The sequence below is a fragment of the Myotis myotis genome, unplaced genomic scaffold (assembly GCF_014108235.1).
Source record: "Myotis myotis isolate mMyoMyo1 unplaced genomic scaffold, mMyoMyo1.p scaffold_m19_p_12, whole genome shotgun sequence".
NCBI lineage: Eukaryota > Metazoa > Chordata > Mammalia > Chiroptera > Vespertilionidae > Myotis > Myotis myotis.
This window is the reverse complement of record NW_023416316.1, coordinates 18,680,499-18,752,587: the sequence shown is the minus strand read 5'-3', so window position 1 is coordinate 18,752,587 and position 72,089 is coordinate 18,680,499. Positions and strand designations below refer to the sequence as shown.

At 44.1% G+C, this 72,089-nt stretch overlaps 1 long non-coding RNA gene across 1 annotated transcript; it reads left to right on the top strand.

The window, feature by feature from the left end:
* Nucleotides 1-26,901: 26,901 nt before the first annotated feature.
* On the top strand, nt 26,902-65,656 carry LOC118667761. Its single transcript, XR_004971359.1, has 3 exons — nt 26,902-27,189; nt 60,805-60,871; nt 65,521-65,656. It is a non-coding gene; the product is annotated as an uncharacterized LOC118667761 (long non-coding RNA).
* Nucleotides 65,657-72,089: the final 6,433 nt, after the last annotated feature.

Below are 72,089 nucleotides of genomic sequence, written 5' to 3'. Positions count from 1 at the left end.
CCCAGATGAGATTTCAAGATCTCATTTCTACTTATTTTGGAGAACCTGGTTATTAATCATCTGACAAAGTGCTTGTTCTATATCACAGTTTCTCACTCCAAGATCCATGAGGCAATAACAGAAGCATAAAACTGCAATAGCACAAGTAATTATACTACCAATTATTAAGTGTTTACAATATGCCATACAATACTTGATACTACATTTTATTTCTCCTGCTTTTTTAAAATAATTTTTTAGAGAGAGAGAAATAAACATTGATTTGTTTATGCATTCACTGGTTGATTCCTGTTATGAGCCCTGACCGGGGATTGAACCCACAACCTTGCTGTATTGTGACAGCTAAGCTGGGGCCCTTCTTCTTCTTTCTTCCTCCTCCTCCTCCTCCTCTTTCTTTTTCTTCTTCATTATTTTTATTATTTTTTTAAAATTTTTTATTGATTAAGGTTATCATAAAAATTATTGTTGTTGGCAAAAAAAATTTTGGGTATTAATTTGTGTTTTCCTTATGATAAGAGGGTCAAAAAAATGTGTCCAGAGCACATGTCCCCTCCCCTTGACAGAGTTATTAAAGGCTTTTGTGTTGCAACCTGCAAAGATAAAGCATCTAAAAGACACCCTCATATCTACTCCCATCCTCAGACCTTTGTTTGAGGGACTTATTGAGGGAAATTGGTATCTACTGTGGGGAAGGAGGCAGAACTGGCTCTACAAGGTAGGCATAGGTTATCATCCTAAAGCCCCGGGTTAGAGAGCATGCTGGGGCAGGTCCCACAAGTGACAGAAACTTAGGCAGCATCCTGATATGCAGCATCCTAAGATGCTGTCAGGATTTCCGATGGAGTGGTACATGGACACCACAGAATTGGCCACTGAGAGTCAGTTTGGGGACCTTTGGAAAATAGTCCAATGCTCATGCTTAGCCTGAGGGCAAAGAGTTCCCTGTTCGTGAATGGAAACATTTTAATTTCAACATCTCAGGAACAGCTATAGATTTTAGAAGGGAGTTCTTTCTTCTATTCAGGCATCATGGAAAACTTTTGAATCTTTGCATAGAGCTTAGAAAGGAGACTCCAGCTCTACCTAATCAAAGTAGTGGTTTGCTTCTTACATTTCAGTGTTGGGAAGCAAATTCCTATCTTCTATCTATACAACTCTCGTTCAAACCTTCGCTTGTTTTTTTAAAATTATTACTCCCATTTTCAGGTAAACAAACTAATCCCTGAGAGATTAAGAAATTGAGGCATTCGATTCCTGATCATGGCACATGTAGCAGGTACACTTTCTTAACTTGTCCAAGGTCATGATATCACCCTAAATTGACCTGAATTCAGAAACCATGCCTGAACAATTATACTATGCTGCTTTACTTCACACAAACAAACAAAACAACAATGTATTTCTTAGGAGGGACTACTTTATGCCAGGTGAAAGGCTAAATGCCATATATATGTAAACATATGTGTTTATACATGCAGAGACGGGTATATAAATATATGCACTTATTAAAGTGTTTACATAATCTCTAGACCATCTAAGAAACTTTCAAAGAAGGTATCTATATTATAAAAGGCCTGTGGCCCTAATGCCCTAACAACCAAAGACCGGCATGGGCGGGCAGTGTTGCGAGCACTGTGAGGCTGAGTGGGTGGGCGGGGCCGCACGATTTCACGTGCTAGGCTTCTAGTTCTTATTATAATACTCATCTCATCTTACGAAAAAGCAGAAGATGGAAAATTATTCCAGTAGTGGGTAAACCTAGAGTTTAGCCCCAGTTCTGCCACTAACTCTTAGTTTCTTTATTTTTGGCATGAGAATAGCAAAACTTGCTGTTCCACATTATTGTGGGTATTGAGCGAGGTGCTGGAAATAACAGGATCTCGTTAACTGTAAAAAGATGTGCACACATGGACCTTGCCTTTTATTGAGATTGCAATCAGTACTGGTCCTCTCGCCTGAGAGCCTCCTCAGCAGTTACCAGGATACTGAGACATACATTACAATGCAGAGGGGACCAAGACACCAGGAGTTGGACGCCGGCCTTGGAAACTGATTGTTTACATTTGTTTGTAGTCTCCCTGAAGCAGAGGTTAGGTCATAGTTCTCTGGGCCTGGCAAAGTCAGCTGGAAACTGCTAACAGCCAGTCATCCCATCTGATTGCTTCTTTCCAGTCCTTCCCTGCATGCAGGGAAGGCAAACAAGATACACTCGCATCACCACTCCAAGGAATCTCCTTTTGGCAGTGGTTCCCGCAGCAGCAATGCTGGAGATTCGTGGAGCAGTTCATCCACAGGGCCCGCAAGTGCTCTCCCGGTGGAAATCAAGCCATTCCAAGGAAGGTCCAAAGAGACTTGCGGTGCAGGTGTCTGCACTCAGAACGTCATCAAGGCACGTGCCTGTGCTCTGAGGTTGCTGTTTGGTGTTGGCTGCAGCCAGAGTTGCTTAGGACACACTGCTCATCCAGCCTAGTGATGGCGACGTCTAAGGAATTTGTCAGAGAGTTACTACAGTCATCCTCATTGGGGTCACAGCTCTGTAGAATGCCCCCCCTACCCCCTGCCCCCCACAAACAACCAGATTATCTGAAAGGCAGTGGGGGTTTCAGGGGAAATTCAGTAGGAAACAACCGAGATTCAGAGCTGGCTTTCTTTCCTCATCAATATTGGGAAAGTGTGTCTGGGAAAGGAGGCATCTGGGACCCAAAAAGCACCGTGAGGGTAGAGACCCATCTTTTATTCTGTGCTCATTCTGTCCGCCAAGGCACGTGGCCATGCCTGCTGCGCACTCGATACTCTATAAATATTGGTTGACAACTGAGTGAATGAGTATTTTGGCAGCGAGTGCGGTAGTCCGCTTGCTGTAAGTCTTTGTACAATTTAACAAGTTCTTCTTGTGGAGGAATAAATCCTGCACTAACCTAGTTCCTTCTCAAGAAGAATTACGGTGCCAGATACTAAGGGAGAAACAGCCCTAGGCACCGAGTCAAAAGTTCTGGGTCTGAATCTCGACTCGTCCTCGGACTAGTTGTGTGGCCTCGGAGAAGTCACATAAGGATTCTGAGCTTTAATTTTTTTATCTGAGAATTTAGAGTAATAATTCCTACCTCATGTGGCTCTTTTTCTGTTTTTTTTTTGTTTTTTTTTCATAATTCATGAAAAAATGCATGCAATCTGCCAGTTTCTGGGAGGTGGCAGTTAAGAGTAAGAGCACATGTCTGGCACCTGAATGTGTTCAGATCCTGGCTCTGCCACATACCAGCTGAGTGTCCTTGGGCTAATTCCTTCACTTCTCTAAACCCTTTCTTCGTCTTGAAAAAACAGTATAGTCAGGTCTGTTCCATTGGATTGAGGGGATAATGCTGTCTAGAAGCTAATAAGCACTTATTATTGTTATTAGAAAGAGGAAGCAATTACTCATTTGCATATCAGCCTTTGATAAGATAAAGATGTTTGTTGTTTCTTACAGACTTTTCCTGTTTTCTTTTTAATATGGTAAACTTTTAAGAACCCCACATCATTGAGTTTCCCTACAGAGTTTTTATGCAGATTATTATTACTATTTGCCTTTGCATTTCTCCCTCTTGTTTCTTTTGGAAGAAAACCACTAAAACATGAAAAGACTTTATAAATCGTATAACATCCTCCGCCCTTCCCCAGATCTTCAGGATAAATCCAAGTTCATGATGTAATTAAGAAACAAGTGGGGTCAATGGAAAAAAAAAAAGGGACATCTGTAATGCTGTCAACAATAAAGATAAATTAAAAAAATAGAAATTAGTGTGAACCAACGGACACCTATCACACTGAGGCGACAGGTGGCTATTTCTCCAGCATAATCTCAGCAAATTCTCAGGTCCTACAGGGTTTCTGTGCCTCAAGTTTCTGATCTCTCAAAAGGGGGTTCCCGACTCATAGTGTTGGGGTGAAGCTCAAAATACATGGCTCATAAGGAAAAGCTTTTGACCTGAAGAAGACTGAGGGTACAAGTTCTATGATGTGATCCTCAGAGCAATTCCTTCATGCTCCCTCCTTCTGGGGATAGGGGTCTCTATATGGGTCCTCCTCTTTCCTGCGCAATGAATCGTCCACAGCTCCCAGCACTGCCGTGACCTCTGTCCACATGAAGTTGCAGCATTTCCATGATCTTCCTGCCATCCCCTTTTTATTTAATGCAAAGAGCTGCTCACAGAAATTCTGAAGGTCAGAATTCTCCATCACATACTCCTTCTGCTTTGCAATCTCAAAGACTAATAAATGGCATTCCCTTAGGAAAGACTGTTCATGCAAGAGCTGGCTCAGCACTGCCATCTCCCTTCTCTACCTTCCTCTCACTTTCCTCTTGCTTCCTGTGAAGGCCTGGGGAAAGTTTGAATGAATCCACTGGTTAGGGAGCTGGGAGGGGAGCAGGGGCTGGGAGGCCCAGAACTAGAGCAGGTTCCCGAAGATTAGTCAAGCCAGGTTCCCTATGGGCAAGCCCGGGTCCTAACACCTCCTTGTCTGCATTGTGCCCTGTTATTTTACCAGATGCTTTTCTATGTCTAACTTCATAATACTGTGAGATGGGAATAAGGGCCCAGTTTTCCAGATTAGAGACTCAAGGTTCAGAGAGGTTAAGTAACCTATCTGAAATCACAGGAAAGAGGCCGAGCTGGAGTTCAAATATGAATCTGCCTCCCTCTCATCCTCAGGTCCTTCTCAAACCGCCGCCCACCCCCCCCCCCCCCCATAACAATCTATCTCCACATGGTGAGTCAAGATAAGTTTGCGGGCTGAATCCCAGAAATATTCTGCCTTGATTGTAAAAATATTTTCCAAATGAAAACAGAGTATTGATGAATAATTTCCCAAGGAGATTTGAATCTGGGCATGCTGGAATGCCGGTGATAGCACTAATGAAAATCATCAATTGCATCAGCTGGGCAGTTTTCCTCCTGAATCTTCTAGTCTCCAAGACCCAGAGGTGATTTCTGATTACATCAACAACTGTACAGATCCAGTGTAGGAACCTCGAAACCACATATGTGACTCACATGTCGTTGTTATAACAGTAGGAAACACATTAGCTTTAAAGAGCGTACAATGAAAAGTCAGGCTTCCAAAAACCAGTTTCTCAGTTTGTGAAGCACATAGCCTAAGCCTTTTTCCCTTTTCCCCAGTGACAGTGTCCCAGTGTGAGGCTGTATGTTATGCAACCTGACAGCTTAACAAGACTCTATTTGCTTTTACAGACTCTGTGTCCCAGCGCATTCCGCTGACTTCTTGCAGGTGACTAATGAATATCTCACCACCATGACAGCTTGAGTTGCAAGCCATAGGGATTGTCATGTGATGGAACAATATATTAAATGATTTTTTTTAAAAAAACTTGTGTTACAGGATCATTCTGTGGAAATCATAGAAAGAATTCTTCTAGTCTTGCTCAGAACGGATGTGGATGCTGGTGTATTACAGACATCTCTGAAGGAAGGAAGATATCACTTCTCTTTTCTCTTTTTATAGATTTTATGTGTTGAAAATCAGAGTGTTTCCACAGTTGGACCACCAGTTGGGGGGTGGGGAGGTTCTCAGAAATATTTAACGCTCAGTAGTGTTCACCTGGATGCTGAAGACCCAAAGTGTATTGTAGGGAGCAGGAACTGGGGTAGGACAGAAATTATTAGACTTAGACACAGCTGAGCCTGAGCTCAATGTCAAGTTCTGCTCCTTTCCTGGTTGCATGTTCTAAGAAGAGTCACTGAGATGCTCTGTACCTCAGTTTTCTTGTATGTGAAATGGGGGAATAATTTCACGGGGTGAGGAGGTGGTGTCTGTGAGGATAAAAATAAGATGATGGATGGAAGCCACTAGATACATAGTAAGTGTTCAGATGTGTGGTTTCATTCATTTCTTTGTCTCCATGGGAATAGTGCACAACTAAAGAATGAAACCAGTTCTCAAGACAAGACACAGAGGCTGGTGGAGAGCGTAGGGGAAGGAGGGAGGACCAGGGACTCTACCACCATGCAGAGTCAGAGGTAACAGGATACACTCTGTTCAAAGACATGAGAGTCTAACTCCTGTAGACTGTTGTGCCTTAAGAGCTTGCAACCTGGGATTGCCTAGACTAGTGGTTGGCAAACTCATTAGTCAACAGAGCCAAATATCAACAGTACAACGAATGAAATTTCTTTTGAGAGCCAAATTTTTAAACTTAAACTATACAGGTAGGTACATTGTTATTAACTTAATTAGGGTACTCCTAAGCTGGCCTTTGCTAAAAACGTCCTCAATCTGATTGAGGTACGTTCGCTGAGGTCGACCCCTTCCTCTCCCATCCACACTCGTCGTGTACACTTGTTTCAGATAGACGAGTGTGGATGGGAGAGTTGGAAGGGGTCGACCTCAGCGAACATACCTCAAACAATGTACCTCCCCCGCGCTGTGTATCCCGTGGCCCGCCTGCGCTGGGTCTCCCATCGCCCAATGGACCAATACCCCCCACTTCTTCTAACACCACTTCTTCAAAATAGACTCGCCCAGGCCGAAAACCGACTTCTGCGCATGGGCCATGAAGTTTCAATAGCACTTAATGTGTGCGCCCGCACGTGGTATTATGTGGAAGAGCTATACTCAAGGGGCCAAAGAGCCGCATGTGGCTCTCGAGCCGCGGTTTGCCGACCACTGGCCTAGACCAAGAAAAGGATGACTACTGATGGAAGTTACCCAATGGTATGGAAGAGAACAAGCTGATAGTTTCATGAAAAATGCCCCTTTTGTAACTTTTCATGAAGCAGGGTGGTTATGAGAAGGAGAAGGAGAGGATCCATGGCCTTGACCTTCCCTTGTAGATGGGAAGAGCGGGTTACACTACATGTGGAGAGAACTTGCTGCTCTCCCTTTCCACTCACCCAAATCCCACTGGGATAATCTAATCTCCTCAGAACACACTGCACTAACTTTGCTTTTAGCACAGCTCACGTTTCCAATGGCGGGCTGCGGAGCAATCTGATTGATTTATAGGCTCAGCCAAGAGGGGGTCTCCGATTCCTTTCTCTTGGCCAGGTGCCCTCTTTGAGGGAGAAGAGCCCGTGGTGTACAGGGACCAGCCAAGTGATTAAAGATTTCAGAAACTTCAAAGGCATGGGAGGAGCCAGAAACAATAAAACAGAAAATGATAAACATTCAGCTTAAAGTCCGGCAAGTAAAAATCTCTAAGAAGTCACTCTGAGCAGAGTTAGGGTCTGATTCTCAGAGGCCCGTGGCAACATTCCATGGTTACACAATGTTCCAAGAAGCAATTATTAGCTTTGTTTCAGTTGTGATTAGCACAATTATTGACTCATAGAGGCGGAAAGTCAATGAAAGGGGGAAAGATGAACCCACAGAAAGGGGTTTCTGCTCCAGCCCCGGACCCTTCACATAAAGGGGAGCTCGTCCGACCGACCGAGGGGCCTAGAATGCCTCCAGCCATTCTGAAATTCCAGCTTTGGAACTATTGTATAAGAAGAAACAAGATTTCTTTTTTAAAAGAGGCAAAAACAATTCTGTATAATAACTAGATGAGATGTGTATTGTTAAAGGACTCACCACTTCCTGTGTGCAAAGCTATGCCATGACTAGGGTCACGCCTACATAAAGACCAGGGCAGAATCAAAGTACTTAGCTGGAATATTTAGGTCCAAAATATTGGAAGAGCTCAGCCTGACTGATTTGGGAGACATAAAAAGCTTAAATGGGGGGGGGGGGGGGGGAAGAGATCGATTTCAATCAATTCAACAACTGTAAGTGAGCATTTACTATGTGCCTGATGTTAGGCGGTGGAATATACCAGAGAACAGAACAAAGAGCCCTTCTCTCCTGGAGTTACATTCGAGAGGAAGAGACAGATGGTAAATAAAAGCCACAGCAACAAATAGTATGCTCAAAGCTGGTAACTGTTATGGAAGCAAAGCAACGTTGAGCATGGGAAGGGCTTTGGGAGTGTTGGGAAGTAGGTTGCAGAATTAAATAGGAGGTTTACTAGTAAGTGTTGGCGTCATTGAGATGATCAGTTTGGAGCAAAGACCTGAAGGAGGTGATAACGTTAGCCTACAGGTTTCTGGGGGAGGAGCATTCCAGAAAGAAAGAATTGTTCCCTAAAGGGCCAAGCCAGGAGTGTCCCTCCTGTGTGTGAAGAAAAAAACAGGGATCCACGGAGGCTGCAATGTCATGAATGATATAGAGAGGGAGGATGGAAACTCAGGGAGATAAGGGGTTGGGAGGTCCTGTAAGGTCTTTGAGGCCATTGTGGAGATATGGCAACATGAAGTGTGAAAACTTAAGGAACTTGAATATCCCAGACAGAAAAAGATATATATATATATAAAATCACATGGCCCCTGCCTTCAAGAAGCTCACAGTCTAGTAGTGGAACAGATAGGTAAGTAAATATATAATAACTAGAGGCCCGATGCACGAAATTCATGCAAGGGGCTTGGGCCCCGCTGCCTCTCCTCAGCCCCCACCCGCTGTTGCTTCATCCAGAAGGACCTCAGGTCTAATTAGCATATTATGCTTTTATTTTATTTAATTTTATTTTTTTGCTGTTTTCTTTTTTTTTCTTTCTTTCTTTTTTTTTTTTTTTATTGCTTAAAGTATTACAGAGAGTACTACATATGTCTCCTTTTTTTCCCCCGCTCTTGACAATCCCCTGGCCTCCCCTACCCCCCAGTGTCTTATGTCCATTGGTTATGCTTATATGCATATGCTTTTATTATTATAGATAATAAAAACAACAACAATAATAATAATAATACATGTGAAAAGTAGTTAATGCATTAGACAAAGGCTAAGATGCAGAATAGCACAGGAAATCTGTGATTGTTTTTGGATGAACTGGGAAAAATTTCCAGAGGAGAAGCTATCTGAGCCTTGAGTTGGTTCAAGTCAAGGAGAAGTCTGTTGGGTATTTTACTTTACAGATGTGCCCATGAGGACACTGAGACTCTGAGGAGTGAGTTGCTTGCCTCAGGTCGCCTAGCACTTAACTTCCAGTCCCGGCTCCTTCCTACTAGAACAGTTGCCCCTCCTGTACAGACCCAGTAGGGGTTGTGTTGGGGAAATTCTCCTTCAGCTTCCCCCTGAGGCCATGGAACACAAAGTGTTTGCCCAGCTTGTTCTCTCAGTTCCTGATGTTAATGGCTACACTCTACAGAGTGTCTCTCAATTGGATACTCTCCTTAATAAAATCTAGACTGTGGACATTGTAAAGATGACCCTGTGCAAATGAATTTCCCATGCTGGCAAATCCTGGAGCAGAACAAGGAAGACCTATAATCAAATGAAACATATTTAGGTAATTTAATTATGAATTCACTGGAAACAAGATCTTCATGGTCAACAACCAGAGCATTCTTGGTAGAGTAGAAAGTTTGCAGAAGGTGGGTATGGGCAGACCTGGCTTCATATCTCAGTCCATTTCCTTGCTAGCTATGTGACCATGGTTCTGTTTTCCTTCTCTGTTGAATGGATTATAATACTTCCCTTTGACAGCTCCCACCACTGTTCCAGGGATCACAGTAAGCTGCCAAGTGATGCATCTATGTTGCATGTTTTCTTCAGAGGTAATATTTAAAAAAAAACCAAAAAAACTTGTTGGCTTATTTGGTCAACATGACATGCTTTTACAATTTCTCATCTACAGTATCTCTGTATTAGAAATTAAAAACTTAGAGAGATACTGGTCTAAAGCCTTCAGGTTATAGATGAGCAAACATTTAAGACTGCACAGCAAATTAGAGGCCAAAGCTGGGCCTGGGTCCTCTGACTCATCTTTCAGTGCTCTTTCAAATAGTTACAGAATATAATTAGCAGAGCATGTCAATGAAGATTCTTCCTGCTTTCGGCTGAGTCAGAGACAGGAAGGGTCATTTCCTCCTGGGGCTCTTCCACTGGAAGCACCTTGCATTTCCCTTCCTAACAAGCACTTTCACTGGTTTTAAAACCATTCCTTTTTTTCTCACAAAACACTATTTACCAAGCACCAATTGGGTTACTGACTGGGCTGACACATAGGTGCTTATGTGAAAATGGCTCTCTTTAATCCTCCCTATAGTAGTGAGTTATTAGGAGTCCCATTAGGCAGATGAAGAAACTGAGGCTCTGAGAGCTGAAGGGACTTTCCTAAGGTCACAGGAGATGGCAAAGCTGGAGCTGGAGCCCACCTTTGAAGGTGCCATGCCTTGATGTCTCTTCACTTCACCAAAACTCTATACACGACTTTCTCTTTTAGCCTCTGGCAAAAGGCAAAAGTCTGGACGACACAGGACTTAATCAAAGAAAGCAACTGAAGAAGTGGAATCCGTCTTCTTGAATAGACCCGAGAAGTAGAATGAACATCACAAATTAGACTTTGGGGACAGCCTGATTTTTTGTTTTACAAGATTATAAAAAACAAAGCTAGCAATATTTTCCACACGCATAGTGACTTTTCACCTAAAGCAGTTTCACAAATATGGTGCAGATGAATCATAGGTAGAATTTATGAGTGAGTCTAATGTGCAGCAATGTGGGAGAGCCTGTTAGAGTGTCTGTGTAATAACAGAAGCACTGAATCCACAACTGCTTAAATCAGAGATACTTGGCACATAGGATAGGCTCATTACTATTGTAAATACACCAGAGTACAAAGAAAAGAGCGAAAACCATTCGGGCTTAGCTATCTAGAAGCAACCACACCTGACAATGTCATGTGTTTTTCCTGTTTGTCTCTGAACATTGAGTTTTGAAAACATTGGCTGGAATCAGACTATATGTAAATTTGTATATTTTCCTCTTTTTTTTTTTTCATTTGGTGTTATTTATATCATTTACTATAAAACATATTTCAATGAACCAAAGAACTTGTATGCATATGTCCGTAACCCATGGACACAGACAATAGTGTGGTGAAGGCCTGGGGTGGGGAGGGCAGGGTGAGCTAGAGGGGGTTGATGGGGGGGGAAAAGGGGGACATTTGTAATACTTTCAATAATAAAATTATTGAGAAAATAGATGCCATAGTGAAGGGTTGGAAAACTTTTTTCTGTAAAGGACTACATATCGAGTAGTTTAGGTCTTCTTGAGGGTCATATGTTTTCTGTTGCAACTGCTGGATTCTGAGGTTGTAGCAGGAAAGCAGCCACAGATAATACTAAACCAATGAGCAGGGTTTTGTAACCAGGTGGTGGATGGGATTTGGCCTTCCATATGAGATAGTTTTTCTATCAGTCTTTGTTCAGACTAGGCTTTGTGCTAGATTCTGTATAGATACGGAGGACACAATTTTTGTCTTTGCCCTCAAGAAACTAGAGGAGATAAGAAAAGGGATCATTATAAGGCAGCACATTTAGAGCAATAAACAAGGTGCAGCCAAAATGCTGTGCAATCAAAAGGAAGGGAGCAAGTGGGCTTCTCTGGGCAACAAGGAAGGGGAAGGAAAGGGATATATGTAATCCTGGGGGGGGGGGGGGCCATCTAGCCTGGGTTCCAAAAATGGAGTTCATCAGTGTGTGTCTGTGCTGTTGGCTATATGTTGGTCCTTCTCCTATAAGGATTGGGGGGTGTCTCCACAGAAATGCCTGAGTCCTGGGCGTGGTCCAGACCAGTAAAATTTCCCAAGAAACTGGTGGGCACATTCCAGAGCAAACTTTACTCTACTATTGCCCTGGCTTATTCTTCACCCTTGTTTGATCAACCTATGAAAACAGCAAAGGCCGGTGCCTCTTTGAAATCCTTCTGTGTTGTGTTTATTTGGTGTGTATACATGTTATACAAGGTACTAAAGATTAAATCACAGGGAGTTGTTTCAAGATACAAATTCCACCCACAGATGTGGGGCAACTGCATGGCCTCCATTCAATCCCATAACAAGTGCCTACTATGGGCAAAAGGTGACCTTCCTGGGCTCCCATCCAAGGTAATAATCAGCCCTCAGTTTCCAGCACCACATCCACCATCCACCATCCATCATCCACCAGCAGTTGTAGGACAATCATCAGAGACAAAGGGTCTTGGGAAGTTTGGCTCAGAGAAAGCAAAGGGAATGAGGAAGTAGAAGGAAAGGGTGGCTGTGTTAGAGAGAGGGGGTGTTAATTGTTTCTCATTTAGCAGAAATCCAGCTGAGATGAGTGTTAATGATTCCATTTCTATTCTCCTGAACAGTAACCAAGTTCTCCAGAGATTCTTGAAACAACAGTGCTATTTAAATACCCAGTGTTTTACACATAAGTGCTTATGCTCTAATCCCCACCCCTGACTAAACCGGCTGCTAGGCTGCTAAGAAAAACTTACAACAATCCTGGCAGATTTCAGTGAGAGCAGTGATGAAGTTGGAGAATCTTTCTCCTTAGGGGTCCAGAAGACTTAAAAATTTACATATAATTAAAATGTAAAAAGAAATTTAATTTAATGTTCAAGTATTTTGCTTTTAAAATTCTGAACAGGGAGAGTAACTTTTTATTTTTTAAAATAAGTAAATACTGCCATAGCCAGTTTGGCTCAGTGAATAGAGCACTGGCCTACAGACCAAAGGGTTACAGGTTCAATTCTGATCAAGGCTTGTATCTCGGTTACAAGCTCAATCCTCGGCCCTGGTCCAGGGTGCTTGTGGGAGGCAACCAATCGATGTGTTTCTCTTACATTGATGTTTCTCTCTCTCAGTCTCTCCTCTTCCTTCGGCTCTCTCTAAAAATCAATGGAAAAATATCTTAAGGTGAGGATCAAAAAGAAGTAATTACTACATATGCAATATGAAGTTAAGAGAAAGGTGTTGAGAGGTAGAGAAGGAGACAGTGGTATGGAGAAAAGACAAAGGAGAGAGAGAAAGGAGAGCAGCGAATGGAACAAAATTTCCTATAGATGGTGAGGGGAAGAGGACAAAGGTTGAAGAGAAGGAATCAACTCTTAGTCAAGAGAGAAGGCTTAAAAGGACCAGAAAACAGAAAAGAGTCACATGCATATACAACTTCAGAAGAAAATACCATTTGGAATCTTCTTGGGCAGGATGAAGGCCCATTGTTTTCAGCTCTTCACATTCTCATCCTTAAAACTCTGGAGGCTCTGATCTTAATAGAACTGCCTCAGCAGTCCACTGGGGTGGGGGGAGATATTGTGGTTGCTATAGTATTACTCAGATATTGACATGGAAGCAGCTCTTCCCCTTTACTGGTGATGGATCTGTACCTGGGTTCTTCCTTACCAGCTCAACATTCTTCATGTGCCTCATATAAAAAAGGAGCAAGACCCTGAAGCCTTGGACTTAGCTGATACCAGGAAATCGGCAAATTTTTCAGCAAAGCATTTTTCAGCAAAGATAAGAGTCTCCCTTTGTGTGAAAAAAAAAACACACACACACACAAAAATTCATTGACGTGATGAGGATAATGGCATATGAGTCAGCACCCATTATTGAACAAAGACAACGAGCTAAGCACTAGCATTTGTCTCTACACTACACGTCATCTCATCTGATCTTCAGAATAATCCTGTGAAGTAGCTATTATTATCTTCATGTTCTTGGTGAGAAGAGTGAAGCTTGGTGAGCTTATCTGCGATTTGTCCAAGGATCTATATACACAGCTACTAAGTAGTGGGTGGGTTGGTATCGATGCCAAAGTACAAGTTCTGTCCACAATCTCAGCTTTTCTAACTTCTTAGGCCTGAAACAAATTCACCAGGAAAGAGAACTAGGCTCCAGGGCTCACTAGGCAAAGGGGTGTTTGGAGATGTCTGGAGTGATGCTATTGGCTGGGTGATGCTACTGGCATCTAGTGGAGGGAGGCCAGGGATGCTACTGAGCAATGATGCTCAGTTCAGCCCTCAAAACAAGTAATTCTCTGGTCCAAAATCTCAACAGTGCAGGACTCAGAAACCCTGAGCGAGACAAAGGCTCTGGCCAGAGCTGCGCTCCTAGAACAGCTGTTACAAGGACATCCAGATGTAGTCAGACTGCACACATTTTAATAGTTTAAGTACCTTGGAGGCCTCTCAGGGGACAAAAAAGTGGGAAAGTTGCCTTTGCTCCTTTGTTACATAAATATAAGACTTTGGGTCCTGCAATTTCCAGTCAATTCCTTTTAATACTGTGTATTAGGAACAAAATAGAAAATGCTGACAGAAATAATGCTGGAACTTTTCTTGCCACTTCTTGTGGCCTGTTCATCTTCTGCCCCAAAATGATTGTTCTCCTTGTTTCCATCCTGGCTTCCATTGAGTCTACTCCCCACCCACCATCTTTTTTATTTAAATATATATTTTTATTGTGGATATGAATATACTTGATAACATTTATTTTCAAAATTATTTAAGTTTCATCGAAATATAAAATGTCTAACTTCTTTGATGTAGCAATACCATTTTTGGAGTGACTCTTTCTGAATTATGCACACATGTGCAAAACAGTGGAAACTTAAATGGCATCAGAGGGGACATGGTTAAATCAAGGATGGCCTGCACACACTATGAAATACTAGATAGCCATCAAAAGGGATAATATAAGATAAACATTGACATGAAAAGTTGTCTCAATCATATTCTAATTGAAAAAGCAAGAATGGTTATCGACAAGGAGTCAGACATGGGCTGTCTGCTTTCTGGAGGAGTGAATACTATGCTGAATCTGGGGAAGGGAAGTGAGATTCGGAAGAAAAAGATTCTTTATTTTTTATCTTGACCCTTTACCTTATTCTTATTGCTTTATGGCTTGATTTTAAAAAACACACAACTACATACAAGTATAACTTTGGTAATTTTGCAAATGATAAAATCAATATTTAAAAGGATAACTGTAACAGCTAACATCTGTTAAGCACCTAGCTTCAAAGCATCATGAAAATTGTCTTAAGTGCGTCATCCCATAGAACCCACGAACAGCCTACGAAAGGTATGCATTATGTCATATTACGAATCAAGAAACTGAGTTTCAGAGAGTTTAAGCATTTGCTCTCCGGAAATAGGAAGAGTAAGCTGTAGAGCCAGATTAGAACAAGATCTGACTAATGGCCCAGCCAACACCCTTGACTGCAAGAGAGGATGGCCGTATTCGGTAAGGAGGGTGTCCTGGCAGCAGGAGCTGGGAGAGGTGAGCTGGAGAGCATGAGCCAGTTCTGGGTGGGCAGAGCCAGGGAGGGCTACAGGTACACGCCTCAGAAAGCACCAAATGGCCAAAAGTGGAGGGGTTAGGACTGATTGCCTGAGGAAGGCAATCCTTGTTCCCCGTTACTGGACAAGTACTGTCTCAGTCAGGAATGCTATATGAAAACCTGAAGTTTGACCTTGCAGGTGACCCCCAGGGTTCAATGTCTATATTGTTCCTGCCCAGCATGCCCCATCTCCCTTTTATTTTTGGGGGGTGGGGTGGGGGAGGGGGGACTATGTTTCCTCCATTGGATGCAGTCCTGATAAATTCATCAAGATGCCCTCACCTCTCCTAAACCCCAGGAAACCAATACTTCATTCTCCCTGGAATTTGAATCTTAAGCAGAGTCACATAAGGACTGAATAAAATGGTTAGGATTTCGTTTTTTAACCCCAAAGATAGTGACTTGAAGAGGCTGTTTAGTCATCTGGCCTGTTCCCTAGAATCTCTCAAGAGCCTTTCCCAATTGTAGGTCTGAGCAGCTAGCTATAGTCTCTCATTCCAGTAAATTCTTTTGACCTAGATTGACTGTAGGTAGTTTCTATAGCATCTTCCCCAAGAATCATAAGTGATGTAAGAAGATTTACAAGTTACTAGTACCCAGAATTGGTCATTCATTTTTTTCATTCATTCATCCATCCATCCATCCATCCATCCATCCATCCATCCATCCATCGCCTTAGATATGTTGGGCTCTGTTTTTGGTACTGGGGATACAAAGCCCAAGGATTCTAGGCTTATGAGAAAAACAAGCCCACGAAGCTGAAGGAGTCACCAATGAGTCCATACTCCATCCTAGGGATGAGGAGGTGAGGGAATGTTTCTGTATCCTGCTACTGTTTCCACATTAGCAAGCACTTCCATTTGCTACTCGGCGCCATTGAGCTTGTGTCCCTAAAAGCACTGGTAGGAATAAAGGAGTTAAATAGTTTTTCATTTGAAAGTTTGGGAAGCTACACATTTGGAAAGTTCCTTTGAGAGAAAGGTGTAAGTTTCCAGAAAGTAACCAAAAAATGAACCCCTGGAGTCCAGCCCAGTTCCGATTTAGCGAGGCACGAGTCACTGTGTAATTGCATACTTTTTTATGACAAAGATAATTGAATCATAAAAACATAAAGCGCACTGGTAAAAATTACAGATATGACCCAAATGTGGCCACATGGAGTAGGTCTGTCTCAACGAAGTGGGAAGAAAATACTCTCTCCTGGACTCCCAGATTGTCCGTCCTGCATAGTCAATGCTTTGTATATCTGCGTCTCATTAATTATGACTTCTCAGCTTCTGAATTCCACGGCACAGTGGGGGATGTATGTGAGTACTTGTGTTTATAAACACAGTCATTAAAGGAAAGCAGGGTTCTGGGAAGACCTGTGGGATATGATGTTAAACTGTAATGTAATCAATTTGAGCAAACATTGATTAGCCACCCTCTTTATGGGATGCCCTATGCCTAGAATCAGGGGACACAGAGATGAAAAGACCACCCAAAGTTCCTAGAACTTTACATTATTATAGAATTAAATTACACAATACTGTGAAAGAAATATTTTTTATACACAGGAGTCTGACATAGACTTGTTATTTTGGTCATTAATCCAATTACTTATTTTTACTGCCCCACCACCATTCAATTGCTCCAGATGAATGGCTTTTAGTCATAGGAGGTTCCAGTTTGAAAGTGTCTGCCAGGTTAAATACTCGTCATCATAATGCTGCTCTTCTGGCTAAACAGAATGGACCTATCTCATATTTGAGACCTGAAGATTTGGGCCTAGCTTCTCCTCCACTTTGCCAATAAATACCTGTGTGTAGTTTCCTCAAATGCTAAATGGCAACTTGCCTCTCTTCACTGTGAGATGTGATCTAGATGAAGACAACGGGTGTGAATGTGAGATATGACAGAAAAGTTACTAACTCTTGCCATGAAATATTAAACTGGACGTTAAGCCTCCTGCTTTGGGTAGTATTTCCACGGGCAGAGAAGCACTAAGTCATATGATTGAAGTTTCACTTATTTAACTAGCACTACTGAGGCTCATATCAGGTCCTGGGAATAAAAACATGAATGAAACACAGTCTCAGCTCTCGAACCTCTGTGGGATCAGCAATATATAAGCCAATTACTGCAAAGTAGTGCGATAAAGCCGAAAGCACAGCATATTTTCAAAGTACAGGGAGCACAAACAAACCCCTTGGTCTGCCTGCGGAATCAGAAAATGCCCAAGAGAAGTAATGTTCAAGATGAGTCTTGAAAGATAGCAATAATTTAATAGGTATAACAGGCAGAATAATTACCCCCCCAAAAATATCCATGTCCTTATCCCTGGAACTTATGAATTTGTTACATTACATGGAAAAGGGGGGTTTGGTAATGTGATTAAGATTACAAACCTCAATAGGAAGTCTGCCTGGATTATCCAGGTGGGCCCAGATTATCCCATGAGTCCTTAGCAATGCAGGACCTTTCTTGTCTAGCCACAGTCAAAGGGAGCCATGAAGATGGAAGAGTGGTCAGATGGCTATGCTGGGAGGACTCAACCCTCGGGCGCTGCCTCTGAAGACGGCAGCCCTGCCCACACCTCGACTTCAGCCAGGGAGACCATGCTGCACTTGTGAGGTCCAGAACTGTAAGATAATGAATGTGTGTGCCTCCCAGCCACTAAGCTTGTGATAATCTGTTACAATAACAATAGGAAATGGACAGAATGCAAAGGCTTACCAACATGGAAGCATGAACCAATGCCCAGAGGCATAAGAGAGAATGGTAATTTCTAGTAATTGCAAGTAGTTCCGTGTGGCTGGAATGTAAACTGCACGGAGGGGAAAGACAAGAAAAGGGCTGGAGAGAATCAGACTCTTGGCAATTACAGCAGCAGTAGCAATAGCAGCAACAATATAATCATGTCAACATTTATTGGGCGCTGAATGTGTACCAGATACAAGCTTAAGTGTTTTACTTAAACTCAAGACCATCCTGTGAGATAGTAAATATTATTACCTATCTGAAACCAAGTCACAAGAAGGCTAAGTAACATGCTTGAGCTTAACACACTACAGTACAGCCAAGCTAGGATTGAAATCCGGAATTCCGGGTACAGCCTCCTCCTTCTAATCACAGCACGCAAATGTGCAATAGCGGGGCCTTGGGAAGTCTAAACAGGAGAGAGACGATCAGATCAGCTTGGGGAATGGAGAGGAGAGAAAAAGAACTCCATTTTTCCTCCTTACTGCGCACTTTCTCTCTGAGTGTGTGCTGGTCTTGTTTATCAGCAAGAGACAGTAACACATGAGCAGATAAGAAACTGGAAACGGCTAAGGGGAAATAAGGGAGTGAAGGAAAATGAAACGGAGAAGGCCAGAGAGATATTTCTTAAGGATGGATACCACGGCTGCACATATTTCCAGTGAAGTGCTGCTATCATTTCACAACTCGCAGCACCTCTGTGCTTCCTGCCTTTAGACAAGACTCAGGAACCACTTCCTTGGTCCACACTTCCTGTCACTAGTGGTGATTAAGGGTATGTGTGCGTGTGTATGTGTGTGTGTGTGTGTGCACTTAATTCTTAAGGACACAAATGTTTCAGGTACATATTGCAACACTGTTAGATCATTTTTAAAGCAGCAGTATGAGATTGTTTTCCAGTGGACCCCACTGGAGATCCTACATGAATGCCCCATTACACCCAAATGCAGACAAATTCCCACAAGTCAGGTGTCTTAAATAAGTGAGTGAATGAATGAATCCCCCCATGGAAGCAGACCGTATGCTGGCTCCAGATAAACGAGAAGCTTTTCTGAACAAGATTTGTAACAAAACAAAACAAACTAAACAGGTTGCATCTTAGAATCATCTGGAGATTTTAAGGTATACCAGGGCCCAGGCCCCATCCAAGATCCGTGAAAACAGAACTGTTAGGAATGGGGTTTGGGGATGGTTATTTTTTAAATGCCCCCCCCCCCCCTCCAACACACACGTGATTCCAATGTTCTCTATGACTGGAACCCATGTCTACTTGCTTGTGAGAGCTCTTTCACCTTCACGGAGAAGACAAACCACACCTTTGGAGTCAGAACACAGGCTGGATTCCTGTCTCTCTCCCTCAGTAATTTGAGGAAGTTGTTCAGTCTTTCTGAGCTTCAGACCTCATCCTTAAACTGTGATTAACTACTTTAGATATATATATATATTTCAGATAGGAAGGGAGAGGTAGAGAGAGATAGAAACATAAATGAGAGTCACTGATCGGCTGCCCCTTGCACTCTCCACGCTGGGGATCGAGCCTGCAACCTAGGCATGTGTCCTGACCAGGAACTGAACCGTGACCTCCACTGAGCCACACTGACTGGGCTAAATATTTTTTTAAAAGAGTTTTCGGAAGAATGAAATGACATCAAATATGGGAAGCAACTGGCATAGCCTGACACATAGTCTGTGCTCAGTAAATTGGAATTCTTTTCTCCTTTTCCCAATTTCCACCCGTAGGAACCCAGGTAGGACATCTGTGGGGGAACAAGAAGGCTTGTCCCCCGATAATCTCAGTGCCTCCCTCCAGCACGAATTCGGTTTTTCACTGGGTCTCCCAGTGCTGTCCCCTAGCTGGCCCACACCTTTCCTGGGCAGCTGCCCAAACTCAGACACATTGTCCTCACACTTACAGGAGTTCTCGCTCTCTTGCCCTGCACCAAACAGGATCAGTGGGGTGGTCCCTGTTACGGAGTGTAATTCTACAGTTTGTTTAGTGGTGCCCTGGCCTGGGTGTTAGTGGCGCCTGCTGACCCTTTTACCTAGAGTTCAAGCCTACACCAAGCGATGCTAGCTGGCAATGGCCAGAACCCAATACTCAACAACCCCTTTCCAAGAGCTTGCCAGCAGCCATTATTTGAATGCCTGTGCTACAAAGATGAATTCTAAAGAACAATTGCCCAATAGTTCTCACTACCCCAGTCTCCCATGAGCATCAAGCCTCTAGTCTTCTTCCACATGACCTACATGTAAAAATTGCTTGGGATGCTATATTTCTGCTCCCAGTGCCAATGGGTGGGGTTTTCCAAGTCATTCTCTGTCACTGAATGAATGTCCTATAATTCAACTCACTTCTGACACTCCACCTGGAGTTAGCATCAGATCCCATAAGCTAAGGGCTCAGTCCTGCCGACTGTTCTCCCTCCACTTCAGATGCCACTTGCAAGACCAGGTCATCACCTGGGCTTCTGACCAAACCGCCTATAGGTCAAAGGTTTCAATGACTCCCCCTACAAAGAAGTCAACTAATTTGCAAGAGCAGCTCACAGAACTCAGAGAGACATGTCTTACTAGATGACCAGTCTACTCTACAAGGATCTAGCTCAGGAGCAGCCAGGTGGAAGGGATGCACAGGGAAGGCGTGGGGAGAAGGTGCAGAGCCTCTATGTCCTCCCTGAGCTTGCCACTCTCCCTGCACCTCCAGCATTAACTTACCAGGAAGCTCTCTGGACCCATCCTTTTGGGTTTTTATAGAGGCTTCATGACACAGGCACCACTGATGACCGCATTGGCCACTGGAGTTAGAACTTAATCTCCTGCCCCTCTCCCCTCCCTGGAGATCAGGGGGCTGGGACTGAAAGTTAAACTCTCTAATCACATGGTTGGGTCCTTGGGTGATCAATTTATCTCCTTAGGTGACCTAGAGGCATTTCAAAAGTTACCTCATTGACATCATCAAAGACCCCTTTTTACTGGGTTTTAGGAGCTCTGTGCCCTAAACTGGGATAGAGACCAAGTATATATTTCTTACTATAAATCCCAACATTACAGATGCACTTAGGAGTTTGTCCTTCACCACGTGGCTGTCATCGGGGCAGGTCTCATATCCCATGGAAGCAGGAAAAGCAAAAGCCCTCCCCCTCCCACCACTGGGGAATGCCTCTGGGTGCTGGAAGGCTCCCAGGCTAATCTGCCCATTCTGTGCACAGCACTCGACAGTTTATAGGCCCCTTCAGAGTGTTAACTTCCTACGGTCCTCCCCAGAACGCCACTGGGATCACGGGGAAGAGATTGTTATTACATCCCCATTTCACCAGGGAAAACTGAGGCTCAGAGTCAGACTTCAAAACTCCGTTTCTTCTCACCAAATCAAACACAGAATCACACAGATACGCTTTACACATTTCAGACCCTGGTTTCATTAACACAGAGGCGGGCCAATGAGCTGGAACTCCCAAATGACTCAGTTGAAAAGTGCTACAACCTGGACTGAGAAAGCTGGAGGCAACCGAAGCAGGGACTGTCCACTTCCACTCTCCCCAAGTCCACGGTCATTGTCCAAGCTTTAGACAAATGTACTGAAATCATTTCCAGAAAATTGATAAACATGTGCGTCACTGTATTTGCACAACAGAAATACTTCTCCTCTGCAGTCGCTCCTCTCCTGCCCTGCCTGGGTTTGGGGGGCTGTATCTTCTCCCATTTGGAGAGTCCCAGTGACGTTCCTGGGAAGTGTCTCCACTTGGTGTGGAACGGATCCAGGCTCCTTCCCACAGCCCAGTTTCTCATGCCTGAAACCAGAGACTTCTTTTCTATAAGACCAATGAGCAGGACTTTCTGGGGGCCGGAAGGATTCGGGCTGGATCCCTGTGTCTTGCATCTTGCAGACAGAGACGGGGGAGGGAGGGAGAGAATGGGAATGAATATGAGAATTGTTCAATTCCCAGGAGTGCTGCTGGCCCCTGGGTGTCATGTTGATGTCCTGATGTCTGGTTAGCAGTATTCACACTGTGGAAATTGGTCAATGCAACAGCTCAGGCTCTTTTTCCCCTCCAAGGAGGAGCTGGTTGCTAAATATTTACCAACACGCCCCCTACGTAAGGGCTGCATTCAAGTGGGGAACCCACGATTGTGCTGGTGCTTTCCAAACAAGGTTCCTTCCCCCTCCTCCCAAGGCGCCTTTGGGTTCTATCCCTGCCTGCTCTTTGTGTGCACTTCCGCAGAAATCCTGGTATTTGTTCGCAGAAGCCAAAGCAATTGATTGTTTATTTGGACAGAGACTTTATATTGTTGGAAGCAATTTCACACACATTTCTTCATTTTGATCTGCACGACAACTCTGAGAAAGGCATAGTGGGTATTCTTGTTTCCAGTTTGCAGATGGGAAACTTCGGCTCGGAATGGCTCCATGGAAATGACGGGGCAGGGGAAGGAACGGGACCTGGGGATTTTCCCCACCACTTTGCTACCTTCGAAAGTCACTAAACAAAGCAGCCACTATTCCCAGGACAGACTGTGGCCAGCCGGCGAGCACCAAACTGCAGCGAGAGCAGAAATGGCTTTTATGTGGTTTGGGGCTGCATTCTGTGATTCTTATTGTAGAAACAAATTGTCCTTTTAATTATTGTGTGGGCTGTACTGAAATAGATGCACATTCCTTGAGCCACTGGCAGCCGCCAGAATGGCCCAGGTGTTCAGAATGAAGATCCGCCAACTTTCAAACTCGATACTTATAATTGGGAGTAGTATTCGTGTTTCTATGCAGAACATTTTTTTTTTTTTTACTAAGCCTTTGGGGTATTATAAATGGAAAGAAAGCGCAATGCAATCACCAAGGCATTGCATCATATTCCATCATGAGGAGGAGCTGGGGACGAGGTCTGGGGAGCTGTGAGCGGTGGGTGTTCACTGGGACATTCAAGGACCCAGTCCTGCCCACCCTGCTCCGTCTCAGCTACTGGAATCTTATAACTGTTGCCAAAGGGTAAGCTCATTTGGTTGGAGGGCGAGGAAAGTTATCTTTTGAAACTATCCTCCTCTGTTCTCACAGGCGTTAGATGCAGGGAAGCATGCTGGCCTACACAGAAGCGGGATTTCCAGACAGTCAAAGCAGGGAAAAAGCTGGGCCCCTACGATGCTTTCCTCTTTGTCCTCTGCCTTCCCCGCCTGCTGCCCAGGCTCAGGTGATCGTGAACACGCAGCCCTTTGCTCCTGCCTACCCATTCCTCCGCACTCTGAGCCTGGAGCCCATGGCCATCTCTCCCTTTTCTCCCCTAGAGGCTAGGGCCTCTGACGTCCCCCCTTCCCAGACAACCTAAAAAGAAGGCATAGCTCACTCTATATATGAATGGCCTACACAGCAAGGCTGTCTTTCACCCTCTCGGAGGACACAAGGCTCTCGGGGTGAGGGCTGGGAGGGGGGGGAGTTATTGCTCCCCAGGGCCCCTTTCCTCTGATTTTCATAACATCACCCAGATAGCTCAGCAGCGACGGCTGCTCCTCCTCGGGGTTCGTGCTGTCTGTGTGGGACTGAGCGTCGGTCTCGGTGGGATTTTTAATCAGAGCTCCTCCCTCTCCTGGCTGAGAGGAGACCCCTGACTGAGTCTAAATCACTCAGACACTCTCCCAGGAGCTCTGAGCACAATTCCTCAAGAAGGAGGGCCCTAGCTCAACTGAGAGGCTGTGATTTGAGAAGCCCAGGAACAGCTTCCTGCAAACGGGGTCCTCTGGGCTGCCCCAGACCTTGCCTACCCCTGGCCTGACTATTCCTGTGAAGTCACTTATGCTCTTCCAATACATTCCTTTCTTGGTTTGGTTTTCTCAACTTAGACTGTAGACCTATTGCTCGCAAGCAAGACAACCCTACGTGGCAGTGCCAAGCGAATGAAAATATTACTTTCTGAGGCTGGGGGCTCTTGTCACAGCCATTGGCATTCTGGGCAGTTCTGCATGCAGACTAGTAATGGCACATCCCCACTGAGCTTACAGGATAAAGATGGAGGAGGGAGCGGACAATGAACCTGAAAACAATGTAAAATTTCAGGTTATAAATGGCCAAGACCTTTACTGACACTGAAGGATCACAAACTGGGAACTTCTGCATCTTCCCCAATTTGTTTCTGAGTTCACGCGTCTGTAATAAGATGGAGCTGAGCCAGGTGACAGATGCTGGAAATCTATCATGTTATGTTGCTGGAGGTTTCAGTCATTCAGCAACCACAAACTGAGCACCTTCTCTGGCTCGGCACCGGCCCGGAGAGATGGGCAGGATGCAGCCTCTGCCCTGGGGTGACACAGTGAGATTTGTGGCAGAGGAATGGCCCAGGCTGAGGCACAGAGACAACTGGGTGGCGATATTCTGTCATGGAATAATTGGGGTACAGGCATGGCTGTGGAGGCAGGAGCTGCTCCAGGGACCTCCTGAATCACAGGGAAGCAGAGGCCCATGCAACCCAGCTTCCCGACTTTGACGATGGTACAGCCCTGAGCTATTTCAGGGCCACCATTTTTTCCCTGTGGTGTGGGGGGTGGTTGGGAGGAATTGGGTTACTAAGGCTCGGAAGTTAGTCCCTTTTAATTTTGTTTCTCAGGATTGTTGTGCTTCTGCTGGCCCCCCAAGGAGAACACCCCCTCCGTCCCAGAGACCTTGGGGGCCACACAGCAGACCTCCCAGACACCAGCTTTCCTCAGGCCTTGCACTTCTCAAGACCACGAGGAACGCACGCAGTGGGAAGCTGCTTAGCAACTGCACGTAGGAAATCAGGACTCCAAAATGGGACTGTGGGTTTTTCCTCCCCGCTTTGTTCTCCTGTTTGGTTTCAGACGTTCACAATGCATTGTCCCATCCCACAGACACTAACCGGTTCCGCAGCCCTGGGCCCTGCGCTGCACGGAGGCCCAGCTCCGCTTCTGGGGGCTCCCAGAGCTGCATCCTGGGGAGCAGCTGGGCTCTGGGGTGGGCAGCCCCATGCGAGGCTGTCCGCAGCCCCCCTGGGTTTCTCTGGGGCTGACACTGCTGGGGTTTTCTTTACTCTGTCCTCTCTTTCTCAACTTGCCGGGCCCCTTGCTGTAATTCTCTCTCCCCTTACCCCTGCATTCTGGCCCATTCCCAATGGGTCCCCCTTTACTCACTGCAGGATGAGTCTCTTCCCATCCACCCCTGTTCCTCTGAATACACATCCCCATCCCTGCGTCTCTCCACTGTCCCTCTCTCTCTGCCTCGCTCAGAGGGGGTCTTCCTGTGTTCTCTGTGTCTCTACCTCAGTTTCACTTTTCTCTGTCTCTCTTGGGTCTCCATCTCTGCTTCTCTTTCTTTCATTCTCTCTGTGTGTCTCTGTCTCTGGAAGTTTCTCTCTCTCTGTCACCCACTGTCTCTGTATCTTTTGGTTTTTCATTTCTCTTTCTCTCTGCTTCTCTGTTCTTTCTCTGACTTCTTCTCTCTGTGCCTCTGTTTTCTTTCTCTCTCTTCCTCCCTGCCCATCCCTGGCCCCCTCTCTTCTGATTTCTTCGGAGGCTCAGCAGCTTGGCCCTGTTCCCGATGAAAAGGGCTCGGTCTCCAGGATGGAGAATACTGCACATGGAGGGTTAATGTTTCTCCCTCATCATCAACTTTCCTTCCATTTCGGAATCCCTGAGTCTGGCCAAAATCGCTTCCTAGAAAAGGGCCCACGTGCCATGGCAGAAGCCACCCAGCCACGCTGGGCCCTGGAGAAGGCGGGATTGACAACCGCAGCTCACGACATGCTGGGATTTCTCTGGCGGAGCGCCAGCTAGTCAGAGCCAATTAACGTGAAACCAATAGGCCAAATCGACGTTTTCAGAAGTTAGCTCAAAAAAATCCCTGAAGATTAAGCAGCCTGTGGCCTTTGCTATGAAATTGTTACCACACCACTTTCTTTTCTTTTGAAAGTCCAGATGGGCAGATAAATCCAAAGTGGATCAACCACATCTGTCATTCCTCCACACAAATTACGCCCCCTCCCACCACTTCCCTCCTTCCTCCCAACATGCAACAGCACTCAGAGCCTGGCTGAATGGCTATTTTATGCTGCACTGGACGGCTCGAGTTCCCCATGGTATTAAGAGGAACCGCATCATGACCCCGCTGAGGCAGAGGGCTGGCAAGTTCTGAAATCTGCCTTTTCCAAAGGCGAGAACTGCGGGGGGAGGTGGGGGCTGCTTTCTTTCGGACTCAAAATGGGCCGATGGTAGAACCCAGCCCCGCCGGCTGCCTTCTCTGCTGTTCTGAACTGGTATTCAAGCCAAACCTTTTCCATGGCTGTTTTCTATTTTCAAAGCCCCCATTCCTATATCTGCCATGTAATGTAGTAACATGGCCAGTTTAATCCTCGAGTCCTTTCCTAAGGGTCGGGGGGGGGGGGGAGGAGAGAAAGTGGAGGGTCCCTGGGTGAGTCTCTCATGCAGGGCGGCCACTGCCATAGGAATCTGAGCAGCCTGCGGGGTTTCGAGGCAAGTCTGAGAGTTAGGACAGGCACCCTTGGGTGTTTGTCTAAGTGGGTCCCTGAAACAAGGGGGACTTGAAGCAGATGCTAGAAATCAAAAGCTTGGCAAACCCCAAATCAAGAGTGTAGGGAGCACAGGGAGATGGTTAAGACGGCGATGTCCCTGCAGCTTTGAGTCCTGCGCGGGGGAGCATACAGGACAGCGAGAAGGCTAAGGATAGACGGACAGAGTCTCCAGCAAATTCAGGAGACTTTTCCAGCCCAGGTCCTCCGCCAATTTCAGAAACGGGTCTTCCTTAGGTCACATGGGAAGGACCAGGGAAGAAAAATGGTGCAGTCTGCATAGCACGGCACTCCTGGGACTTGAGGCTGTAGTACACGGTTGTTCGGAAGGTTGAGAAAGGCTGATGGAAAAGTGACTTGGGTTTGGCCTGTCCTGAGGTGTTGACACTGGCAACCTCTGTGGTTTGGCCCACAGCTGCTTTGTCCTGACCAGGTGTGGCTTGAGTTAGCATCTCCCTCCCCATTTCCTGGCTGGTCACCAGCATGCCCGGCCCTGCAGATCTGAGCTGACCTGTTCCCTCTTGGCCTGGCCTGACTCCAAAGCCCACGGCCTGGTCACTGTCCTCATGTTGGCTGGACCTGGACAGTCTCTGTGGCTATCCTGCCACGTGTTTCAGGCTATGTGATGGAGGTGGCCTGTCGGCACTGAGAATCAGCGGCGTCTGCTGCATGGCAGACCTCGAGTGCTGAGGGTGAGACCACTGTCTGCTCCAACCACAGGTCTCGCCACCCTCCTGCCACCTGACAGCACCTGCATGCACACAAGTGCACCTGCGCGCATTTTACAGGTCAGTACATTGACTCTCACTAAAGGGAGGACTTGCTGAGAAGCACAGGGCCCTTTGCAGCAGTTTCGGGGGGAGAGAGGGCGGGGGGGAGGGGGGATATGTTGCTACGAGCCACCTCACCAGCATTTCAGTTCTAATGAGGAGAATCCCGTTGGGTGACTGTTTCCAGCCTACACTTTCCAGGAGCACTTTCTTACTTCCAGTTTAAATGTTAGCTGATGTCAACAGAAGAACAACTAGGCCGGGTCGGGATCATTTCCTATCACTGCAAAGCAACTGGAATATAAAAATGTATTGTTGAAAAATGTGGAATGTTAAGAAGCCAATACTCATTAAATAACCCCTCGTATCAGCTCTTATTTTAAGCACTATATGTGTGCTAACTAATTTAATCCTTACAACAGTCCCACGAGAGAGGTGCTGATGAGGAAACTGAGGCACATGGAGATTAGTTTACCTGCCTGAGACCACACTGCAGGTCAACAACAGAGCTGGGAGTTAGCCCAGATGGTCAGGCTCCAGGGCCCTGCTTTCAAGTGCTTATGCTGAGCTGTCAAAAATACTGTGGCAGCCGAAGAAATAGCCCAAATCAAATACAATCAGGTTTGTTGAAAAATAACCGCTAACCTCTGCACGTGGCTTGGCGCCTGCTCTTTCAGTGCAGCGTAGTGGCCGGCACCATAGCCTCCCTCTGGCTGCTCAGACCCCATGCGGGACCTGGGAGACTTGGAGAGAAAAGTGACTTCAGTGGTAAGTGGCAGCAGAGTCAGGACATGAGCCCATGTTGAAGATTATTGTTTCACCCCATTTTACATAACAGCAAACTGAGGTCCGTTTGCATGGTGCCAGTGGTGTACATCTATGCAGTCCTTAGTCAGACCCTATCTCTAGATTGAATGACATGAGGCTACTGGACTCCTCAGACTCCTTGGGGGAGCCTGGGGTCTCCACCGCACTCACGCTGAGGAGAGGAGATTTGCCCGAGACCCAGACAAACAATAGAGGAGAATGAGAAGAGAATGTGAGAGAGGAGTGAGGTACAGGGTGAGCAGGGCTGAGGCCTCGGAGAATTCAGGGACCAGGCTCCTGGGTGTAGGGCAGCTATGGACAGGCCTGGGAAACAGTCCAAAGAGCAACTCGGTCCTGCAGGAGGTGGGGTTTGCCATCGGTCCACACAGTTCCAACCCTATGGGCTACTTTGTAGTCTTGCCTGCTTCATTGATAAAACGGGGCTCAAATGCTACTGATCGCACGGAGTTATTTAGTGATGACGTATGATGACAGAGTGGTTTCTTATTGGTGACACATAATGGAACATCTACACTCTTGTCACGTCCCCATTTTCCCTGCCAAATTTTATCCTCTTTAGTAACAATCTAGAGGAGGCATTGGGGCAATTTTATTTCCTTGCAAGAATGGAATGAAAAGTAATTTTTAATGGTTTGCTGGTGTTAGCAGTTTACAACGGTCTATACACCTAACAGGAAAGGGTAACTTAGACGGTGCGTTAGTTTCCTGGGAATGCTGTAACAAATCACTCCAGCTTGGGTGTCTTAAGTCACTAGGAACATATTCCCTCACAGTTCTAGGGGCCAGAAGTCCAAGATCAAGGTGTTGTCAGGGTTTTGTTCTTTCCCAAGGCTCAGAGGGAGAATCATTTCTAGGCTTCTCCCGATTTCTGTGTCTACTGGCAATTCCGGGTGGGCCTTGGCTTGTAGACGAATCACTCCACTCTCGGCCTCCCTCTTCACAAGGCCATCTTCTCCTTTCCTGTTTCTTATAAGGACACCTGTCATTGGCTTTCAGGCCCACCCTCATCCAGGATAATCTTACTTTTTTAAAAAATATATTTTATTGATTTTTTACAGAGAGGAAGGGAGAGGGATAGAGAGTTAGAAACATCAATGAGAGAGAAACATCAATCAGCTGCCTCCTGCACCCCCCCCCCCCCCCACTGGGGATGTGCCCGCAACCAAGGTACATGCCCTTGACTGGAATCAAACCTGGGACCCTTCAGGCTGCAGGCCAATGCTCTATCCACTAAGCCACACTGGTCAGGGCAGGATAATCTTACTTTGAGATCCTTGCCTTAACTGCATCTGCAAAGATCCCTATGCCAAAAAGGTACTCTGAAATTCTGGGTCGACGTGAACTTCTGGGAGGTGGTCACTGCTCAACCCACGACAGACAGATTCAAGAGGAGAAATGGATCTGGAAACAGACAGGACTGGCTGTGGATCCCATCTCTGCCACTCACCACTCTTGCTGGGTAACACTGACCACACTGCCTGCCCTCTCTGATCCTCGAATCGCTCCCCACATCACCTCTAATGGGCCTGCACAGGAGAGAGAACTCTGTAAAATGCTGCCGGAGACAGTGTGCTTTATGACAGGAGCGTGGAGAAACAGGGACTTAGTGAGAAAAGACGCTGAGGAGGTGGGGTGTTGCTGGCATCCTGTGAGCAGCGGCTGAAGTTACTTCCCCAGAAGGCCCCTCCAAGTTTGGACAGCCCTTGTCGTCTTGGCCTCCTCTCGAGTCAGTGGCTGTACCTTTCTGGAACTGGCATCTCTGAGGTTTAAGTGAGGACAGGGTGACACGTGAGCTCCCTGCCCACTCATCCACACTCCCTCAGGTTAGCGTGCAGATGTGATATAACCGTGCTGACAGACAGCCATGTGACCTGAAAGCCATTCTCTGGGACTCGTCGGCGGGCACTCTGTACAGACTGTGACTGCTGAAATGCATGCGTTCCAGATGTTTATCTCCTAATTACGAGTCTCTGATGTGTCACTTACAGTAATGTACTTACCCATGCTAATGCTTTCTCAGCCCCCGGAGGATCTGCCAGGACGGATTTGATGCGAGGACAGACAGAGTGTCTCTCACGCGTTTTAATTAGGTGACTGCACCCCAGTCATGGCTGGCACTGGGTGCCTGACCTATTGCAATGCAGTTCTGATCTGCAGCCATTCATGATGCCTGTTCTGAGATGAATGAGCAGTCCTCACTCTTTAGGGGCTCTCAGACCGCAGGGAGGGGACATGACAGGTACGGACCGCTAATTAGCATGCAAGGTGATCAGTGCTCTGAACCAGCCCTGGGGGGCAGGCTTTGAGCTAAGGAACTCCACCAGAGGCGTGGGGAGGATGGGACCATTTGGCTGAGCTTTTCCCATTGGACAGGAAGAAACTGATCAGGCAGACGTGGCGGTAGAGCTGGACTGCACGCCTGGCAGAGCACCAGGCCTAAATAAAGGCATGGAGGTGCAACAGGCCAGGAAGGCTTGGCATGTGACTGATGCTCGGGCTATGTGGACAGAGTGGGAAGGAGAAGGCTGGAAACATAGGCTGGGAACAGAGCATACAGTACATTCAAAGTCAGGCCAGGGACTTGTTTCTGTAAACACTGAAGGAGGTATGGCTGTGTTTAGTTGGGAAGAAACATGATCAGGGTGGTATTGTAGATAAGTCATTTAAGTCATTTGTTGCAGCCCAGACGACTGAGGAGAGGAGGCCAAGCAAAGAAAGAAGAGAAAGAGGTTGTAAATACTCCAAGTTCAAGATGATGGTGGCCTGAATGGGGCAGTGCCTGGGAAATGGGCAAGTAGAACTGAGCGTAGAGAATTGTCCAAGGGAAAGCGAGGCAGGTAGGAGTGAAAGAAATTTCTGCTGTTTCTGGCTGGGATGACTTGGACTTGGCCCAATTAACTGAAAGGAGGACTTGAGGGGGACACAAGTCTAGGGAAGCCGGGAAAAGGATGCAGTGGAGATGAGGAGAGCAGATTTTGGAACCACCGGGTCCTAAGTGTACAAGCCCCCTCCACGGAGGGTGGGACATTTTAGGTGCCCAAGAATCTCGGTGTGCATGGTCTGAAAAGTCTGGTGGGACCATCCACAGCTCTAGCCTTGCCCTCAGCAGCCCTCTCTGCATCTTCCTAAGAATCAAAAGGAGTTGTTATCATCTTGGGATCCCCAACCTCACATCTCAGCCTCCACTCCTCCCCCTCAATGACAGGTCAGCAATTGCCCAACCCCCCTAAGGCACCACCTCTGTCCCTTCAGCACTCTCCCCCCACTCTGCCTCATCTCCTCCCCTCCTCTCCTAGTCCCCTGCCTGGACTTGCTTGAGACAGGGGTCCTCTGAGTCTCCTACTCTGCCTGGGCCCATGGTTGTGGTTTGGTGGATGCTAGGGAGGTGAGGGGCAGGAAGAGGGTAGCATGTCCTGGTCCTGCCCCTTCACTTTCTCTCCCAATCTTTCTCACCCCTCCCACCACCTTCCTCCTTTTGCATCTTTCTGAGGAAGACCTTTGGGTCAGTTGGGGCTATAAGTTGAGGCTTGTGGAGACATAGTGAGGATGCCTGGTGGGCCTGAGTGAGTCACAGGTGTTGAAAAACTGGTCCTACTGTAGAGGCAGCTCCACAGTGAGCCGACTGCCCAGGAGGCTCAGCCTCAGCATCTTGCAGGTCTTCCCTATCTGCAATCACTCAATCTCTCTTTTCCTCTCTCCCCCATCTTCTTCCTTCTTTCATTAAGTGTGAGCAGAGCACTTCCTCTGGGCAAGCACAGGGCTAGTCGCTGGGGATGTGGAGGTGGGTAGGGCAGCAGGGTGTCCACCAAGAGCACAGGGTCCAGTGGCAGGAAAGAACGCAGATGCTCACAGTTCCCTACAAGTCAGAGGAGAGCCCAGAGGCAGGGAACAAGCAGGTTCAGAAGGACATTCAAGGCAGAAGCACAGAATATCACAGGCTGCGTCCCATTCCTTCCCTGATCCTGCTCTACCTCCCCTCCTTTCTTTCTTCATCTTCCTCTTCCATATTTTTATCTCAACAAAATACCAATGGAAAGCTTGGGACATACCCTGCCAGGCCCTGTGCTAAACACTTTCATGTCTTATTTTTATCTGATGCCGCCTAAGATATAAAGACAACCCACACTCTATTGTCTCTGCTCTAGAGATAAGGACAATGTGCTCAGAGACTTTACATGGCGTCCTAGTCGATGGCTGGTGGCTGGTGGACCTTGGAATTGATGGCACCTGCTGTCCTCCCCTGCTATGTTCACCACCTCCTTTTAGACACTGGAAAGTGACAGGTGCGTTTCTTCTCATCTGTGCAGGGAAATGTCTTCTTGCCTTTAGATGAGAAACTCATGCCGATGGAATAAGCAAAGCACAAAAAGGAAGCCCGAAGACCTGGTCCATTATCTTTCCACAGAGAACCCGGGGTAGAGCGTGCGGAGAAGGCCTTCTCTGCGCCCTATGCAGTGTGGGGTTCCCCGAGCAGAGCAAACAGGACCTACCGCCCAGGCCAGAGACTCTGTGTGGCTCTCACAAAACTGCCCAGGGCCTGTGTTTGGTTTACTGCTCTGCTGTCCCCATCTTGAAATTCTTAATCATTTTCACAGGAGGCTTCGCATTTCCCTTTCACACTGGGCCCCACAAATTATGTAGCCAGTCCTTCTGGGGAAACCGGCTTTCCTGCCCATTCCCTGTCACTCTGCCCGCTGCCCTTCAAGTGAATCCCCACCAGCTCCCCTGCGGCCTGACTGCTCCTTTGATCTGAGACACGGGCTGGTTCCTGGGTCCACACAGAATAGCAGAATGATGGTGTCCAGCACCCGACGTGATTATCCAAATCATTTCCTCCTGTGACCAGGACCTGGCTTAATACTTCCCAGGTACCAGGTGTTCCCCAAATATCTGCATGTGGAAGGGTTTGGGTGGCTCCATTCTTTTCTCTTTCGATAAAACAATTAGGTCATTTAGAGTATGAAAAGCTTTGAAATCATGAAAGTACTTTATTTGAAGTTTGGGGAAGAAAGAACTTTGATGGTGAAAGGAAAGACAGCTATTTCCATTTTAAACAAGAAAAAGCAGGAGAGATTCCTGTAATAAGGTAAGATTGGGCTCCACTGTCCAGATACTAGCTAGGGACCCTATGGAGCCACTCTTGGTAACCTGGGACCAGGCCCAATAGGTAGAAGTTACAGAAAGGAATCTTTGGCTCACGGTGATGAAGAGCATGGAGCATTGAGAAATGTCTGGATGGGGATCTGACACTCAAGGGAGTGAAGTGCTTAGATCTGGAGGCGCCGAGCATGCTGCACGTCATGTCTACTCCAGAGGGTGGAGAAGCTCCAAGTATCAAATGGGTTTATGGTTCTGAACGACCATGCTTAGTTGACTATGATGACTCTGGGATACTGAGCTTTCCTACCCAGTGATTCTATCATTCTTCCTGTTTATACCTGGAAAGCTGAAGTAACTATTTATTTCTACAGGAGACAAAAGTAGAGAGTCCACATTCTTCTATCTACTATCTAATATAGAAGCAGGAGAATATTGATTGTTTCAAATTCTGTCAAGATTCCCTGAAGCTGGGGACCTTCTGAGAAATGAAGGAAGGAAGGAAGGAAGGAAGGAAGGAAGGAAGGAAGGAAGGAAGGAAGGAAGGAAGGAAGGAAGGAAGGAAGGGAGGAGGAAGGAAATGAGAAATAAGGCAGAAACAAGCAAGCAACCTGGGTCCTTTTAAGATTAAGAAGATCAGAAAGGGTAGACCTAGGGTACTGGTTCTTCTAGGACACAGGGTCCCACAGTCCTAGCCAGTCCCCTCCATCCAGCTGCTGCAAAGCTGGCTGTCCATCTCCCGCAGAGCAGAGCTAACAGCATTAGCACACACATGGTCTAGGGCCCATGGAGAGAATGTTTGTGAAACGCTACTAGAAACTTCTGTGACACTTTAACATCACAGTGTTCTCAGCATTTCCACAGGCCTAAGCCACATCCTGGAAGCAAGCCATACACAGGTACATGCAATCAACTAGGAGATGCCTGTGTCTATCCAGCTGAAAGCGTGGGAAGCACAGTCAAGGGTCAGGAGGGCTGGGTGCTCACCCTGGCTCTGCCTTCGAAACACTTGGGGGCTTTGGTCAAGTCCCTTCCCCTCTCTGGGCCTCACATTTATCATTTAAAAAATATAGATATAATAGTCCCGACACAACAGTTACAAAGGTTTAATTAGTTAACACTTATAAAATGATTAGAAAAATGCCTGTGGCATTATAAACACTATATAAGTAATGAGAAAAACACACAAACAAACAAAAAACACCACTGGTCTTTACAGCAGCCTTTTAAGATGGACATTCTTATCCCCATTTTACCTGAGGAATCTGAGGTTCAGGTAGCAAGTGATGCACCCAAGGTCATATACCAGGACCCAGCAGGGCGAGGTCAGCTATGAGATGACTTCCTATTCTGATATTCAGTGATTCTATCTTTATAAACTGATAAACTGATCATTTTGCCTGGATTTCATTGGCCCCTTGGTTCTGGTGTGCACCAGCTCAATGAAGGAAAAGTTCAAGCTCATCTCCAGTCTGCTGATAGAGTGAAAAGCCACAAGGTACTCAGTGCTTGATGTGGCCGTGGCGGCTCTGACAAGCCCTCCTGCTAGGAAGCCCAGCACTGCTGGCTGTGCTTTACATCGATGAAATGGAACCCAGTTTTCCCAGCTCAGGAGCAATTCTGAATGTCTGATCCAGTTTCTGCCACTGCAGTCCATACACAGGTCAACAGCATCAACATCCAATGGCCTTCCAACATACTGGAATGTCAGTGTCCTTCTCCCCCACCCTCATAAGTAATCCATCACCAATGTCTGCCAGGAAAGCCCATCATGCTGCTTAAAATCCCTAAGTGAGTCTTCATTACACCCAGCCTAAACTTGTCATTCCAGGCTCTTCGAGTGTGAGCTCCCCCTCCCCAACTTCTCCTCCTGACCATTCTCCTCCCACAGCTTCCTCCCTTGGCCTCCAGGGCAGCCAACCCTCCAACCACAGTAGGACAGTAAGTTTTTCTACTCTAGTGATTCCATCATTCTTCCTGTTTGTACCTAAAAGCTGAGGTAACTATTTACTTCTATAGGAGACAAAAGTAGAGTCCACATTCTTCTATCTACTACCTAATACAGAAACAGGAGAATATTGATTGCTTCAAATTCTGTCAAGATTCCCTGAAGCTGGGGACCTTCTCAGAAATGGAAGGAAGGAAGGAAGGAAGGAAGGAAGGAAGGAAGGAAGGAAGGGAGGGAGGGAGGAGGAGGGAGGGAGGAAGGAAGGAAGGAAGGAAGGAAGGAAGGAAGGAAGGGAGGAAGCAAATGAGAAATAAGGCAGAAACAAGCAACCTGAGTCCTTTTAAGATTAAGAAGATCAGAAAGGGTAGGCCTTGGGTGGTGATTCTCCCAGAATGTGGGGTCCCACAGTCCTAGCCAATCCTCCAGCCCCAATCAAGCATTCAGATGATTGCAGTCTTTGTCAGCTTTCTGACTGCAACCTCACGAAAAACCCTGAGCCAAAATCTCCAGATAAGCTGAATTCCTGGCCCACAAAAGCTATGTGAGATATGGATGTTCACTATTAAGCCTTCATTATCGCTATTTTTGCCTAGTCCATGATACCTCTTGTCTAAGCTACTGCAGATGCTTCTTTAATCTGCCACTTTGTTTCCAAATTTCTTCCTTTTCACAAATTACAATTTCCTTACAGGAACTTGAATAAAATGTCAAAACACGAATCTGTTGAATATCTTCTAAGGCAGTGATTCTCAACCTTCCTAATGCTGCGACCCTTTAATACAGTTCCTCATGTTGTGGTGACCCCCAACCATAAAATTATTTTCATTGCTACTTCATAACTGTAATTTTGCTGCTGTTATGAATCATAATGTAAATATCTGATATGCAGGATGTATTTTCATTGCTACAAATTGAACATAATTAAAGCATAGTGATTAATCACAAAAACAATATGTAATTATATATGTGTTTTCCGATGGTCTTAGGCGATTCATGTGAAAGGGTCATTCGACCTCGAAAGGGGTCTCGCGACCCACAGGTTGAGAACCACTGCTCTAAGGACTTCCCATTGCTCTCAGGATAAAGCCCAAATTCCTCAATATGGCTGACAAAAACCTTCATGATCTGACTTAGGTAGTCTGGCCTTTCCAGACTTAACCCTTAAGGCTCTTTGCTTTCAACTCAAAATTCAGGCAACCACATTTCATTTTCAAAATAAGCTTTCCTTTTTCTCTTGACCCTTGATTAGACTTCTCACACGAGCTTCTCTCTGTCTGAAACTCTTTTTTGTTCTCTTTTCTCCCCCAAATCTTTATCCATGTACCTTTATCCCCACCTCTGAGAAGCCTGTCCTAACTTTCTTATGGAAGGTAACCCTCAATGTATTCCAAGACAAAATATGTCATAACCCTATTACAATATTAATCCTTCTGTAATGTCATTAACTTACTAGAGGCTCAGTGTATGAATTCATGCATGGGTGGGGTCCCTCGGTGGGTCAGGGGAGAGGGACCACAGGAGGTTGGCCAGCCGAGGGAGGTTGGCTGTGGGAGCGCACTGACCACCAGGGGACAGCTCCTGTGTTGAGTGTCTGCCCCCTGGTGGTTGACTGGTCATTTGGTCACTTAGGCTTTTATATATACTAGTATACTAGAGGTCTGATGCACAAAATTCGTACAAGGGGCTCAGCCCCCACAGCTGCGGCTTGCCTCGGCTCTTGCAGTTGTGGCTTGCCTCGGCCCTCGCAGCCCTGGCTTCATCCCAAAGGTCATCCTGACGGTCACCTGGAAGGTCATCTGGACAGTTGTTCTGCTGTTTGGTCTAATTAGCATATTAGCTCTTTATTATATAGGATAGATGATGAACAGTGATGTTAATAAAGCTACTTATAACACATGTTGTCTGGGCCTACTTCTGAGTCATCTGTAGACATTTTCCCTATTCAGGACTTTCCTGTGCCTCTGCTTGAAGGTGTTCTTTAACCACAGAACATGTTTGACCCACACCCAGGGCAGCTAGAAGCTCTGCAAGGTTAACCTCAATCAATAAGGCACAGAGTTGGTAGATAAATAACCCATCTTCATAGCTGTATTGGGACAACCTCAAGGATTCCCTGGTGGGATTGAGTCCCAGTTGCCCACAGAAGTAACCTAGTCATTAACACACTCTTTATTATCTTCTTCCCTTTCCTATGTCACTTCACTTAGTTACTCTCTCACAGCTTCTTGCATCCTTTCTCAGACAAACTACTTGCACACATAATCTTGTCCCAGGGTCTGGTTTTGGAGTAACCCACACTAAGTCACAATCATTCAGTCAGCACTTTCCACGAGCTGGATGCTGGATTAAGCTCATTATGTGGATCATGTATTTTAATTCTCTGAGCAGCCCATTACATAGGTACTAATCCATAAAATTGGGGTCATAGTATTTATTCACAGGATTGTTGTGAGAATTAAATGGGATAATTCATGTAAAGGGTTTAGAACTTGGCATGTATGATAATGCCTGTGAAGAGCTTAGTGCTGGAAGAGAAGATCAATTTGAAGAATTTAGGACCGTCCTTTGCATAGTAAGCAATTGGTCACTTGCCCAAGATCACACAGATACCAAGTGGTAGATTTTTACCAAATTCTGCCAGATTCCAGAGCTCTCAATTACTATTCTGCATATTCTTATTAGTTCTAATCATTTCACTATTTCCAACAGCAGACAGGGAGCACAATGGGAACAGGAAACATGCTGATTATATTCAGTTTTATCTCCATAAAGTGGCATTCAATGGGTAGCAAGATATTTGAGCAAAAAAGAATTAATTCTTCCCTTCCTCCCAACCAAGTCTGTTTATATTTGGTTTGGGGTGCTCATCACTCAAAATAATTCTTTGAGGTATCAGAGTAATCATAAAAATTACATATGAAAAGAATGTGTCTTCCTTTAAAAGCCTAAATTTTATGGTTCTTTTCCCCCTGTTCAGGATACCAGTGCATTTCCATCGTGGGAAGGCAGCATATTTAGTGGTATTAAAGTAAAAAAAAACAAAAAAAAAACCTGGTTCAAATTCAGTATTTTTAACCATATGACCTTGGAAAAAATACTTAGCCTCTCTAATTTATAGTTTTCTCACCTATAAATGAGGAATGATCATACTTCCCAAGTTAGTTATCTATTGTTGCATAACAAATTAATTAAAAACTTAGTAGCTAAAGACAACAAACATTTACTATCTCACAGTTTCTAAGGGTCAGGAATCTCAGAGTAGCTTAGCTGAGTGGTTCTATCAGCCGTGGGCAAACTACAGCCCGCGGGCCCGATCCGGCCCATTTGAAATGAATAAAACTAAAAAAAAAAAAAAAACCGTACCCTTTTATGTAATGATGTTTACTTTGAATTTATATTAGTTCACACAAAAACTCCATCCATGCTTTTGTTCCGGCCCTCCGGTCCAGTTTAAGAACCCATTGTGGCCCTCGAGTCAAAAAGTTTGCCCACCCCTGTTAGCTCAAGGTCTCTCATGTGGTTGCAATCAAGTTGTTCACTAAGGCTGTAGTTATCTGAAGGCTTGACTGGGGCTGGAAGACACAGTTCCACAGTTACTCACATGGTTGTTGGATGGGGTCTCAGTTCCTCCCCAGTGAGTCTCTCACAGTATGGCAGTTGGTTTCCACCACAGTACAAGATCTGAGAAGGACAATGAGATACCACCAAGATGGAAGCCACAGGGTCTCTTGTAATCTAATTTGGAAATGACATACTACCGCTCCTGACATATTCTACTGGTCATAGAGGCCAATGCTGGCATAGTGTGAGAGGGGGCTACACAAAGATGGGAATAGCAGAAGACAGGATCCTTGTGGGCCATATTGGAGATTGAATATAGCATCTCTCCTGTACCGTTGTAGCAGAGGTTTCATGTGCCTCATATATAGTTGCCTCTCAAAAAATATTAGTTCTATTTTATGCATTAAAGGGAAGATACATAAGTCCTGGAACCCCATCTCCACACTCACAGAATATTCTCTCCCATAATGCCCACAACTGGTCCATAGGAAATAATCTACAAATCCCTTGCTTCAGCAACCTGGGAAAGCAGACTGATGCCAAAGCAAGCTTGCTCTCCTGTCTCTTGGTACCTCACTCACTAGATGCCCCAGGCAGGAAGGACATCAATTTCTGCATCAACCCAACACTGAAAACACAATTCAAAGTTCTCCAAGTGATCCTATGGAAGCCCCATCACTGATCTTGAGTTTAAAAGAACTTAGCACTGGAACAGTTCTTGCCAAAGAATTTTCTTAAAAAATCTATCCAGTCTTGCCCTGCTGGTGTGTCTCAGTGGTTGAATGTCGACCTATGAACCAGGAGGTGATAGTTCGATTTCGGTCAGGGCACATGCCTAGGTTGTGGGCTCGGTCCCAGTAGGGGCCATTCAGGAGGTAGCCCATCGATGATTCTCTCTCATCATTGATGTTTATATCTCTCTCTTCCTTTCCCTTCCTCTCAGAAATCAATAAAAATATACACTTTAAAAAAATCTACACCATCTTATTCAGAAGTGGTTGAGGGGATGGGATTGAGACAAATAACAACTTGGGCTCTTAGTGTCACCTTCAAATGCATGTGTTATATGATCTTGGGTGAGCTATGTTTTTTTCTCTATGCCTCAGTTTCATTACCTGTATAATGTGGGTAATATTAGATTTTTTTTATGCCTAGAGAACACCAAAAGTGGCAGCTGTTATTCTTATCTAAGTCTCTTGTATAAATAGTGGATGTTATCTTTATATCAGAATGACCCAATAGGTTCCTCATTATGATTTTGAAATCAGAGTGCATAAACTTCCCTGAATCTGTGGTCATAAGTATGCATGAGTATGAATCAGCTTGAAGAAGAATCTTAGATAATTTTTATCATTGTTTCCGTATAATTTTCTGACAAACTGCAAATGATTATCAATATTGCAAAATACAATGATAACACTTGTACAGGAAATGAGTAGGAAATGCTACTCCCTGACTCCCTGGTGTGAATTAATTTATCTCCCTGGCTGCTGGGAAGACTGATGACAAGGGCTTGAGAGACCCTTTCTTCCTTTTGAGACCAACAGGCACAAATTCATCAAAATTCAGTTCAAATGTCATCTCCTCAGTGAAAGCTGACCTTGATCAACCCCCACAAATAGAATTGTTCCCTTCTAGCCTCCACACTCCCATAGCGCTTTGTACAGTTCCCTCTTCTTGTTCAGCTTCAGGTGTCTATTTCTGCCTGTCTATGTGGCCTCCTTTGTCCTTACTCTTAAGTAGGACTTTGAATCTGGGGACTATCCTTCATGCCTCCATTTCACCCATACTCAACGGCTGGTGTGCCCACACACTCTGGTTTCCCCCCTCCCCATCCTGATAACTTAATGTTGGCTTTCAGACCCCCGACTTGTATGTGACACCTCAGGGTCTTCTTGTCCATAATAGAAATTTAGAAACTAAGTAGAGGTGGAATTAGAAGCTAAAAGAGCATAGAAAAGGTAATCCTGCATCTGGAAGTGAAGAGGGTGGGGAAGAGAGGAAGGCAAAGGGTCTGAGATCTGTGTCTAAAGGCAGAAGTATTTCCTGGGTGGAGATATATGGGGTGGGCAAAAGTAGGTCTACAATTGTTAGCATAGAAAATAATACAACCATTAATAAACAATAATACAAGGATAAACTCTGTGTTTCGTGTACTCACAACTATAAGTCTAATTTTGCCCCACCCTGCACAAGTGTAAGTTTATTTATGGCAGATAGAACAGCACTGGCAAAGCATAGAGAGGCGCTGAAAAGTTGCCATGATGGGGACCATGAAAGACAAGTGATGGGTGGGAGTGTAGGTTGGCAAGAATGATAGACGGTGGCACTGGGAAGAAAGAATAAAGGTCAGTAAATGCTAGCTTAAGGAGTTTGGGTTTTGTTATTTATGCATTGTGGAAACATCTGAAGTTGTCAAAAAGGGGAGAATAGGAGGACAAGGTAAGAGCTGCCATAAGGTTGGTTTGGAGGGAAGACCCAATGTCATCAGCCTGGAAGGGTCAGTCCTTCCCTCTGTATCAGCACAGTGGATGTCTCCCACCCCTTTAACACCCAGCTGCTAGAGCTGAGCAACGCTGCTAGAAATCAGATAAAATGAGGAGGACTGTGCACATGGAGTGTGCATGTGAGAGGGCAGGGCAGGTAATGGGGTGCGCAGAAGAATGCAGAGGATGCTTGATCCTCATGAATAGGGCAGAATGAATACAGCCAGGTCTGTGGACTATAGTTAGAAGGAAGACAAGATGTCCAGGAGGTTGTGTTGTAAGGCAAACGACATGAGGGGCCCAGGTGGAGAAGAGGGCAGGAGAGTTGGAAGCCAGAGAGATGCAGAAGATGCTATCCTGGACCTGACATGAATAGCAACTGTGCTTTGTCAGGCTGCTCATTTGTTTCAATGTTAGCATTTCCCTGGGCCCTGTTCCTGCTGCTTTGCAGACAGGTGGGTAGTCATTGGCTAATGTGCCTCTCATTCTGGCCAGAAGCCTTTGTTATTGATTCAAGACCACAGTTCAAGTCAGCATCCCCTGGTTAGTGATAAGAGTTTGCTCAGCAACCTTAATGGAGAACTGAGCCCTGGCTTCCTAAGTTTTCACTTCTTCCTCTGGACCTTCAACTGACAGTACAGAGAGGGGGACCCTGAGTATGGAGTTCAAGGACTGCTATTTTTTTTTTGGCTGATACTACATTTTGCTTCCAAGTTTGTAAATATGTACAAATAAGACTTGATGTTAATAATTGTAAATTCATTCTCTGGCCTCCAGAGAAAAGGAGTTCCCAGAAAGCATTCATCAGTATGGAATCCTAATTGTGGCCCTAGGTCATTTGAGTTTAATAAATCAGTGTGGCTGAATGATGGCTGAAGAGTTTCTATTTGCAGGAGAACAGACAGGATTATGAGAAAAGCTCCTAATGACTGATATCTCATGGTGGAATCTTAATTACCGCAGAATTCATAGGAAGCACCTGATAGCTCTACAGATGAGTTGATTAGAAACCACATTTTTAAATCTCTCCCGGATGAGTCAGTTATAGCATCTTTTTGGAGCCAAGTCTGGGTGTAAGGTCTCATGCATGCAGTAAATCTCAATGCTGAAGAAAACCAAAATTTTCTCAAGATCTCCATTTTCAATGTCTAGGCTGAAAACAAAAATTGCCACTTTTTTTTTGCTTGACTAGAACTTTCCAAGCTAAGAATAGGTTGGCATTGAAATGCTATTCTAGTCAATATTTCTTATCATTGGTCAATCACTGTGGTAGAGATCATGCAAGTCCCATGGCATGATACATTAGGTTTTACACCAAATAAAGCCCATCTTTTCATTCACATGTATATTTGCAACCAATAGCTACTGAGCCACTGGAACAGCTGCGTGTTGAATGCTGGAGCAGCAACAATGATGAGCAAAAACAAATACAGTATCTTGCCTACTTGAGCTTACTATTCATTGGAGAAAATACATCTAATCCAAAAGCTACCCAAATAAATGTCAAGGAGCAGATGTTGGAGCAGTGAAACAGATGATGCATGAAATTGATCTGTAGTACTCAGGGAAGTCTAGATTTCTGAGAAAGTCATCATTGGGCTGAGATATGGAAGAATAATAGGTGGTGACTTAGTGAAGGGAGGTCAGGAGAAGGGGTGGGAGGCAGGAATGAAGGTGGGAATTGCATTCTGGGAAAGGGAGAAGAAGGCACAAAGGCATTGGGCCTGATGGAACTGGAAGATGGTCAGCATGAAGAGTGTGTGTAAGATGTCTATATATAAATAAAACTGACAGTAGCAACCATGTGTGCTATGCAGCCAGATGAAAAATTCAGACAATAAATGTCAAAAATTAAAAGAGGGCTGGAGTAGTTCAAAAGAGTATCAAGATGTGGGCTGGGGTCTTGATTGAAGGAAATTGGGATGGGAGTAGGGAATGGTAGGTGGATGACATCTAATGGATACTGGAGGCTCAGGGAAGACCTCACAGAGGAGGTGGTATGTGAACTGAGAACTGAAACTCAGAGGGGAGTGACATCAAACGGTGAAGGTCAGGGTGGCTGGGGTAGAGGTGCATGAGGGCACCTGCAGAAGATGAGGAGGCAAAGGTGACATATTCATCACATAGGTGACATCACAAGGAATGTTACCAGCATATCCTAGGGTTTGTTTTTCTTTTCTTTCTTCTAACTAAGCAAATAGGAGTCAGTCATAGAAAGCAAAGCATGAAATATGGGGAGGGGAATTTGAGGTAGTGGCAGGGATGAGGAAGGCAAGAAGTCTGAAAGGAGAAGCTCCTCCCCCTTCACCCCTTCCACAGGGATGGAACTGACCACTCCCTTATATTATATATAGTTTTATACAGATACATCTTGATGTAAATATTATATTTATATAATAAATGTTAATATGATAATGCTAACTCCCCGTTGGCTTAATGATGACAACAGTAATCCTAATCACCATCTGGGTATGTATGTGCTGTCCATGCAGAATATCAACGTACATCTTTCAATAAAGTGCTATGGCCCCTTCACAACCTGCGTCTCAATTAATATGTTTACATTGAAAGCCTATGAAAAATTACTCACCACTTCCAGCCCCAAATAGTTACAGCTGATTATTCACGTCTCAGGGGAAAGTGAAATACAGTCAGCCTCATATTGTTTAATCTCTGGAAGCCAGATCTAGGAGAAAGGTCTCTGGTCAAAGGCTGAATCATCTGAACTATGTTATCAGAGACATCTGAGCACCCTGCTTTGGCTGCAAGTTCCTTAATACATTTGGTCACGTACACCTCAAACAAAGAGAAGGTGGAACAACCCTGATCGCTTAGGTTGACAATTATGGAGCCTGAAAAATAACATTGGTGAGCACTTCCTCTATTCCAGACACTTTGTCAAGAATTCTGTAACTGCCCTATCCAGTTTGGCTCAGTGGATAGAGCGTTGGCCTGCAGACTGAAGGGTCCCAGGTTCGATTCCAGTCAAGGGCATGTACTTGGTTGCGGGCACATCCCCAGTAGGGAGTGTGGAGGAGGCAGTTGATCGATGTTTCCCTCTCATCGATATTTCTAACTCTCTATTCCTCTCCCTTCCTCTCTGTAAAATATCAATAAAATATATTTTAAAAAAAGAATTCTGTAACTATTATTGTATTTTCCCCCCACAAAATTTCTGTCCACTTTAAAGGTGAGGTCATTGAGGCTCAGAGGGACAGATTACCCAAGGCTACCCAGTACTCACTATCGAGCCAGAGTTTGAGCCTAGCGTCTCTGCTCCTCACTATACAGAGTGGGCACTTCTCTCTGATTTCCTTCCCCTCAGTTGGTCCATCCCTCCAGCAGAGTAGTTCCTACATGGACTGCCATCATTTACTTAAAGCTTTGCCTACCACACTAGCTTCTGAACTCTTTGTTTTGCTAATCTCTCTATGTACCGAACATTGCTTGGTTATCAGTAGGGATTTGGTAAACATTTGTATGGTAAACGCATAAATGAAAGAATGAATGAATGCACAGAGGAATGATAACACAACAACACCTAAAGTAAATTAATACTTTCTTCCCTAGATTCTTACTTGAACTATTTCCTAGATGTTTTCGAATTTGCTTTTCCCCAAATATACTGGAGACGATGCTTCATAGTTCGTACTGAACCTTCAGGTCCTTTAGATCAGCGGTCACCAAACTTTCGGACCTCACGGACCACCAGTGGTCCATGGACCACCGATTGGTGACTGCTGCTTCAAAGGTTTCTTTAAACCAGTGGTCGCCAACCTTTTGGACCTCACAGACCACCAGTGGTCCATGAACCACCAGTTGGCGGCTGCTGCTTTAGGTGCAAGCCTGACTTAGGCCAAACCCTGGTCAGAAATGCTCATTATGTAGGGAAGCAGGCAGGAACATAATCATCCAACTACAGACCCCTGTATGTGCCAAACAGAGGTTTGCTAGAAGCTTTCGTTTGAGCAGAATTAGGTATCTGGAGATTTCACAAAGCAGTTGGTGCTTGAGGTGGGCCTTAAAGAATGAGTAGGGTTTTAGAAAACTAGTGTTTCACCATCAGAAAATGTCTTTCTTTCTCTAGGGCTTGCCTTTTCCCCCTGTGCTCTTTAACATTTCTCCTTGGACAGGGGAAGGATTGAGAGATACCGTGACAGCAAGAACTGTATGTGATGTAAGAAGCTGAGCCAGGATGACTAGGCTGGGAAGAGTCCACATCGAGGCCCTATATTCTGGGGTATGAGTAAACTGCCCACAGCGCCGGGACTGTCCCTAAGAACATCTTTGCATTCTTAAGAAATAGTCTACATTCCTTACCACAGTGCACTCAGCAACTCCCCATGCAGAGTACAGCTCTTCCTCCTGTTAACTGTGAATGGAAGTAATTTGTTTATGGTTCACAGAGATCCTATCAGGCAGGGAGGAGACAAGGAACCACATCTTATCATCCAATCTGCCACTGCCTTTCTGCGGTATCCATTACTGTGTTATAACCATGGAAGCCAGACACTCGGAGCAAAACAGACGTGTGGGCTTGCTACATAATCCTCTTGTTCCAAACTTCGGTCGCCATGGGTGGAGAAGGGGCCAAACGAGATCGCATCTGATTAAGACCCAACGGCATGACAAAACAGAGGCAAGCAGGGGCAGGGAGACGCAGAGAGCTCACATGCACTTGGCAGTGTGTCCATAATCCCCGAGCCAGGGGAGAAGCCTGAGGGTTGAGGCTTTGAGCCAAGGTGTGCTCATGACAGAAGATGACGTTGATTTCTCATCAGATCCCAACTGGCAAACTGCATTGGTGGCCATAGTCTTTGGTCTCTTGGTACCTCACGAGCAAGGCGGTCTTGGTTCCCTCCCACATAGTGACAGTCCATGCTTCAATTCTGGTTCTCTCATCTAGAGAGGTCCAACTTCCTCACTGTTTTCCTTGCCTCTATTTTACCCACCTCAAATCCATTCTGCACATTACAGACAAATCTACCCGTGATTATTCCCTTGAAATCCATTACTCATTCTACATCATATGCAACAGCACTATTCATCGAGTTTTCTGAGATAATAAAAATTGTCTATAACTCAACTGTCAAATCTGGGAGGGAAGGTGGTGGTGGTGGTGGTGGGGGGGGATGAGAAGAGATCAACCACAGAACTTGTTGTAGGCGTATATGCATAACCGATGGACACAGACAATAGTGTGGTGAAGGCCTGGTGGGGGGGGGGGGGTGGAACGGGCTAGAAGAGGTCAATAGGGGGAAAGGAGGATATAGGTAATACTTTCAACAATAAAGATTTAAAATTAAAAAAATAAAAATAATCCAATGAAATTTTTTAAAAAAGGTCTATAACTCCACTACCCAATATGGCAGCTGATAGCCACATAAACCTATTGAATATTGAAATATAGTTAGTACAACTGAGGAATAGAGTCTTTAATTTTAATTAGTTTATATGTAAAGAGCTAAATGTGTCTAGTGCTACCATATTAGGCACTGTAAGCCTGCAGGACGGTGTCCCAGCCCCTCACCTGCCCCAATTTATACACCTGTCTCATTTCTGCCATGCTTCCTATCAGATTTTCCCACAAATAAACTCAACACTTTATTTTAATCTCTATGCCTCTAATCAAGCATCCTCTTCTCATCATCTATTTAACACATATTCTATTCACATTTTAATAACTAAATGAAAAGTCACAACCTCTGGGAAGCCTGTCTCAACTCTTCCCCACATAATGAATGCCTCCCTCCCCGGTGCTCCCAAAGCTCACTGCATCTGCCTCTATTATAGCACTGACCGCATCATCTTGTCAGTATTTGTTTACCTGGGCCTCTCACCCAGTAGTCTAGGAACTCCAAAGGGCAGGACGTAGCTCTTATTCATCTCTGTAACCCTATCACCCAAGGAAGTCCACACTGGTAAATGCGTCGCAAACAGATGCAAACCTGCAGAATGAATTCATCATTTAATCAATCGGTGTTTAGCCCCAAGAGTGCCCTGAACTGACAGAGACATTAGTAAACTGTTGCAACATCAAAGCCACTGAGGCCAACCCGAGGTGTCAGGGACAGATTTGTACCCATGCAATGGTGCCTCTAGTTATACAGAGGGTCAACATGGAGTTCTCAACTCCAATTTAAACCTGAAAACACGTGGACGTGGGTGGATGGCGCTCCGGGCTGGGCAGTGAAGCCAGAGATACTGGCAACTGCAGGTGCCTAGGATAAAAAGCCGGCACTCTGAGGCCTCTGGGTGCTCCGGTATTTTGAATAATTAGAGGTGCCTTTAATAAGCCAGACACAGAAAGACAAATATTGCATGATCTCACTTACATGTCGAATTTAACAAACAAAAAGGAACCCTGTTATTCTTTATCCAAGAGTGAGAGGAGGATCTGCTATAAAACAGTATAGTGCTTATAGTTAACAGTATAGTATGGTGCACTTCAAATATGTTAAGAGCATAGATCTTAAATGCTCTTACCACATACATAAAAACAGAACACAAGGTCATTTTTGGAGGTGATGAATATGCTTAGTACCTTGACTGTGGTGATGGTATCACGGGTGTATGCATATGTCCAAATTCAACAATACGTATATATTACACGTGTACATTCTGATTATCAATGATATCTTGATAATGCTAAATATATATTCACCTCAAATACAAGTGAAATTATACTAAGAAAAAGCGTGGGAGGAAGGGAAGTATTACATTTTCCTCTATAAAGAGAACTATTTGATGAGGTCCTACTATGTGCCATGTTTTATATATGTTATTTCATTTGACCTTTCTAAAAATACTGTGAGGTTATCGACCTTCTGCAGATGATGAAATCAGAGCTCAGAAAAGAGAAGGGATCTTGTAACATCTCCCATATAGTAAATTAAGATAGAATAAAAACCCTAACCTACCTCTAAAAGACAATTCCCCAGCTGCTTTTTTATATACAACTAGAGGCATCACATGGAAATTTGTCTAATTGGCATTCTAAGCCACCTAATGCCTGAAGAGGTTTTGTATTCGCCCAAAGTGTCAAGGAAAGCAAGAGCTGAAAAGGCCGACACGATCATCTGTTCTGCTTCTCACATTTCACATTTGGGAAAACTGAGACCCAGCGAGAGGCCACCACTAACCCAATGTCACCCAGGGTCAATGGCAGAGCAGGGCTGGGTCTTCCCAGCTTGTCCTCAGGTTCATTAAAAGGCTGAGCGTTGGGTACCCTCTATGCTGTTCATCACTGTAGGAGCCAGGCGTGGAGACACCAGCAAGTCCATGCCCTGCAGGCCTCAGGGTGCCCTGGTAAGAACCTTCCAGAAAGCACTGGGGCAATCTGCATCAGAGGCCTGCAACTTGCTCCAAAGAATTGACGGAGTGACCGGTCTCGTTTTCTGGAAGTCTTTCTGAGGAAATGATACACGACGTGCACATCCAGCTGCCTGATGATTGGGGATCACAGTCGGCAGAGTTGGTAAATGGTCTCAACCGCTGGCAGCGCCCTTGAGTTTGACAGCTGGTGATTTCCTCTCCAATGCACTGAAACACGTCTAACCACAAAGCTGTGACTGCTGTGGCTGGTCAAGATGTGCTCTTCCTTGAAGCCTCACTTCCTTGGCCAAGGGTCTTAGGCAAAGTGCATGGAAGCTTATCCCAGGTCACTGAACAAGCCAGGTGTGACTGCTATGCAGACCGTCCACAGGAGTAAAGGAAACCTACCTGCCCTGACCTTCGGAAACAGTGACAGCAATATACTCGGGCTGCACTGAAGTCCTAGCCACTCCCATGTGCTTCCTACTGAGTGCCCAGCTAAGCAGCATCAAGGAAAAGAGAAGGAGTACAAGTTCTGGCTGAAGAGCTCACCAACACACTCTATTTCTCAAGAAAGGAGAAACCACAGAGTCTTTAAAAAGGCTTTTATGGACGAACTGTTTCTAAGCACGGCCACACTCCTGAAACACTCGATGCCCTTGAGATGCGGGATGCTGCTGGCGTCTCTCCAAGACTTCAGATGCTCTGAGGACTGGCCATTATCCTTGCCAGACTGGCTTGTCCATCTTCCCATCAGTTGCAAGACATTTAATAAGAACAGGCTGCGTTAATTCATGCTTGTTTTATGGACTGCTCCACAGGGCCTCAACTGGGTAAGCCGGCGAGACCCAGCCGTGCATGGCAAATGGCTAAGCAGATGGTTTCAGTTTAGATAGTGGCTGTCAATGGTTTGGTGCGAACAGCTCTTGCAAACCAGCATGAAGTGAACAGATTGCATGGTGGCTGAGAGAAGCATATGTAATTGGAAACAGTAGCCACTTACAATGGGGGCACATTTTCAATCTTGATGAGAGTGGCTCCAGTTTGGAAAAAAGAGCGCTGATTAACCAAATGTGTTTTGGGCTGTGATGAACTCGATATTCAGAAAGTTTGGGTAGTGGCTCAGGACAGTGCTGGGCATGGCTGGTCTGCTGCACGAATCAAAGCTGTCTGGGTCCCGGAACTAGTCCTATTCCCCGGAGACCGGAAGCCCTGGTTGAAATAGGGAGCATGCTCAGATGAGCCCTCGGTAAGCTGGGTGTTACAATAGCTGGAATTAGAGTGATGGAGGAGGTCAGATAGCTCAGGCACACTGTAGCACAGGCATAAAAGACCCTAACAGGTAGAGATCCACGTGGGTTCTCTGGAGAGAGAGAGGCCGTGCAGGTGAATTTTGGAGACCCCACAGACAGAGGGCATGTGAAAGTCTGCAACAGACAGTACAGCTGTGGCTGCAGGTGAGGGCTCGATCAAAGACTATGCATCTGGGGGGCAAATAGAATGAGCAAGACAGGATACTTCCAGGATGACAGTAAAATGAAAGTATTCGCTGAAACAGTTACAGGGGCGAATGGACCCAGGCCGTAACTGGATCACTGCCTCAGAGCCAACTTTGTAGTGTAGAAAATGCGGCTTCAATATTTATAAACAGTTATTAACTCGAGGCCTAGGCGCTGAGAGACGCTGAGGATACAAGGATCAGGGAGATGTGGGCGATCCTCCTAGATCTTTTTGCCTGTGACTCCACCCCTTCCTGGTTCATCAGCACGTCTCCAGGAAAGAGTCCGCTGACCAACCTGACTTGCGAATTCTCCTGCTGTTTAGTGCCCTGTGTAGCTGCTGCGCCTCGTGCGAAGTTTTAGTTTTTCATGTATTGGATGATGATTTGCTTAGCTCCCTTACTAGACTATATGTACCATGACATCGAGGAGCATTTTGGGTTTTTTCCTCCAATGTTTTGTGTCTTTCAAGGAGTAAGCACACAAGAATATTTGCTTTATTAATACATGGATGAGTGAGATGGGGAAAATGATTTCTTTTCTCAAAGTTCTCAGAACCCAGGACATAGAATGATAATAGCAAGGCAGAAGGAAATACCAGGCTTGGTCCCCAAACCAGACCCTGGGAAGTCAAGAAAGGCTTCCTGGAAGAGGTGACCCTGGAGCCAAGATTAGATGCTTAAGGTGAATTTGGCCCAGCAAAGGTGACAGGAAGAGCTGGGGAAACTTTCTGTTGCTCCTGAGAGATGGGATGAAGCTGCTTTGATGCTCTCTGTCCAGTGCTCCCTGCTTCAGTGTTGGGTGTCCCTTGGCGCCGCTATGGAGTACATGGGGCAGAAGGGCCATTCCAGGGAAGGCCGGCGCAGGCAGAGAACCAGGTCCGTGGGAACAGCAGGGCTTTCTTGGGGGAAGTACTGGCCCTCTCTGGAACAGTGACTGTAGAATTGGCAGAGCCTGAGGTCTGGCTGCCTGGGTGTCATGGGGGCTACAGAGAGGGACCGAGTCTGTTTGAATCCCAGAAATTCCCACACTTGCCCACAGTGGCCTATCCTAGGCCTGGCACCGTCTTCACTGGGTGAGAGGAAGGGCGGCCTGAGGCACCCTTGGCAAGGAGGGCTGGGGCTGCAGGCACTGCCATAGGTAGCTGGCTCTCTCTGCTACTAACGTGCTATCTCCTTGAGTCAATTTCCTCCTGCGATAACACTGGCCCCACACAAACAGCCTGTGTGAAGGAGCCATTCTTTCCTCTGCCCATTTCCACAGCCAGGCTCAGCTCTTCTGGCAAAGCGTGGGGTGTTGACATGACAAAGTCACCTAGTGTTGTGAGCCACACGTACACACGGGACTGAATCAAAGGAGGCTCGATGCCATCTGGCCCAACGCCCTCATGGACAGATGAGAAAACTGAGGCCCAGAGTGAGGGAGGGGCTGCCACCAGCACTTTGGCCTTTGAGACTCTCCCCTCAGGTGCCAAGTCACCAAAGGACACAGTCGGTGGAAGGAAGGAGCCAGCATCAGAAACCCGTTTCAGAAAAGCAAACAGTCAGGCCAGGTCTTTGGATAGTAACCATGCTGTTGGGCCTTTGCCACACCTGGAGACCCTGCTGTGTGACTTTGGGCAAGTTGCTGTACCTCTCTGAACCTCTTATGGAGGGATGAAAGCGATCCTGCTTCCACATTGTCCCCACCCTGGAGAAGATAATAGTTATTTGGAAAAACAGGTGCCCCAAATCAATCTCAGTATAAGAGGAGTTCAACTTTAGAAATGTGTACAAAGTTCACAATTAGTCCAGGAGATGAGAGTTTCTGGGAGCAGCAGGGAGGGCTTCTCAGAGGAGGTAACACTTTTTCAGGTGTTTTTTTTTTAGCCGTACATCATGTAGGATGAGCCCTAAAGGCATAAGAAACAGTGTACACCCAAAGGCATGTGGGAACTCCCCATTATGTGTCATTATTGGAGTATTAGAGTGCAAAAAAGTGGGCCAGGGCCGGGACATGAGGCCGAAGCAAGAGCCAGAGTCCAGATCCTGAAGGGACAGGAGAATGGGGAGCAGATCTGAGATGAAAGCAATCACTCTGGTTCATCAAGTGAAATACACCTCTCTGCAATTTGCCCTGAAAACTAAAGTGAATGATTTCATTTTCAATACATCTTATGTCTCATTACATCTAGGCTGTCAGTTTAAATTGGATTGCTTTCATAGTTCGCGTCTAGTAGCTTTAAAAGAGTGACAAGCATAAGGAGTTATAACTCTTTTTATGTTTGCATGTATATAAAGAGCACTGTGTTGCATTCTGTGACAGCTCACCTGGAGGTTGCTATGGAGGATGGAATATCTGGAACTGACCTGGAGTCATGGAGGCCAGCCAGGTGGATGTGGCACTTGTGCAGGTGAAAAATAGTCACTCTCTGGGGACTATTTCAGTTTCTAACTCATATTATTTAACTTGGATAAATAAAATCACTGCAGTTTCCTCTTTTATAAAATTGAGATAATACAATGGCGCTACCTCATCAGGTGACTATAAAGCTTCATACTAACCCAGATGAAATACTTAGCTCAGAATCTGGCTAAAATGTTATGTTCAATGTCAATTTAAAAACTTCACAGTCAACCACACCAACAGTCGACAAGGATTGGACCGAGGGCAATGTACACTAGAACATCTTACCACGTGCGGACACGTACTTGGTGCAAAGGGAGAGAAGGGAACTAGGGAAGGACCATCTTTAGATGGAAGCCTCTGAGAGCTCCAGCGAGCAGCCACAGGGCCCTGCGGTCAGTTCCTTTCTGAACATTTCTCTGATGCTCAGCCTGCCCCCAGGGATGAGAGTGAGGGACCCCGGCACAACCACAGGAAGGTGAGAAAGGATGCCTTCACGTCTGCTCCTGGCCTCACTTCAGAGAGTCATTCACTGACTTCTGGAAGGTTTAGTAGAATACTGGGCATGAAGGCTCCTTTGCCCTCTATTGAAGCATAAGGTTCACTTAACCATTTGTATACCATAAACATCTATAGACGCAAGCGGTGAGCCTTTTTTAATTAAATTCAAAATATCATGGCAGTTAACTGGTTAAAAGTGACCATTGGCCTTCTGTATGTTCACTTTGGAGAAGTATCTAAGTCCTTTGCCCAGTATTTTTTATTGGATTGTTTGTTTTCCTTTTGTTAAGTTGTATGAGTTCCTTATATATTTTGAAAATTAACCCTTAAAAGATGTATCATTGGCAAATATATTCTCCCATACAGTGGGCTCCCTTTTCATTTTGTTGATGGTTTCTTTTGCTGTGCAGAAGCTTTTTATTTTGATGTAGCCCCATTTATTTATTTTTTTCCTTGGTTTCCCTTGCCTTAGGAAATATATCCATAAACATATTGCTATGAGACATAGAAGGCCCAGGGACATATGAAAAAAATGCTCAAAGTCACTAAACATCTGAGAGATGAACATTAAAATGATAATGAGATATCACCTCACACCTGCCAGAATGGCTACCACCAACAAATCAACAAATGATAAGTGCTGGCAAGGATGTGGAGAAATGGGAACCCTAGTACACTGCTAGTCAGAATGCAGACTGGTGCAGCCACGGTGGAAAACAATATGGAGTTTCCTCAAAAAAAATAAAAATGAAACTGCCATTTGACCAAGTGGTCTCACTTCTAGGAATATATCCTAAGAAATCTGAAACACCACTCAGAAAGAATGTATGTACCCCTATGTTCATAGCGGCACAATTTACAATAGCTAATATCTGAGAACAGCCCAAGTGCCCATCAATTGATGCGTGGATAGAAAAGCTATGGTACATTTACACCATGGAATATCATGCAGCTGCAAAAAAGAATCTCTTACCAATTGAAACTGCATGGAGGGACCCAGAGAGTATTATGCTAAGCAAAATAAGCCAGTTAGAGGAAGATAAATATCACATGATCTCACTCATATGTGGAATCTAATGAACAAAATAAACTGATGAACAAAACAGATCCAGAGACATAGAAGCATGGAACAGACTGGAAGGAATTTCAGAAGGAAGATGGGGGTGAGGGGACTGGGTGGGGAGAGATTAACCAGGAAAGTTATATGCATACTAGAGGCCCGATGCATGAAATTTGTGCAAGGGGCTAGGCCCTTGCAGCCCAGGCTTCATCTGGAAGGTCCTCCGGACAGTTGTTCTGCTGTTTGGTCTAATTAGCATATTAGGTCTTTATTATATAGGATATGCATAGCCCATGGACAAGATAATAGTGTGGTCAAGGCCTGGGAGGGGCGGGGTGAAAGGGGTCAATGGGGGGGGGGGAGGAGAGGGATATCTGTAATACTTTCAACAATAAAGACAAATTAAAAATAAATAAAAGTGGCCATTGCACAAGGCACTGCTTTGGTCAAAGTAAGACATTCTAAATAATCCTACAGTCTCCAGATCTCCTGGGCTAGGGCTTGATATTTTCCATCCATATCTAGGTCCTCTCCCTCGGCTCTCTAACAGGAGGTAAAGGCTATTACAACATAAATAATAATTTTTTATGTATCACTTAACACTTAGAAAACAAATCAAGAGTTGTCTTCACTCTTACCCAGATTTCATGGCTCCGAACCCTCCATTTTTGTCATAAATTCTATTTCCTATAACTGCAATAGATTTGGAGAAACATCCTAGTCTTTCACCTACATGAGGAGGAAAAGTAAATTGCTTGAATTTTATATTTCTTTGTACTGGAGCAACATTGTGCCCCCAAGTCAGCTTACACCCATTTCCAAAGAACTGAAGTACAGTGTAGCCGGATTTGAAAATAGCTAACCTGGACATCAGAAAGACACCTGGCTTTCACTCATTCATTCATATATCGAACAAGTATTTATTGATCTTTGCGGGGGATTCAGCAATCAGCTCAATCAGAGGTTAGGACCTAGAGAACTGCTCTCCCATTAGGGCAGGCAGGGGTTAATGAAATTCAGCTAATAACAGTACAACTGCCTTAACATTGCAATGGGATAAGTGGAAGTACGTGAAACTCTAAGAGCGTTTATCAGAGAAATCTGATCTCCTCTGAGGGACTTGAATCACAGCCCTACCACTTTCTCATAACATGACCTATCCAGGAACTTAAACTTCATGTGCCTCGGTTTCTTCATGTGTAACCCCTGTACTTAGGACAAGACATCTGCAAATAACATAATAATAATGAGCCTGGTTGGCATGGCTCAGTGGTTGAGTGTTGAGCCTATGAACCAGGAGGTTGCCATTCGATTTCCCGTCAGGACATATGTCTGGGTTGCAAGCTCAATCTCCAGTAGGGGGCGTGCAGGAGGCAGCCAATCAATGAGTCTCTCTCATCATTGATGCTTCTATCTTTCTCTCCCTCTTCCTTCCTCTCTGAAATCAATAAAAATATATATTTTAAAAATAAAACAATAATGATAATAATGATGTCAAAAGTAACAATAGAAGGAGGAGAAAGAGGGAAAAGGAAGTAATATTTGCAATCCAAGGGCTAGGTCCGTCCATGGACCACCTCATTGTGCCTTTAGAACTAACAGGTTGGGTGTGCACTATTCATATTTCTAAATTACAGATGACACAATTGAGCTCAGAGACGCTGAGTAGTCTTCCTCCCAAGGTCTCTCAGCAAGAAGGTGTGAAGCTGGGCTGCAAACCCAGAGCCCACGGTGCGGTGCTGTACAAGGCTGACCATGGGAACATGTGGCATGAAATATATTTTTAGAAACTGAACTGTCATTGGATATTCTGCACATCATACAAATGTAAGAGGCAAATAATCCAATAATAAGGGCTAGCAAAGTTTGATGCTTTGGGGGACTGGGTGGGAAAGTGGGAGGATCGGGATAAAGTTCAGACTGGGTATCTCATCCACAGGGGGCACCTGTGAGCCCATACGCACTTTTATTAACTCTTTAAAAGAGGATTATCAGGGCCAGGTGGTACAAGACAGAGAAATCCTGACTAATGCTGAGTAGAGCTATTTTTCTTAGCACCCTCAATACTCCAAAATTCCTAGGAGGAATTGAAATTTGGCATCAGAACCCCACTGTTCAAGATACCTGTGTTTAAATTAATAATATAGCAGCACATTTTTCTGCGTCGCACTTGTGAATTCAAAAATCCTCAATAGATCCTTCTGTTGTCTGCCTAAAATACAGCATAAATATGGATGTGAGTTCATTCCAGATCAACAATTTCCTTCATAAACCAGTAACCTCAGCAGGCTTTTTCTGTCTGTAAGCCTCCCGTTCACCCAGAAGCCAGGCTTTCCCGCTCAAGTTCTCCCCGAGTAACCCAGAATCAACCCAGAGAACCAGGATCTCCTCATGTTATTTGTCAACCTTCTCACTGAGGTCAGTTCTGAGTTGTGGGTTAGAGCACTACATTTTTCTGTGTGTTTTGCAAACTTCAAAAAATTGAATTATTTTGGAAGAGGAAAAATAGTTGAGTATCTTACAAGGTTTTATCAAGTTCAGTATCTTCCAATCAAATTAGTGGACACATGCCAGGAAATTTTGGAAAGTAAATATGATTTTTTTAAAAAAACATGTTGTGTTTTTTTTTAGAAAAGAGTAAAATTGTAATGTGAGCTAATCAAAATCGTGTAGGAGAGTTAGGTTCCACTATAGGTTTTAGTTACCTATTTATCTATTGAATTCAGGGAAAGTTTGGAGAGCAATATAGTCTTAACCCAAATTGCTGCTTCTATTATCTTTGTATCATTCAGTATTCATCAAGTTCTTGGCATTTAGTATTCAAGCAGTGTCCAGACACTGGCCCTGCATTATTATGCTCACAACATCGTGAGGGAATAACTGACAACCAGAATATATCATAGAAAGCACCTGTCAATTCCTCACCATCCTTCTAAACAGCTCAACTGCCACCATCTGCAGGAAGTTTCCTGAAAACTAAGTCATTTCTAATTGCATTTATTAGTGCACATGCCATGCTATCTTAAAATTATTGGCTATGTATCCATCTTTCTACTAAAGCAAGTTGTTCCATCAAGCAAGGATTATGTCTCTTCATCTTTGTATGGAACAAAGAGACTGCAGATGTAAAGATGGAAAGAGCAGACTTTTCTTAAATGTTGGCTGCATGGTAAGTGCGTATTAAGTGCAAAAAGGAGCAAGAAGATCCACTGAGGGTAGTGCATGGTAGGGATGCAGTGGATAAATATAGGAGGGAAAATACAAGCATACATTGAATATCAAAGCAAAGGGGCTATTGTCATGCTGTTGGCATTGGAAGATGTGGAAAAACTATAAACACTGGCAATTTTAAATCAACCAAAAGGGAGATGGGAAAATTGAGAACAGAAAGATTCATTTAAGTTCAGCAGAGTACTTCAAAATAACTGCTTATTATTCTCAGCAAAATTACTCAAGGGGGAGATTTCTTTCCCTGTATTTGTATATCCATGACAGTCAGGACAGTGCCAGACTCTTAGTAGCTATTTCATACATTGTATTGAATCATACTTGAAGGCGATGATAGAGTGGACAAAGATGATTAAAATAAGTGCAGTGAGGACAAATGAGTAATTTTACTTTGAAAAGGTCTAAAGGTTATTTATTGTATACATGCATTTTCCTCTACTTCTGTCACAAAAGTCCATTTGAACAATGGATTAGGGACTAAAAAAATAAAGACAGACACCCACAAGGCTAAAAAATATGGGCGAAAGCAAAAACAATGTTTTGAAGAATATAAAAGCAAATGGGACCTGAATTAGCAGATTCAGAAAAGCTGAATTATAAGGCAACAGCAGAGAAAGCTGCAGAGTCCCCAGGCTTGGTGGCATTAAGGGCCTCTGTGAAGGGGGTTCAAAGCAGGAGGATTGGTGGAAGTATATTTAAAAATTAGGGAGACCCTCCCCTCCCCACCTCTCCACTACCACATCCTGGCCGATTCTTGGATGTTATTTTCTCTCTCAAAGAGGGTAAAACAGCAGACCTCAAGATTGGAAAACACAAACAGAGTTGAAAAACGGATGCCACGCTGAAAAGGGGTTATTGAATAAAAGTGTATTTCCCCTCACACAGCTTCCAGGATGCAGGGATCTAGACTTACACCCCCTACGCAGGAGGCTAGAGGGGACTTTCTGGGCAATCTGATTATTCTGAGAGAAAGAACCCATGAATACTAACACTGGAGTATGAAATGGCCCAACCAGATGATCTTATACTGAAGTTCATGAAACATCCCTCCAGATACACAGAGCTTTTTACTATACCAGCTTAAATGTGACATTTGGGGAAGCATTTACCATGAAACACAGAGACCAAAATGAATGAGAAAACAAGAAATACAGCCTCAGCAGAGATATGAAAATTCCAGAAAACTATCATTAATATTCTACTGGTACAAGAGATGAAAGAAGAATTTGTATCAATGGAACTAGAACCATGTATAAGAAATTAGAACACAAACCACGCAGGAAAAAATTTTAAATGAATGCATAAATGAAACATTAAATGAGAGGGTTTTAAGAGAAATCTGAGGAAATCATTCAGAAGGAAAATGTAAAAAAAGAGATGAAACTAGAAGAGGAAAATATATGATTTATTCCAGAAGGTATAACATCTGAAAAAAATGGTACTCAGGAAAAATACAAGACATAAAACAGAAGTTTAGTCATCATTCAAGAAATAACTCAAGAGAAAAAATTCAGAATCAAAGAATGGAATGTTCAGGTTGCATGGATGAAAATATACTCATGTCAAAATGCGTCATCACACAATTTTAGATCACTGGGACAAAGTGAATATTTAAAGTACTTTATAAAGAGAAGAAAGTTTTTCATACAAAGAATCAGGAGTAAGAAAGGTAACTTTTCCAAGTGTTCCCATAGGTAGGTAGATATTAGGAAGAAAGCAGAGGGAATTGGTCACTGAGCCTGATTGTTTGACCAGGAAGCTCTAGCACTGTCCCTCCGAGGGGATGAGCACCCCTCTTTCCCCCATGTAGGGAGCAGCCTTCCCTCTGGTACAGAATTATGGGGGGAGCAGGGGAGATAAGGATATGTGTAATAGTCAAAATGGCACAGGGGGAGGTGCTTGACCTTAGAGGCCTGTCTGTCTAACCTGGGAAAGATCATTGGGTAGGAGGTGGACCCCTCAGAAGCCCACAAAAGCTTGGGAAGTTGCTTGGTTACTATGAAAAAGCTCCTGATTATGATCCCAGGTGAACAAAGAAGCTCTGTCTCTTGGTGACCTGCACTCACCCCGTTTGCACATTCTCTCTCTTGCCTAGGAGCAGGTCTAGCAGGTCTATGGGGGCCCACAGACCATATGGGTTCCAAAGGACTGAGCTTTAATATGAAGCAGAAACTCTGAACACTGGCCTTTGTTTTGGCCTTGATGAAGACAAGATTGGACGTTTCCATGGCCGGATGGAGGGAGATGGGACATCGGAAACCCAGGGGCAGCCTTGGCATAACACAATTTCACAAGCATGGGTCCATAAAATGCTTTTCTTGCAATCCTGTGAAAAAGTCTGATTTCCACCGACAACACAAGCATACCAAAAAGCTAGAAGAAATTGAGCAATGTTATACTTAGACAAACTATCCATTAAGTGGGATAGTAAAATGAAGATATTTTCAAACTTAAAAGATCTCAAAAATTATTAATCACATTTGAGAATGTATGTCACTGAGAGAGAAAAACAAGAGAGAAATGGAATCCAGGGAACAGCAGATCCAACACAGGAGTAGGCAATGGGGAGTCCCCAAGATAATGGCAAAAAAAAATCCCCAAGTGTCAGCCATGCAAGAGGTGTAGAGAAAAAGAAGTTCAGAGGGCTTTGGAGTATTTGTTCAAGATGAAATCAATATAAGCTAATGTGTTTGACTGTATTTAAGAGACCTGTCATAACTTGGGAAGAATTTGGGGATAAATTAGTAATATGCACATGGACAACTAATTAAAAAAGAAAAAATTTTTGAAGAACCAAAAGATTGTCCAGGAAAAGAAATCTACAACATGGATCAACTTTGAATAGCATTTATATAATCATTTTAATGAAAATGCTAAAAATTGATTGAACCACAATTAAAGTACAGTTATCTTTGGCTAAAAAGGGAGGAACCAAAATGTGCCAGGATTAAGTGGGGCAGAGGGTAAAATAGAGCTAAATTTTCATTTCCCATATTGGGAAGTTGTTATAATTCCTAAACTAAAAATGAACAAGTAGCATCATAAGCATGATATTTACTAGTGGATATGGAGGTTAATATGAAAACAATGAGCTAAAGAATAAGTGTACATATTTGCAACTCGAATTATTTGATTCTTGAAGCTACTCTTGTGAATCACACTGACAAAATGCAAACTGTAGTTATTTAAACACACACACACACACACACACACACACACACACACACACACACACCAATGTAGGACAGTATGGAAAAGGTAAGACATTAACCTCTACTCTGGGCTCTTACGGACTATTTTAATTTCTAAATATTCGTATTCACCAATATTCTTGCTCTTTCTTCAAGGATTTAAGGGAGCCCCTGGGACAATGTAACAATCTTTTATTTGTGTCTTAGAGGTGTATAAATCATTGCTTTTGTGATTAAAATTGCTTTGGAAGCCTAAGCCTGGTGGCCATATTGTCTGTTTGCCTTTGAGAATTAGGTTACACATGCTGAGCAAAGGCTGTGCCTCTCCATTCTGCATATGTGTTTACTCAGGCAGGTACCATTTTGTGGCAAAGCCGATAAGATCTGTTCCCAGGCCTGAAAGGGGTGACAAGTATATTATTTGAACATGTGGGGAAATTATTTAAATAAAAAATGTACAAGATTATCAACATCCCTATCACCTAGTTCAAACAGGAACCAAATAAATGTCACTGGGCCTTCATGTACTTTGCAGCCTATTCCTGACGTGTCCACGGAGGACAGGCTGGGAAGATGGTGCGAGCAGCTGAGAATTAATCGAGGTGGGTATGGGGACTATCGATACGGCACATACCACTTATCAGATGCTAAGTTTTAAACCAATGTTATTTTATTTAATCTCGAAGCCATCCTTATCAGGTACTTACTAATACCCCAAATTTACAGATAAGAAAACGGACCCTTAGAGTTTAAGCACCTTGTCTAAGTGAAAGAGCTATGAATCAAATTTACATCTATTTCATGATAAAGCCCCATCTCCTAACATTTGCACAACTTAGGTGTGAACTTACACATTTTGTTAATACAATAGGGAGTTTTTATGTTTGTAGGCATATGTGCACACACACACAGTTTGTTGAGAGATGAATATAAGAATACTAGAGAACTCGGGAATCCTATTTTGACCTGTCACCCATAGCCCCCCTTGCAGCCTTTAAGAGAAATGAATGTACCACGGATAGAGCCCAGTGCATGTGCTGTCTTTGTACCCGCGCAGCTTGGTTCTAGCCATGAGGTCTCGGTGAGCCAGACGGAGTGGTGTGGAAGAGGCCTATGCCTGGCTAGAGATAAGCTGTCTGCCTCTTCTCGCTGGACATTCTCCCAGCCAGTCATGTGCGGCAGAAGCTGGTACTAGACGGTGAGAGCCAATAGCTACATTTTCAGGAATTTTACTTGAAATGGGAGATGGTGGAAGGATTTATGCCACAGAATTTGGCAAATGCTACAAATCTGGACTTCCTTTTCTTTTCTGGTTTTTTCCTTTTGTTGTTATTAAACTTCTACCAGCACATTACTGGCTAAGCCAGTACCTTAGCTCCCCGAATCTAACCACTCTGATGCAGAGAGAAAGCCAGGCCAGGGAGAAAAAGCTACTCAGTCCAAGTACAAAGAGTTTTCCCCAAACCCTTGGTCTACTGCCCCAGACCTAAGGCAGGACAGCAAGAGCATCTAATTCTGTTAATGAAGGTTGAGGAGAAGCAGGCAGTAACAGAGACAAGGAGAAAGTCGAGAGTGAGCCAAGACAGATGGCTGGACCGCTTCCCAGAGCGGCAGGCTCTCTGGGCCTCTTCTTGCCTTCCCTCCCCTTTCTGGCCTTGACTTGAATCCCTTTGCTCCTTCACAGAGAAAGTCCTACTCTCAAGCACTGGGACCCAATGCTACCTTTGAATTTTGCCCACCTTAAAGCACCCCCTTCTAAGTAGGGGCGTGACAGCTCTCCCAGGGCAACAGCAACTCACTAGCTGTACAACGGAAAGCAAACATGTCACCTACTCGAACCACAGTTTTGTTTGCTGTCAAATAGGCTTTTAACACAGGCCTTTCAGGGATGCTGTGAGAAACAAATGTCAAGGTTCCTTGTATACTTGCCAAGCAAGACAAATGTAAAAGACGGTGATTGTCAATATTATGCTTGTGGATTTCAGCATTTCTATGGGGGAAGGTATTTGGAGATGAGAACGAATCTCTCTGGAATTATGCCACCCAGCTCAGAGACTCAAAACAGCTTATTTAGTGAAAATTGCAATGGGCAGCAGGCTCAAGAAGACGATGCTCCATCGCCCAAATGCCAGAGATCGGATTAGCTCTTCCTCCCCATCCCCAATGATACACTGGTTACACTGTACTCAACCTGGACTTGACATGCTAATGTCTCTGAGAGTCACATGGGAGTCATGAGGACCTTACTTGCCAACCCATCCATTCCGTTTCCCTAATCAATCAATGGTTTTTCAACCCAGGTCCCTTGAATCCTTGAGCCATTTCTTTCCTGAGGACACAAAATGGGTTTATAGGGATATTGTCCCCACAGTAGCTTTTGGCAGAGGTTCCTTTCTAGGTTTTCTCTTCAGCTGAGTAGCAGGGAGTTGGGAGTAGAGTTATCTGAACCTGTTTGCTCATATACCAGTGGGCGCATAAACCCATGGGCCCCGCCTGAGTATTTCCAAACCCTCTCGATAAACAGTGATAGCATCACAGGGATGGCTGGGGGTGGCAATGGCTAAAGACCAGTCCAATAATCTCTGTAACACCTTTGCCTCCAGGTTAACACAAGTAAATGCACAGAGGTCATCAGAACAGCATGCTTGGGGAAGAGAGGGAGCAATACAGGTCCTCCTGCTTCTTCAGCAGGCAGAACGCTCTCTCCACACAGAAATCTGGAGCTGCCACTAGGACAGCCATCTCCAAACAGTTAAGAGGAAGCATTGAAGCTGACTGGTGTGGCCCAGATTTCACATTTCAACAAATGGTTGGCATCTCCAAGGAAGCAGTTATGGCTCCTTCTACATGATTAGGAGCCCGGCAAATCGGGTTGCTGGGGGGTGTATGCACTTAGAGCATTGAATATGGTTGAACATGCACTTCACATTGTATCAGTCACATCTAAATATGTTTGGAAACTTCTCCTACACAGAGACACTCTTCCTGGAAGAGAAATTCATTTAGGGAGTGTGATTTCCTTTAATCAGAGTATTTCCCTAATTATAAGGCGTGGGAATGAACTACAAGTGACCCCCACTGCATTGTTCTTTCCATTTGTATCACGGTTGGTTTGATGGTTTTGTTGATGATAATGACTGTTATATAAGTGCAGTGCACGTGCGTGTGTGTGTGTGTGTGTGTGTGTGTGTGTACACATAGCAGTGGATGAATTTCTGTTTTGCTTTACTGCTTGGGAAAACTTTGTCACAACCTATGAAAAGATACACTTCCTCTTATTCTGATAGTGACAGTGAGGTTACATTCTGTTTCCTTTTTTTGGCCTTAACTAACGAAAGAATCAGCTCAGTTTGCTCCTCATCTGTAGAAACTGCCTGTGAATAAATTTCAGTTAAGATTATTCAATTTTTTTTTGTCTTCTCCAAAGGCAGCAAAATTTCTATTGAAAATCTGGCAGAAATTGAATGAATAAATAAACTAAATAAGTAATGAAAGGATAAATCACATATGCAATGTTCTACTGAGCTGGTCTCTCAGAACTCTAGGTTTTAGGTTGGATGGCTTTACTGGACTGTTGCCTGCTACAGTTGCCTCAAGTCATAGAAAAGGTTTATATGCAATTCACAATCACTATATCCCAGTTTAACAAACTATAAAGGGGAGAAGAATATCTTTACTCTTCTCAGTGTATAAAATATTGTCAGATTCAATAAGTGTATGTTTAAACCCCCAGATTATACATGTAACTTTATTATACATTTTCTTCTGTGGGGTACAAAGAAACATTCTGTTTTCTGAAAAAAGAAACACTTTTTTTTTTAATGATGAGAAACTAACATTTCAAATGTTCAATAAATTTGTGCCTCCAATCTTTGCTGTTAACATAAAATTTTGTAAGGCCGGATACAAATTTTGCAGTAGCTTTGTGAAAGAAATGGGTGTCACTTTGGTCAAACAAATCAATTGGTGTAATAAAACATTCTATGTTTGATAAGCCTTTTGTCGCCAATACATCTTGATCAAATTATCATCTTGCAAAACATGGACTTGGCAGTGCCAATGCCAATATTGATACTGACCTCACCTTGGCCATCTAGCACAGGAGAAATTTTTCCTTTTATTTGACTTGCTACTTTTTTTTTTTCGTAAACATGGTCCTGTACATATTTACTCTCTCACTCTTCAACACCTCATACCCACAGATACTGAAAATAATCAGGCTACCCATTTCCTCCATATCCATCCAGCTCTGACTAACGCTCATTTATAAGATATGGCATTCATGTGAACAAATCCACTACTGACAAATAATGATCACGCAAAAAATTAATTTTCAAAATCACTTCCTGTGGTATTCAGGATGGCTTCCAAAACTAAGCGTTCAATTTGATGGATAATATTGATCAGAAAACACACACAACGTGCATACATACACATATACTATAAATTTGTAGTTCATTTTCTCATTTGGTTGATCAGTGAAGAAACATGAATGGTAATAATTGTATCTATTATAAATATGAAGAGCATAATTTTTGCAGACAGGTTATTTGATTCAATCTCAAGTAATTAAGATTCATATTCATGAATATTGTACTTGCAATTCAAATCCAGAGAAATTAGATATCAAGATGAATAGCTACCCAAAAGGGATTTAATTGTATTTGCCCCAATATAATTTCATGCTTCTACGAGTCAGAAGATTAAATGCCAATTGCTATGCTTGACACCATGCATAGTTCATGAACCATGGACAACAAACTGCACGATTCTATCTACTACATTACTGTGATGATCAATGAGAATGTGTGTAAAATGTTTGATACCATGGTTGGCATAAAGTAGGAATTTAATAAATGTTATCTTCTTTTCCTAATTAAAGAGTGAATTAGACTGAGCATGTCTTCTTGGCCTTCAATTAGACATGGTCTTAGTACAAAAGGCACTGAGCAAGGCATCTGAGAACCTGGGTCCTGGCTCCAGATACTAACCTCTCAAAGTTTAGTCACCTCACTTCCTCTCTTTGAGTTTGTTTTCCCATCCATAAAATGTGACCTCGACAATTTCACTTTTTTCCATCTGGTTTGGTCATTCTGGCCATTCTGTGTCACTGAGAGTTTTCCTCGTAAAGGGCACTATTGAAGTGGACATTCTGGTATTGTTCTGGCCCCAGCAGAGCCTTTTAAGAGAGTGACTTACTACAAGGAAGATTAATATCCAAACATCTTTATCCCCTCGGAATATTTTTCAGGAAACCTATGATGAAATTGCCTAAGTCCTGGAAGCCCGACAGCAGAAGACCAATCAATGACCTGCTTATGTTTGTTGTCCATCATTCATCTCTAGTCCTCTTCCTGGCACATTCCGCCCATACTTTGGTTGTCTGATAAATTCCTTTGGAATTAAACTCCAAATTCTATTATAAGAAAAGGAGATAGTCCTTCTTATTTCTCTTATGCTATGTTTGATATGCCTTCATTATCACCACACCCAGTGCCTGACCCTTAATATGATTTCACTGAAGAATATTAAGCCCTGTCTAGTGTAGCTCAGTTAGTTGGGCAACACCCCATGTACCAGGAGGTTGCTGGTTCAATTCCTAGGTAAGGTCACATGCCCAGGTCGTAGGCTCATTCCCCATTGCAGAAGGCAACCAATCGATGTTGCACTCTCACATGGATGTTTCTCTCTCTCCCTCTCCCTTCTTCTCTCTCTAAAAATCAATAAGCTATTCTTTAAAAAAAGAATTTTAAGTAGCACTGGACAAGTAGTACATTAAAATGATCATTTGGGCGGCAGTGTTGTGTAGTAATGAGTGACAACTGTCTGCCCAGTATTCCACTAAGCACTTGAGGTAAAACAATGACTAGCCAAAGTCCCTGCTCTCAAGGAGCTCATGGTCTCCTGAGAGAACAGAGATCCTCAGATAATGGAGGGGAAGGCACAGAAGAAGAGGACATTCTGCAAATCACAGTGCACTCCCTGTCATCAGCAATGAAACTCATTTTCCAAGAAATGTTTTGCTAGAGGATATGGTGTGCTGCAGTGGTTTGAGAAGTCTTTCCTAGCCTAGAACGCTTTGCTCACCAAAAGGTTAGGGAAAAGCAATAACAAAAGAGTTAAGAAGTAGCAGAAGTAGTTCTGACTGAGGTAGGATAAGAAGGCAAAAATGGATCCTTCCATCATCCAATCCCAATCCTGGCTTCAGGGTGAGCCTGTCCTTGCTCCCGCTGACAAAGGTAGTCCTGCTGAGGAAGACCTGGCTGAACTCAGTCACAGACTCTTACAAGCTGCATTCTTTGACAGACGACATTTTTACTCTCCCCATAGCAGCCCATGGACTGCCTATCACCATGGGCAAGTCACTCTCATCACATTGCAAAAGGTCATATTCTCTAAATTCCAGGAATTTATGCTCTGTGTACTGGCACCCCCTTGTTGAAGGTCCCTACTTCTGGAAGACCTGCCATTCCATAAACTGGTATAAATAACCTGGTACACCCCTTACTTCCTGAACCTTCTGCACCATAACATCCTTTATATTTTATCATTTCTTTTTTTTTATTTTTTAAATAGACAAGGGATGAAGCCATGAATTGAACATGTATTTCTTTCTCTCTCTCTTTTTTTAAACGTGTATTTCTTTATTCCTGGTATCTAGCACCTAAGATACTGAAGTGTTCTTTTTTTTTTAATTGAATGCTTACTGAGTGAATAATGAATAAAGAAGATAACGGCAGAGTATTCACTAGTCCTCATGCAGACAGCTTTACAATTTCTAGACTAACTTTGGAATTTGGAGGAAAGGAGCTGAACACTGTACGTATCTTACATTATTGATTCTTTGCTAAAAGTTGGAGAGTGTATCTTTTTCATTGAAATGGGAAAACTGAGGTCAAGATCGCCGTCTGAGTCAGTGGAAGAGCTGACATTTCAACTTGTGTCTCCTGGGCTTGAGGCTGTGTTCTCTCCACTCATGACATCACATTGCCTCCCTACTGGCGAGTGAAGGGATAACAACACCCTGTCCCCTTGCGTTGTTATTTAGTGACAAGGCACTTTCACAGGCAGAACCTCCTTTGTGCTGGCCTGGCAGCTGCCACTCGGGCGACACGCTGAGCCCTCTGCTCTGTGACAGAGCCAGCTGCAGAAGGCACAGCCAACAGCTTCCAATCAAAGGAAATCCTGAAAACACAGCTTCCGGGATCTGCCGTGGATTCTCCCGGCACAGTCCTTGGCGATAAATACTAGTAATACATGAAAAGAGATCAGCTCCTGCCAAGGTGGACTTCAAAGAGGGCTGGGTAGCAGCGTCGGAACCTGGTTTGGCGCCTGTGTTGTCCGCCCGTTCCAGAAGTTAATTCACAGAGAGTGGGACGAAGGGAAGGCCTCCCTCCCGGGCAGCTGATTCGTGGGAACTCTGCCTGCATTAGGAGGAGGGAAGCGCAGCTTGCTAGTCCTTAAAGAGCGTTTTCCCAGCTCTCAGCCCTAGAGCTGGGCTTTGAACCGCTGCTGTGACATGTGTTCTTAGCTGGTCCCAAACAAGCGCAAACACAACAGCCTCCACTGATCTATGCAGCAGGACTGAAGGATGGAATCCAAAGCATGAGCCCCGAGAACAGAAAGTCCCAGTGCTCGCTCTGTGCAAGTTGCCATGAGCTCCAGCCATGCGTCCTGCAGCCAAGGATGGGTGGCCCCCGAGCAGGAAACTCTTTGGCAGCCTGGGCTGCGTGCTTTGCTTGCTGACAAGAGCACACCCTGGCCTCAGTTATTGCCCTTATAAAACAGCTCAAGAAGGACGCGAGCCAAACGTTTTAAATGTGCCTGGAAGAAAAATGTTAACTATGAATCCCTGTGGTAGAACAGTGCAGTGCAACTGCAAAAACACGCAGCACTCTCTCCCTGGGGGGCCACAGAGGAAAATGCAGCTGCGACCCAGGCGGCCAGCGGCTTCCCCCTGTCCTTCTGCAGCAGGCTGACTAGGGCGGGTCCCCTCCACATCCTCTCTGCCACAGAATCTTGGAAATGGGTTCTCTCGTGGCTGTGATTAGACAGTCACTAAATTTTCAGAATTTTCCCAACCAGGAAAATTTGCACATAAATACAGGAAGAAATTGAAGTCCATAGAAGTCATCAGCAAGGTTTGGCCTTTCTTATTAAAATTCATTCTGCAGGTTTCCAATCCATATTTTGCAGAATAAAAGTAATATGGATGGGATGCCTTCCATGTCCAATGACTACTGTCCACCAGGTCCTGCCTGAGGTATTTTTCCCATATCTGGTTAAGTCTCCAATAACAGTCTTATAAATCTCCAACACAGTCTCCAAATAGTACTGCCTGCATTTTAAAGAGCAATATATAAAAACTGTAGGTATTTGTGCAAATGGTCTGCCCAGTAAGTGTTGGAATGAGCACTGAAACCCAAATGCCATGACTCCCAATGGCAGAAAAGGTGTCTGGTATATTTTTGGGCTATTGACATGCACCCTTTTCCCTAATAATTCTAGTGAAGATATTTGGAGAGGGTAATTAGGACAATCTCTAAGTACCTCCATGGGGAGAAAACTGACTTTGCCTCACTTCATGGGAAATATCGGAAGCATTACAATTAATGTAAAGAAAAGGACAAGGATATCCATTTGTGACATTAATATTTATTATTTTTCTGGACATCTTGGTCAATAAAGTAAAACAAGAATCAGAAAAATAAAGAATCCTAGGGAAATGATATAAAATTATTATTTTAAATGATCAACTATTATTATTTTAAATGATCAACTATATAGTGTAAAACTAAAGAAAAAGCTGGAAAAACTACTAGAACTAATAAAAGCATAGTGAATTAGCCAAATGTAATTAAGAATAAAATCAATAACTTTTCTAGATAGTAGCAACATCCATTTAAAAGCCATAATGGGGAAAAATTTGAATATACTCATGTTAAAATATACTCCTGAGTAGCTTTAATAAAATAGTGTGATTTGAGGAAATAAAAGTTCAGAGGTTTACAGAAACTAAAAATATATATATATTTTTTTACAAAATTAAGATAGATTTTAAGTGCCCAGATGAAATGAATAAATAAGGATGCCAGATCTTCCTAAATTTCCATGTAAGCTTATCATGATAATGGTGGATTTTTATATTAAGGAAATGCTTGAAAAGTTAGTCAGAAGAGAAAGATGAGTGAAATAGCTAAGAGTTATGTTTAAAAAGAGAAACGAGAGTGAGTTTGCCCAAAATGGTATATGTAATACTACAATCATGAAGACAAAATTATAATGTTTTAAGACTAGACAGCTGTATCAATAGAACATAACAGAATGTTCTAGAACCTTAAATACTATATATAGAACTTAATATGTGATAACAGTAGAAACAGCTTTAAAAGTCAATGCAGGAAAGATAATATTCATCAAATGATATTGGAGAATGTGTCTAAAAATATGGGGAGAAATAAATATCACTTGATCCTCATCTCACATATCCATCAATTTCAAATTCCATATGTTTTATAGATATACTAGAGATCCGGTGCACAAAATTCCTGCACTGGAGGGGGCGGTCCCTCAGCCCAGCCTGCACCCTTTTGCAGTCCGGGACCCCTTGGGGGATGTCTGCCTGCCGGCTTAGGCCCTATCAGGGATTGGTCCTAAGCCGGCAGTCGGACATCCCTCTCTCAGTCTGGAAGCCCTTGCTCCTTACTGCCCGCCTGCTCGCTCCTTACCACTCGGCTTGCTGATCCTTAGCAGCAGGCTCCTTACTGCTCAGCTCACTGCTCCTTAGCACTGCTGCAGAAGCAAGAGAGGCTCCCGCCACCACCACTGCACTAACCAGCCGTGAGCCTGGCTTCTGGCTGAGCAGCGCTCTCCCTGTGGGAGCGCACTGACCACCAGGGGGCAGCTCCTGTGTTGAGCGTCTGCCCCCTGGTGGTCAGTCTGCATTATAGCGACATAGGTCATCATAGGTCATTCTGGTTGTTCCACTGTAAGGGCCACTTAGGCTTTTATTATATAGATGGGAAAACAATTATTAAAAAAATACAATAACATTAAGTATTTAAATTATTTTGAGAATAGGGCATAATTTCCAAGTATAAAATAAATGAAAGAAATCATAGATGATAACACATCAATTGTGAAATATTAGACATTTTTACAAAAATTGTATCAAAAAGTAAGAGAAATAAAATATTGGAAAAGCATTTTCAACAAATGTAAACAATAAGGGCTTTATACTTTTAAAAAATATATAAAAATACATCTTACAAATCCATTTTCTCTCACATTATTAGCATAATCATGATGGTAGCAACATAGCCCATTCTCACCAAGCACAAACATTCATCTAGTTGCTCTGCATCTATCATCTCATTTAAACCTCACACTGTGAAGTTGGGGATACTCATATGTACAAACTGAGAATATTGAGGCAAAAGGTAGTTCTGTTATTAGCACAAGGTCACAGAGCTAACCAAACAAGCAGCGCAACAACACACACACACACACACACACACACACACACACACACACACACACAACAAAACAAAAAATCCCAGACACATCTCTACAAGATCCTGATAAAAGTGGCCAAAAGCAATGAACATTTATTTCACAAAGGAAGAAATGCATTTGGTCAATACATGTAATAAGTATTAAGTCTGCTAGTAATAAAAAAACCTATAGGAGATAGAATTTTTAGCTATCAAATTGACCCAAAACTTAGAAATAAGACCACTCAGTGCTGGTGAGAGAATTCTCCTTATAGCTTGTGGAGTCAAAATTTCACAAAACCTTTCTGTATGGGAATTTGGCAAGATGCAATATGCTCTTATCCAATAACTCCACTTCTAGGAATTTATACTGCAGAAACCATCAGAGAAACTCATAAAAATGTTTTCGGTTATCAGGAAACTCATTGCAGGACTGTTTATAATATTTAAAGTGAAGACTTAAAAGCAAAATTAAATTGTGAAACATCCAAAACATGAGTATAATGAGTATAGTAGGCTAATAAATGCTCCTCTGCCTGCCCCCCTCCCGCCCCAGCATTCAGGTGTTAATCTTTAGAACTTGTGAATATGTTACCTTACATGACAAATGGGAATAGGCAGATGTGATTAAGTTTAGGATCTTGAGACAGACAAACTATCCTGGGTTATCTGGGTGGGTACAACACAGACACAAGGGTCCTTATGAGAGTGGGTCCAAGTCTGAGCAGACAACGTGACAATGGAAGCAGAGGGGTAGGGAGCAATATGATGATGGAAACAAAGGTTGGAGTGATGTAGGGCCGCAAGCCAAGGAATGCAGGCAGTTGGAAAAGGAAAAGAAACAGCTTGTCCCTTAAAGCTTTCCGAAGAAGCACCACTTTGCCAATCCTTTGATTTTAGCCCACTGAGAATTATTTAAGCCTTCAGACCTTCAGAACTACAAAACAATAAATTTGTGGTGTTTTTTTAGCTACAAAGTGTGTGGTAATTTTAACAGCATCAACAAGAAACTAATGTTAGCACTAAAACACCATTAAAAATCATATTCTCAAAAACAATGATACAGGATCATTATCAAGATAAATGCGATGGAAAACAAGGATTTTAAAAGCTGGTACAAATGTTAAATTGTAAGTTTCAGCTGTCACCAGATTCGACAGATAAAACATTTAAGTGAGGTACCAAATCAAGATGCAAATTTCTAAAGGAAATAGTTATAAATAGGTTACTCTTTAACCCTTCATCCACCTCTCCAGTGTGAAAAGTTCTAGTTTGAAAAATTAACAAAGAGAAATCAGGGTGAATGTCTTTGGAGAAAACTGTGGCT